Genomic DNA, 65259 nt, shown 5'->3' with positions numbered 1-65259 from the left:
ATTAAATAACATCGTAGATATACAAATGGTTTATATTAAACTGTACGTGAAATAATAATAATAATAATAATAATAATAATAATAATAATAATAATAATAATAATAATAATAATAATAATAATAATAATAATAATAATAAATTATTATTATTAGAAGTGTGAGTAGTGAGGCCCGGGCTCATTGACTCTCAAGAAAACAGTATATTGAATAACTATTGTCTCTTGGGACATTTTTAGTAGCTCTAGCTAGTGGGACTCAGTTTTAGGATGATAAGAATAAGAATAAACACCAGATATCTATAACTATAAACAAAAATTTAAAAAGTGACCTCTATCATGATTTTTTTTTTCTTCTCTTTTCCATCTCCATGGTAGTTTACGAATTTCTATGACAATTTTGGTATAGAATATGTGCTTCTCTTTTGGTACAGACCTGACTCATTTTTTAGAGTAGCATAACGAGCTTAATTACTTGAAAAGAAGTCACTACTTTTGTAACCACAATAATAAAAAAAGAAAAGAAAAACATAAAATGCAAAAAAAGAAATGGAAAATTGGTTGCTAATGACATTTCTTTTTCATTATTTATCATTCTTTTACTAATTGGAAGCTTTAACTTTAATTTCTTTTTAATCCAATATTATTCAATATTAAAGAAATTTTTGCACTTTTTCTTGAGCATATTTCTGAATTAGGAAAAAGGTAAATAAGCAAAAGCATGTGGGTTTTATTCTTTCGGTTTTTTCATATATGTCGGTGTTTTCTTTTATTGATCAAGTTGATGAACGATGATAATTTACGTTATTTGTTAATTGTCATGAATATGTGTCACTTGGGACTTCCTTTTAGGAGACTAAATTAATTATTTAGGTTATAATTAGGATTTAAAATATATGCGTCTCTAGTTCTCTCTATCTTACCTAGGAATAATATCTCGCAAATTAATAAGAGGACTAAGCTCTTGAAAAGTTTCTAGTAAAAGATGTTAAAAATCAAACTATAATTATTTTCATTAAAATGATTTTTTGAGTCAAGAAAGGAAATCGCTATACTTAATTCTTACAATATTTTTTTGTGAGCCAAAGTAGTACCTATCCGTTTTTCTATTGCAAAGATAAATTCTACTTATCTTTAAAAAATATATAAAAATATATATATATATTTAATATATGAAAATAGTCATTTTTTTGGCTTAGTAGTAATGATTCGTACGTGATTGTGAATATTGCATGTAAGCAATATATTCACGACTAATTAAGAAGTTTAATGGTTGTGAATTGTAGACAAAGCATGGTTAATTCACCATTAAAAGGTTTTGTGATTGTGAATTGTAGGCAAAATAGGTCAAATTCACGACGAAGAAACATCTTGATCGTGAATTATAGGCAAAGTAAGGTCAATTTACAGCTAATAAGTTCTATGGTTATGAATTATTTTTAAAATAAGAGTAAAATTGGCTATTTTGTAGATGGCTATTTAATTAAAAAAATGATTATTTTATTAGTTTACTCTAAAAAATATCAATTGTTACGAAATTCTCTCATTCTATACACTAATGCATGACAAGTATATCGTGTATTAATAGTCTAATGCATGAATGCACAAAACAAATTGTTTGCATTTGTAATGTCGCATTCACACACTAAAATTCTGCACATCGCGCGAAAGGATGAAGTGGTGGCCGGACAATAGCTTTTCATTAATATCTAGAGGAGTTCGAGGGCTTTTTAGGACAGTAACTTAGATTGATTTGGAAATTAGGACAATAACTTTCGGACTTGTAAAAATAGGACACTAATTTTTCTTAAGAGTAAAATAGGACACTAATTAATAAGTGTTGCATCCGCAGGACATTTTTCGGCCAATTATCGGCCGAGAAATGTCCTATTTTTACGACGCTTATTAATTAGTGTCCTATTTTTACTCTAAAAAAAATTAGTGTCCTATTTTTACAAATCCGAAAGTTTTTGTCCTAATTTTCAAATCAACATAAATTATTGTCCTAAAAAATCCCCTGACTCATATCTAGAGTATCTAATTTGCGGATTGAGATTAATTTGACCTCAGTTGATGTCTCACTTTGTATTCCACTTTTAACTTTATTTATTTTTTATATATTTTCTCCAATTTTAACTTAATTTGTATGTTTTGATTTAATTTTGAAATTATTAACTAGAATTTATTCCATCTAATTAAGGTATATAATTATTTTCCATCATTTACTTTAACTTTTATTAGTTAATAATGAGTTGATAAATTCAAAATTAAGGTATATAATTTTTTTAAAAATAATTTTTTGAAAAAAAAATTAAGAATAATTTATAACATTTAATAAATTAATTTTTCTAAAAGATATTATTAAAATAATAGGTATTAGACTGGAATATGATGGTACGCATAAAACTATGAGATATTGGATCTCATTGCCTAATTTGGACATGATCATTCAAAAAGTTGGTAGTTTTTATATACTTTCATAGTGGGTGTAATGCTTTACTAAATTAAAATGAGTACTTTTCAATATTAACTCATACTCTATTTGTTCACAAAAAATGTAGTTTTATTAAGTACTATTTTTGTTTGTCCATAAAAATTATATAGTCTTTTCATTTCTTAAGAACTACTACATTTTATATTTTAAATCTCATCCACACTTAAAATTTACAAAACATTCAATCATTTAACACATAAATTTTGGTGTATCTCTTTTTACACTCAATTTCTATGGGTCCATACTGCACTTTATACACATTTGTCAACTATTTATAAAATATGTGCTTTACTACAACTTTTACAGACAGGAGAGTATTTTGTTTAATTGATGTGTTTTATAACCACATTAAATTTGGTACAAATATATATACACTTTACTATACGTACTGCCCTACATTAGCAACAATAAGAGTTTCTTGAAACCTATAATAATATTAATATTATAATGAATAAAATTTAGGAGACCGATGTGTATGCTGTAGTTCGTAGATGATCGCATGTACAAAACCATAAATTTAAATGCAAAATGTCGTTTTTTGTGTTTAACGGCTTTTACTAGACAGTTTCAATTTTGTTTTCATGATTCGTTGGTAATGTAATGTCATCTATACTAATGTACAACGTTAGTATTTTATTATCCAGCGCATGCATGTTGTATGCACAATAATGATGATGAAATGATTAATGGTGAAAATGCAAGTGCTAATTGAAACATGAGAAAACAGAGAATATAGATATAGTTGAGATGTGGAAGAGGTGCATGTATGTATAGGTGTACGTATATGCGTCCAAAATTCCCAACAGAGCATGCATGCAGTGGGAAGTGATAATTGGTAGTGGAGTTTGAACAAGTATCGGAAGAGGGGGCAGAGGGGGGCCTGGTTGCAACTGAAGAAACAAAATCCAGCTATTATTACGCCTGTCTTCTTTTCAGAGGACAAAAATTGGAGCAGTGCCTCTGCACATCAGTTTCCGGCCCCCACCCTTCTCTCTCTCTCTCTCTCTTCATCTTCCAACTATCTTCACAAGCCTAAAACAGTATATATCTGATACTATTATTTGTTTATTTTTAGTTCAACTATAATTAAGCGTATCGTGTATGCTACTTTTGGTGAAACATTGGTAATTAATGGAGTATATTAATTAGATGAAGCCAAACATTGGGGATTCTTGTATTTTCTGCTTATAAACTACTGACTTAAGAAAAGAAAAGTATTTACAAGATCAAATTCAAACTAATATATGGATAAGAAAACACAGTTGGCGTAAACATGTGTCCAAGAAGAATCGATCAACATATTCAAAACCTGCGGCATCACATGAAATTAGTTTTTAAGGATGCAGGAAATAATAATTGGACTGATTTAAAATGCACAAATGTCATATTTCAATGCTTATTTAGATTTGATTACAATGCTCAAGTATTACAATTAAAAATACTGATAAGATCATATCAAATAAACCTAAATTTGCGGCCGGAAAAACTCCAAATATGACCATCCAGATCGAGAGTATGATATGGTCGTTGAAAATTATGCAAAAATAACAATGATTGTAATATAACATTCCGAAAATCCATAGTATGACTTAGAGGTCTTTGACTAAGCCTTGAGTTATTTAAGAGCTTATATAAGATTTTGAGAGATGTTTACAAAATAAGTTTTCGAATAATTTATAAGTGGCAAATACTTACATTACATGTGACTAGTCTCATATATGACACCAATCGCATGAAAAAACTTATATAAGCATATATAATTTTCATGTTAGAATACTAAAATGAGTCTGTGGTGCAGTGAATGGAATGCGATGTGTACTCTCCACTTAATTATCTGGGTTTGAAACCCACAGGTAACACTATTTTCTGTTCGTTATTTTTGTTATTTTTTTACTATATATTTCAGGATCGGGTCAAGGATCAGGTCAGTGAGCGCTGCCATGGGTTGGGCTAGTGGGCATGGTTTGTATAGAAAATAAATAATGCTTGAGTCTTGAACCCAAGACTTAGTGTCTTATCCATTATATCACATCATTTTTTACTTTGATTATAAACTTTATTTATAAAGTCGATGAAAATTTTTATTTCCGAATAAAGTCTTATTTATTATTAAGAAAGGTCTTATATATTCCTTAAGAAAAAAAGTATTTTTCTTTATGAAAAGTCTTATTTAATTTTATGAAAGGTTTGATTCACATTTAAATAAAAGTCCCACTAATCTTGAGACATTTTCTTATTTGGCAAAAGTTTTACCCTTAATTTACCATTTTATTTTTCCATCTACACATAAAACACAACTTTTTTAATTCTCATGCCCAAAAAAAAGATCTCAAGATAGCCGGGACGAAGGGAGTATTTACATTCAAGAAAAAAAGTTTCCTTTCCGCATAAAGTCTTAGTTGCTATTAATAGAAATTTTATTTACTTTTTAAAAAAGTCTTATTTACTCTAATAAAAAATAAGTAAAAATCTTATTTGATTTTATTAAAACTCATATTCACATTTAAACAAAAAATATGCCTACGATAAAGAGTCTGATTTGCTTTTAAAGAAAGTCTTATTTGTTATGAAGAAAAAGTCTTATTTAATTTTATGAAAAGTATTAAAGTCGTATTTGCTATTATGAAAAGTATTATTTTCTTTTAAGAAAAGTCTTATTTGCTTTTAAGAAAAGACTTATTTGATTTTATGAAAAATATTATTTACATTCAAGAAAAAATTTAATTTACAAATAAAAAAATTTAAAGTCCTATTTGCTATTAAGAAAAGTCTTATTTGCTTTTAATGATAGTCTTATTTGATTACATTTGAATAAAATTTTATTTATGAATAAAAAGTTAATCTTATTTGATTTTACAAAAAGTCTTATTTACGTTCAAGCAAAATCTCATTTATAAATAAAAAGTGTTATTTGATTTTATGAAAAATCTAATTTATATTCAAGTAAACTCATTTACAAATATGCTTAAAAAATCTCATTTACAAATAAAATATCTTAAAGTCTTATTTGCTCTAAATAAAAGTCTTATTTGATTTTATGAAAATTCTATTTACGTTTAAACAAATAAGACTGTCTATTCATAAACGAAACTTTTGTCTAAATGTGAATCAGACTTTTTATAAACTCAAATAAGACTTTTCTCAAAAAAAAAATAAAACTTTCTAAGAATTTTTTCACAAATGAGACTTTGGTTAAATGTGAATTAAACTTTTCATGAAATCAAATAATATTTTTCGTAAGACCAAATAAATTTTTTATTAATAAAAGGTTAATATTACTTCTTTTAGAAATAAAACTATTCATATTATCAAGTAAGACTTTATTCAAGAATAAACGAATTTATAAATAAAATTTATAATAAAATTCAAAAAAAAAACTTTTTCGTACTATAGATAAGATACTAGTTTCTTGATATAATATGATGTCTTGGGTTTCAATCCTCAATTTATGCATTAATTTATTTATTTTTATAATCGCGGACTGACCCACGCCCATACTCGCGCCCAACCCACTCCCACCTCACCCTCGGCCCACCCCCAGCTCGGTCTCATGCAAGACCACCTCTTTACAAGTTGTAATAAAAGTTTTTCAACTCCAATTTAATTTTGAAAGAAATGTTGTTGTCAAATTGCATATCTTCTGTGTTGTTATGAAAAATGTGAACAGCTGCAACAACAGTCATCAGAATAACAGCGAAAATATGAACAGCAGAGATAATTTTTCTACAAGTTATAAATATAACTTATAGATGCCTAAGGGCAAAATGATCCATTATTGAAATGTGAATTACAAAAGATTCGTAACAACGAACCCTAACGTCACAAAGACGTGGAAACAAAGCTGAGAAAAAATACAATCAAACAGATCAGAACTGTCACAAAACTCTCAAAACTATACTAGACAGAATCAAAGATTTTACTATACAAAAACATGAGATGTTATGTAAAATGTTGAAACAACAATTTCAACGACACAGACTTTGTCAAACAACTTGCTTTTTTTTATTTGCTCTCACCTCTTCAAGTGTAAGGTGATCACTAATTTATTTAGCAACTAAACCGCAACTAACACGGTGTAATTGTAGCATATATGTAGCAATCGAGTATCGTATCCTCAGGGACTGACGCAACGAAATAATTCTAGTTATCTCCTAAACAAACTATAACAGTAGACAGGCAAATGATTATGAAGAAGGTTTAATTAAAACTAAACTCAAACAGCAACAAATAAAATTCACGAATAAAATCAAATAATAAAGACAATTGATCCTAGGGTAGTAATTTCATTGACTAAATCCACATGACAAATCTATTAATCCTATTAACCAATTTAATCCAGTTATGATGAGAGATCACTTAATTAATTAATCACTCTGGTTAGAGCAGCAACGATCGTAGATTAGTAAATTCTCTATCTTCGCTAGGTCTCAATAAAATCTACTAACTCCCAATAGCTCCCTATGATCCACCTATTTCCATTGGGTCTCAAGGTTAAGATCATATCACACATTCCTGAATCCGCTAAACAGCTATCTTCGTTCGGTCTCAAGCCGAATAACTACACATGCAAACTATTGATCAGATAATTCACATGAATTCAAGCACCAGGAATTATGAATCATAAACTAGAAGGTAAATAGGTACTAACAAATAAATCACATGAATCTAATTAACTATTTACAAACCCTAGAATCAGATAAGAAAACTAGCCAGACATATTAAAACAAAACATAAACATAATTAAAAAGAAAGCAATTGAAAGAAAATGAAAGAATGATCTTGAATCTTCAATCTTGTGAAAATCTAATCCAAGCTGTAAAAACTGGAAAGCAATGAAAATCTAAAGTTATAAAACTGAAAAACTAAAGCTAGGAACCCTGAATAGGTCAAAAGAAGACCTATTTATAGTACTAGGGTAAAATACAGTGTTTGAGCTCGAAAAGAACTTGAAAAACGCATAAAAAATGTAAGAACACGGACACGAGTCGGTCTGGCAGCGGTCGGACGGCGCTCACCGCGAGGTCGCCGTTGGCGCCGAAAACTTGGCGGGCTGCCCGGCGGTCGCCGCCGTCTCGCTGCTGCGCGCGACTTTTTTGTTTTGGTCATAACATTCTTGTACGAACTCAGATTTATGATCCGTTTACGCTCGCAAACTCGTATCGAGATGATCTACAACTTCTATTTCAGAGAAGTTTTCCAAATTCGAACTCAATAATCCTGTAAATTCCTTCAAAATTCAATTAAGAATCATGTTTCACAAGATAAAACAATTTAAGCATAAACCAATCATCCAACACTCAATTTCCTATAAAATTAACATCAAATGAACACTAAAAACCATGGAAACATGAGTGTTATCATAAGGCATGACTCCTCTCTTATAGACATTTGAAACCTTTGAAATGCAGTCTCCAAGATGAGTTACAAGCCATGATTGAATTGCATTGAGTGTGAGAGTTATAACTTGTTATAAATATGTTCCTCAACTCTTACTAATTTGTAACCACTCCTCCATTATCCTTTCACTTGAATGCCTCTTTAATTTGGCCTAACCTTTGTTCCTCATTGATATTAGTTACAAATATTACAAAGATGTTACATTTGTACTCCTTTATGTATTATTCCTACAAAACAATAATTTGTGAAAAAATATCAAAATAAATTTTAGTGGTTCAAAATAGCCCCAATAATTTTTTTCATAATTGTATAAGAAACAATCATTTTACAAAAATAACTTTATTTTGATTTTTTAATTTCCAGCATACATCTTTCCGATTACATTTCTCTTAATTTTTTTTTTATCTAACTATGACTTTTTATCTTGAACTTACAATTTTTTCTCTAACTTGTAAGCTCATTTATCTAAATAATTTCACTACTTATAGGCATTAATATAATCATGAGTGACCCGCGCCCAGCCCACTCCTGACCAACTCTCGCCCCACCCTCGGCCTGCTTCTAGCTTGCTCCCAGCCCAGTCTCATGTTATGTTTATAAGTTGTAAAAAAAAAGCTCCAACAATTTATGTAATGGGTAAAATCCATATAGGCCCAATTAATGATAATTATACCGACCAACGGGCTTGCTTGGTAGAGCAGCCCAAATCCCACTCGTAGTGCATGACTCAAAGCCAAGCCCATACGCGGAAGATACGTGAATCCACCATGAAGAAATTCCTAAATTCAGCAGTTGATTGGTGACTAAGTCAAACGAGACTCACGGGAGATAATTTCCGAAGAATTCGGAACCGCTAGAGTTGCGAGAGGAATTCTGGAAAAATCCAACCCTAATCGCCTCTCCGTAGGTCCGTCGCATATATATATATATATATATATATATATATATATATATATATATATATATATATGCTAATTCACTAATGAAACGGATCATCCACAATCACTTGTATCCACTCTTGCACTCGCACACAATCTCTCACCCTCATTCTCTCTCGCATTCCCGCTCTTCCGTTCCGCCTCCACGCTCACAACACTTCAATCGCCTGATTTCCAAATTTGCCATGAACTTTTTTTTAATAAAAAATTCCCTAAATTTAATGTGTTGAATAATTTTTTCATGACTTTCAAGAATTCCCAAATTGAGTGCTGACATGACACCTTTTAAGTGATCTGAAAAGTGACATGGCGTAGCCGACGGTGAACCAAAACGATGTTGTTTAGTTGGGGGTAAAACAACGTCGTTTTGAGCCACAACCATGCCTCCTAGCCAGAAAATTGACGAGAGGTCGTCGGGACTGTCTGCTTGGCGGTGGCAGCTTCGGGTCTGCCGCTCGCTGGAGTCAGGGACGGCCGGATTCAGCAAGAGAGAGGAGAGATGGACTCGATTTCGAAGGGGAAATAAGACATTAAGGCGGCGGAGGTCCCTTTGCAAATGCAGAGCTCGCCGGAAATCGAGCAGCAGCGGCGGCGATTCCAGATTCGCGGAGCCCCAACCATTCCACTGCTCGATCTGGGAGGCGGCGGCCGTGGAATGTCTGTGGAGGTGGTTGGGGGAAGAGGAAGGCGGCAGATCTGGTAATAGTGGTGGGGGAGGGAGGCGGAGGTCCTTCTGCAATTGTAGAGCTCGTCAGAGTTAACCCTTATTATTTCACAACACCAATTTCCAATTCTTGGGCTAACCCAAACCCTAAGCCCTAATCCAGAACAAACAATTTGCATTTATTCCGAAACACAATCGTTAAAGTCCAAAACATACAGAAAATCTGCCACGACTTCGCCCGTCTACTCATTCTCATCTGCATTGCTTGGACTGGCGGAATAGGTTATAATTTTTGTGCTCGTGTTTAGTGGGGTGTGGGGTGTTTTGTTGATATAATTATTTAGTTTTGTGAGTTTTGGTTGGGTTTGATCTGCGAAATCAAATGGGGGTGTTTTTGCAGCTCGAAGAAGTCGGGGAAGGGTAAAGCACCTAGAAAGGACGGCAACCGCTATTCGATTCTGGCGGCGCCGGCGGCAGTGTTCCGCCGAACCTGGAGGTGGGGGAGGGAAAGGGATTAATTTTATTTTATTTTTATATTATATTTATTTATTATTTTCCTTGTGTTAATTTTTCATTACATGTAAGCGCCAAATCAGCTCGATATTGTCTAAAAATTGTCGTGTCAGCTCGGAACTCACCGGAACTCAAAAGCGTGGAAAAATTGTTCACCCCCTTAAATTAAGGGAATTTTTTATTAAAAAAAAGTCCATGGCAAGTTTGAAAATTGGCCCAAAGTTCATGAGTTTTGGCATAATTAACCCTAGGGGTGAGCAAAAAATCCGAAACCGAATAACCGAACTGATCCAAATCGAAATTTTAAAATATGGTTCGGTTTTTTCGGTTTTTTGGTTCGGATTTTTTTAAGCCGAACAAAACCGAAAAACCAAATTATATTTATAATATATATATATATATATATATTATTTTAATTATAATTTTATAATATCTAACTTCTAATATTTTTTAATTTTATAGTTTTTTTTTCTAATTTTCGGTTTTTTTCGAAAATTTCGATTTTTTCAATTTTTTTTCGAAAATTTCGGTTTTCTTCGGATTAATTCAGTTTTCGGTTCGGTTCGAATTTAATTATAGAAATTTCGGTTAATTCGGTTAGATTTGTTCGGTTAATTCGGTTCGATTTTTTTAAACCTAACCATATAACCGAATGCTCACCCCTAATAATAATAATAATAATAATATTTTTTTGTTAGGTCCAGAGGGTCTCGAATAAGTGTATGGGGGAGAATACACCTATAGGCTATTTTTCGTGAGTTAAAACGAAACTTCAAACACAAACTGACTCAACCTGTTTACTGAAAAGAGTTTTGTCAAAATAGGGTTGACGATTGATACTGAATACTCTTCTGTAAGGAGCTATCAGTTAAGTCAAAGACTTTAACTGATACACGTAAGACTTCAGTCGAGTTTGATAAACAGAGATATGTTATGAATCTTACTAACTATCAGAAGATAGATCAGTTAGACTGATAACACACGCAATGGAAACTTTTGTTTCGAAATAGCCTGCGTAATTAAACACGTTGTCAGTCGTTAAGTTTCTCTTTGCAATTAATCAGTTTTCAGTTTAAGAAGGTAAGAGCACAAGTAAGAATGAAAGTACTGAAAGCTATAAATAACACAGAGATTTTTATGTGGTTCGGAAAACACTTCCTACATCCACGGTCGGTTGATCAGACCAACAACTTCATTGGGCAAGTGCTTACGGGTGCACTGCAAACCGATGCTAGTGCTTACGGGTGCACAACAAATCTGAACGTGTGCTTACAGGTGCACACAAACCGAGACAACTGAAGATCCTATCTTCAGTACCAACGCACCTGGTTGGATTTCTCACTCCTAGCGCAGACTGGGCACTAAGACCTCACGGAGATAGAATATCGGTCCGAACTCCTTTTCGACACAAACACTCAATTCGGTAGATTGAAGAGAGGTTTGAAAATTTGCCAACTAAACCACAAAGAACAAGTTCTTTGCAGCCAGTTTTACCTAGGCTTTGGATATACAATATTTGCCTAAGGTCTAAGAGAATGTATGTAATCAGTAGTGACTGATTTTTGGCTTTGTGATTCTCTTCTTCGATTCAAACTTTGTGGAGGCTTGGTTTAGCTGAGTAACGAATTTGGCAGTGTTTCAACTTATGTTGTTGAATCGGTGAAGATTGAAGTGATCCTCGAGCACTATTTATTGGAGACGTCTTGAATAGATTGTTGGCGGAGATGGTCTTCAAGATTTCTTCCGTTAGAGAGTAATTTAAACTTGGGCTGAGGCTTCAATCTTCGAGAATCCTTGTTTGGTGAGAACGACTACTTTGAAGAGCAAGAGATGCGATATCTCTGAAAAGGTAATCACCAAAAGGAATAGCCTCTGCAGAAAAAGGACGATCCTGAGATATCTGCATTTAATGCGGCTGTACTTCTGGAGTGTGTGGCTTCCTTTGAATGTTGGAGGTTCAATCCGAGGAAGAATGTTTAACTGATACTTGACTTTAGTATCAGTCCGTTGAATCCACGTGGTACTTATTAAGTAATCAGTCGAAACTGATCCTTCGACTGATAAGTCAAATATCAATATTTGATTTTGCCTTATTTGTTATATCAGTCGGCATCTTCAGTCTTCAGTCTTCAATCCTTCGTTCTTTAGTCTTCAGAACAACAACTAAACTAGAGAAAAAACTCTAACACTTGAGTTCGAACAGTTCTAGTCTATTACAATTGAAACCTATTGATTTTGGTATCATCAAAACTAGGATTATGATATTTCATTAAGTTCTCAACATTTTTCAAATGTAATAATTTAAAAAATTGTACTCCCTCCGTCCGCCAAAAGTATGGCACAATTACTATATTTGGCGTCCGCAAAAAGTATTCTACTTTCCTTTTTAAGCCATGGTCCCACCATCCACCTTTATATTTTATCCTTACAAACACTCTTTATTTACAAAAAACCCACCCCAAAATCAATCTCTACCACACATCTCAAAAAGTGGTGGGACCATTTCTCCACTACATCAACATCATCACCAATTTTATTAATCTCCGTGCCCGGCCAAAGTGCCATACTTTTGGCGGACGGAGGGAGTATCTTTTTTTTTTGAAATAGTATTGTTCTTTGTTTGATTGTGAGTTAAGTTGGTTTTCCTTTAGTTATTATTCTCTTAGTCCCATTAAAGATAGCTCATTTTTCAATAGAGCCCTTTTCTGCCCTCAATTGAAGAAATCAAACTGGAGAAGGTAAGATGTTTATGGAGCGAAGCCCTGGACGTGGCGATGACGCACGACATGTACGAGATCAAGCAGTTGCCGGCGACGATGTGCCATTAGGCGACGTGTTGCGGCGGAGTAGCGTGAAGTTCGAATCGAGAATTGCGAAGAACGACCTGATGATTTGGAGAGAACATGGAGAAACATAGAGACCCATAGGTGGCAGTCACATGCAAGGCAGCTGGTGTTGGCCGTGGGTGGAGGATCTTCGCCGAGAAATAAGAGTTACACCGCCTGATTTTCTTAGGGACACCTGGATTCTTATTGGTCTTATCGTTGGAAATGGCAATCGGTGCCAGTAAGCCAGAGATGGTGGTGATTCCTACGTCAACGATGGTGATAAGGCCCGATCTCAAGGTTTCATCGGAGATGATAAATCTGATGTTTTGAAAAGTTTTTACCGATGAATTCCCTTTTTTTCCCTCTTTTTCTCCCTTTTTTTTTTCTTTTTTTCGAGCTGAGTGAACATAGAGTACATACTTTGAAAATGAATTTCAGGATTGGCAAAATGAATCCCCTTCTTTTTGGTAATTTTGAAACGGATTTTCCTTATGGACCCATAATTTTTTGGGTTAATAGCTAAAAAATATATGAACTTTCACCGGATTTCATATTGCTCATGACCTTCAAAAATAGCCCAAGAATACACCACCTTTTAATTTTATCGTAAATTGCACCCGCGTTGACTACCACCTTGAACGGTGGTGACGTGGCTGTCGAATTTTATTGACGTGGATGATTTTTCGATGTAGTAAAACTACATCGTTTTGTCAAGCTCTTTTAAATTTAAAAAAAAAAACATTGATCTTCACCGGAAAAACAGGAACCCAGATCCACCAAATCGTTGCTCTGCAATTTCTAAAATCGAGTGGTTGGGGGTTCTAGGGCTTAGACGACGGCGATTTGGTGGAGGTTTTGTTTGTTTTGCTACGTTTTAGGAGGCTTTGTTTGTTTGCTTGTTTGGGGTACTAAAATCGCTGCTCTGCGATTTCTAAAATCGAGTGGTTGGGGTTCTAGGGCTTAGGCGGAGGCTGGGTCGGAGAGAAGGGGGAGGTCGATGAAGGAGGAGGGTTTGCACGGCGGAAATCGTGGGGAAAGAGGAAGGGCGACGGGGCAGCGGAAGTCGCGGAGGAAGAGGGAGGGCAGCGGGGCGGCAAAAATCGTGGGGAATAGGGAGGGCAGCGGGCGGCGGAAATCATGGGGAAGAGGGAGGGAAATCAAAGGCCAACTCCGATCAAATCAAAACCTTCCCCAAATCCTTCAATAGATGAAATCAAAGGCCAAATCCGATCATCGTGAAGCATGCCACCTTATGAGAAGGAGAGGTGCGGTGGTTTCTGTCTTTCCTTGTGTTCGGGTGGCGTGCGAGCTGGTGGCCAGTGGAATTTTTTGTGGCCGATGGAGATTCTTCACAAATCTGCAAACAAAATTAGGATATGATTCTCTTTGGAAAAATGGTGATGGTGGAGATTTTTGTGATGGTGGTGGTGGTGGAGATGACGGAAAATGGTGGTGGTGGAGAGGGAAAACGGTGGTGGTCAGACTCATACCGCATCGACGAAGGCGGTGGTTCATCGTTCTTTCATTTTTTTTTAATTTCTTTTTCAATAAAAATAACACGTGTAATGCCAGATCAATAAAAATGTCACGCGTATTGCCACCTACAATAAAAATGCCACTTGTATAGTCCACGTCATTGCCGGTCAACTTTAATTATAGCCGGAGTCCTCGCCGTGTGCAATTTACAACAAAATTAAAAAGTGATGTATTCTGAGGCTATTTTTGAAGCTCATGTGCAATTTGCAAATTTCGTGAAAGTTCGTGTATTTTCCGGCTATTAACCCTAATTTTTTTTTTAGAAAAATTTCGGATGAACATTCTTCAATCGAAATTATTAACTAAAGTTGATGAATTGTCCCGTAAAAGAAAATAAACTCACATTTCTTAGCCTAGATTTTCCATAGATGGCGCTAGTTGATGAAACAAGTAGCAACACCTTAAATAAAAATAATAAAGAACGCTAAGATTTACGCGGTTCGATTATGAAGATGTCCACGGGAGGTTGTCGGAGTTTTCACTATGTTTTGTGTGGGATTATATTTACAAGATTGAGAGATAAAAAGAAAATCCTCTTAAGTTTGCAAATTAAAATCCCTTTTATAAGCATAAAAGTAAACCTAACACTTGGGCCCAGTAACTCGAGCAACTAGGCCCAAGCCTTGTTACACTGATCTGCGTCTTGGAGTTGAGTTGTCATAGTTGGCGCTTGACATAGCTAGAATGTCAGGGCCAAGGCAGAGCTGAGTTGCCAAGGCGAGAGCAGGGTTAAGCTGCCAAGATAATTCTTGATTGATAATTATGGTGCCACGATTTAGCTATGCTCTTTACATCGCTGAAATTTGACTATTTGCCCTCATTCATATTTTTTATTCATTACCTGACCCAAAGAGATGTGTATAATATTGTCCTCATCAATTTTTGTTTAATAATTATTCACTCTGTCCCATTAAAGATGACTCTTTTTTTTTTTTTTTTTTTGGTCGTTTCATTCAAGATGACTCATTTTCATAAAAGGCAATATTTAACAATTGAAAATGTGTGAATCCTATCACTTTTATTTAATTTACACATTTCTCTTAATTTTCGTGCCGAAAAAAAGTAAATCATATTTAATGGGACGTAGGGAGTATTAGTTTTAAATTTCTTAGTGAAATAATCGAATATGCCAGTGAAAATATTTCGAGTTTAGAATCCTAAATGATCCTTCTAGTCGTTAGGTTTAGTTGCTTTTGGAGTATTGAGAGTCTCTCTAGCAATTTCCTAACAATTTGATCTTCCAGAGGGATTCAGAATGATGGGCATGAAATTGGGATTTTTTTTCTTTCTTTCTTTTTTGAGATACCCAGAAATTGGGAGATTGATGGCATGATTAATGATCATTTTCGTTGTAGTTTACTTACGCGCTAGAAAATTCATAAAATATTTTGATTAAGAATTTAAAAATATCTTTATTGTATAAAGTGTTGGGAGTGTTATATATAGGGATGTCAATCGGGCCAGCCTACCGGGTTTTCGGGCTAGCCCTATCGGGTTCCGGGTTAGTCGGGTGCGGGCTAATCGGGTTGGAGATTTTTTCGGGTTGTAAATCTTCAACCCTAACCCTAAACTTTCGGGCTAGTCCATCGGGCTAATCAGGTTAAAGACGTAAAAATAAAATTATCATTTGTATTTTATTATTCCTAATGATCTAATGTATAATGTATAAAATATACATAGATATTAAAGATATAAATTATATAGCAAAACATTAAATGCAAAAATATAAGATATTCAAGATTACATAAACAAAATTATATTAAAATGAGATAGTAAAATTTAACATGTATCAATGCACTAGAATCAATCTGGATTATTACTGAATAATTAGTGGATTTGCCATGCACGTCTCATTGACAGAAAAAAAAAAAAAAATTGGTATCACTTTAAAATGAGATACTAATAATTAATTTCTAACTAATGAGATACTAATAATCAATTTCTACAAAAAATCTGTAATTAATTTCACTTTTTTAAATGAGATTACACACACACACACACACACATATATATTCTAACTAGCTAATTAATTTCACTTTTTTTAATGAGGCTACATATATATATATATATATATATATATATATATATATATATATATATATATTTATTTAAGCAAATACCATAGATCTAAACATAGCAGAAGTTGTAACTGGATGCATCAGTCACAATTCCGTCAGCCCACTGGGCCAGCCCATCGGGTTTTCGGGCTAGCCCTATCGGGTTCCGGGTTAGTCGGGTGCAGGCTAATCGGGGTGGACGTTTTTTCGGGTTGCGATTTTTCAACCCTAACCCTCTAATTTTGTCGGGTTATTCGGGTCGGCCCACGGATTTCGGGCTGCATTGACATCCTTAGTTATATATACCACAGAGGACGATCAATCATTCAAATATGATGATAACCACTCCATAAAGGTCGTTTTCCCTTCATCATTAAGAGCACCCGCATCGGGTGGTGGCGCATGCAGGTAGCTCGAGTCAGCTGCACCGATGAGCCAGCCGATGAAGGTGCCCCTGACTCGAGGCGCGGCTCGTCCAAATGAGTCAAGCTCGAAGGGCTTAAAATTCGGCGCGTGTATTACACTCGCCATATTAAATAAAAAAAACTAATGCCAACAGAGATAAACAACATATTTTTAAAATTTATATAAGTTGTTTAAAAACTTATTTTATCAAATACTTTGAAAAAATTTGTAAACTCTAAAACAACTTATAAATTATTTTATAGAGCTTATAATCTCAATCAAACACTATCTACTTGGTAGGCTACAACATACACAACACTTTACCTTTTAAAGTTGGACAAAAGGGAGTAAGCAACAAGTACGTACTTCCTATCCTGAAAAAGATACACAAAAGTATATTATCCCTTTAACTTAGTTCCACCATTGTAAGGTAGTGATAGATATATAATTAAATTTGAAAAGAAAAAGATAGTGAATAGATTCGCATAACATAGTACAAATGTTGTAACGCATGAGGCTATAGGGTAAAAATAGTTGCAAGTTTTCAAGTTCGATAGGTGGGAATCTCCCCTACCTAGTTGGGGATATCTCTATCTTCACTCATCGAAGCTCCGAATCGAATAATTTATTCCGACGATAAAATGCCACGTGGCTCTCACTCCCCATTCCAATAGTTGCTTTTCTTAAATTGGCAAGCCGGGCTACTAATAATATGATCATAATGCATAATAATACTACTAAACAACCCCATCAGAAGAGTATTATTAAATTAAAAAACCTCTAGTATTTAATTTAAAACCAAGTCAAAAATGGAAAGATAGTGCACTAGGAAAAGGTATTACAAGGAAAGCAAGATACTCTATTATTCCAATGGACGAACAATTAAGGAGCCGTCCCACACCATTGGTGCATCAAAATGGTAGGGTATACATGCACCATCAAACATTCAATAATAAAATGCATAAATAGAAAAAGTGAGAGGCTAGAATTTTTTAATATATTCTTAATATACTATTCGTCAAGCAATACGCTACCTAATTGTTTTTTATTATTATTATATACTACTTGGGGGACTTCTTGGCAAATGATATGTCTAATTTCGGATCAAAATTCATACTATATAGAAAAAGTGAGAGCATAGAATATATTACATGTATAATATTCGTCAAGCAATACGCTACCTATTTTTTTATTATTAATTACTACTTGAGGGACTCTTCGGCAATGACATATTGACATGTCTAATTTCGGTTATTTGGGATCTCAAAATTTATTCCAACATCATGTTTATCAAAGAGAAGTATAATATCCATAAGATAAGGGGATGCGTCATACATCAAATAAAAATACCTCTTATTTTCTTAAGTATAAATTGATTTAGCTATAGATCTTGATTGCGCTGGAATCTATACTATATTAAAAAGAGAGTTCTCAATTTGAAATTGATTTCAAAATGATTTGGATAGCAATTTTGTAAATTATGAAGAAATTATAGTCATAATTAATTTATGAAAAATTTAAATAACTGTATTAATAAAATTATTTGTTAATATCATTCCTTAATTATAGGGGCTGCTACTACGTACTAATATTCCATAACTAACCGTTCATTGTTAGTGGCCGTAACCGTGAATTTTTTTTATACGGGGTGCTACTAATATTCCATTTGACATATTTCTAAGTAAATATATTATAATAAGACAAAAATTGTAAAATTAAGGATTGGTAAATTTATATATATATATATATATATATATATATATAATATTCTATCAAAATTCAAAAAAAAATATAATTTTAAGTTTCTTACACGATTACACATTTACACTATTCATATATTTTAAGTTCCTTACACACACCCTTCATATAATTTTATATAACTTAAATTTTTAAAAATATAAAATATTTTCGTGCATCGACGAATGGCAAATCTAGTTCGATGAAAGATTCTCTCGACTAAAATCTCAAGTTGAGTTATATAATTAAATACCTAAGATCATCTAATAAAGGTTATTTTAGAATGCATATTACATAAGATCGTGCTAAATAGATTGAACCCTAGCATGCATAGACCTAGGAATTCGAATTACTAACCTTTTTGTGTGGTCTTTCTATTGTTGACTTCGATGTATCTTAATCTCAATTTTTTTTTTAATTTTTTTTCACTTATAACTCGAATATTAGATGGACAACGCACGAACGAATCTTCCTCAAAGCCAATAAAATTTTTAAATTATTTTTAAAAATTGTTCACTTCACTACAACAAAAACCGGCCTTTACAATCGAAATAATCGATCGTTAATTAACACCGTTAATGACTGAACAACGACCTATTAACGATCAAAATATTTTTTTTATTTTTTGAAGATCGAAAATTTAGTTGTTAATATTATTATTAATTTTTAGTGATAGATTAGCGACCAAAATGAGTTTTTTTTTATTCGGTCATTAATAGTAATATTTTTTAAAATCTGTAGTTAATATTTTTTTTATAAAATTGATCATTAATTTGGTCACTATTTTTTTTTAAACTTGGTCGTTAATATTAAAAAAAATATCTTTTATTTAAATTTAATCTTTAATTCGATCGTTAATATAATTTTTAATTTTTAAAATCGATAGTTAGTTTGATGGTTAATATTATTTTTAAATTTTTTTTTATTATTTTAAAATCAATGAGAATTTCTTAAAAAAAATTAATGATAATATTAACTTTTCTTAATACTTGTTTAACTATAATATTAACTTTCTTTTATTTTTTATTTTTAATAATATATCTTTATTTATGTCATTCCCCGAAGGAACCTCATTTTTTTTTTCAAAATCATCTAAACAAGTCTTGATATCCGTCATACACATGATATTCTAAGGTATGCATGAATGAGACTGCATAGTGAAGAAGTTAAATGAATTGATAGGTGTTAATGATATCAATAATATGCATCTTCTTTATAGGTGATCACTTTGAAGCAGGGACGGAGCCGGGGGGGGGGGGGGGGGGGGGGGGGCTAGGGGGGGCTAGAGCCCCCTCCCAAATTTTGAGTTTTTTTTTTAAATTTTAAAATATATATAGATATATGTTTATACCTATTATAAAATAATTTTGTTTTATAAAAGAGTATTTTGTTATTATATTCTCTCATATATATACTTAATTTAAGGATAATTCTGTTATTTAAAACTATATAATCTATGAAATATTGTTTGTGATTATTACTATTATACTTGTCTTTTAATAAAAAATGCCTAATATGTATGAAATGCTAAAAAAAATTATAATGTATTGAAACTAATTTGTAATATATAGAAAATATATAATCTATGAACATGTTGTTTGTTATTATTATTATTATGCTTGCCTTTTAATAAAAAATGACTTAAATATACGGAATGTCCAATAAAAGTTTTGTGATATATTGAAACTATATAATCTATGAAAATATTGTTCGTTATTATTAGTATTATGCTCGTATTTTAATAAAAAAATACCTTAAATATACAGAATGCCCAAAAAAAATTTCTCGGGCCCCGAACTTAATTCCTGGCTCCGTCCCTGCTTTGAAGAAACTCTAAGGTTAATCGCTCTTGACTTAGAATAGTTCCATGAGTGGTGACATCACTGGGGAGTTTATCAAGGCGTGTGATATAGAGAACAAAATACGTTAGAAATACTTGTGAGGCCCGCCGAGCCGGGTTGTTGCAATTTAAAATGAGGTTTTTAAAATTGTTTAAGGTTTTTTTTTTATGACCGAGATTCGGTTGTTAAAAATTGTGAATGGTGGAAATTTAAGATTAAAATCGAGAATTATAAGTTATAACGACCAAATTTTTTATCGTTAATATTAATGATCGAAAATTCTATCGTTAAAAGATGGAACGATATTCAAATAACGACACCTCAAATCAATCGTTAACTATTTTAACGACCAAATTCTCATTTTTAATGACCGAGGACGCTTTTTCTAATAGTGCATGTTTGTCAAGGGAAATAGGCCTCCTAATGAGCTTATTATTAATAGGGAATTTGGGCTAATTAGATATTTCTATAAGGATTAGGATTAGGCCACCTAATAAACTTAATTTTACAATATTGAGTCTAATATATCATTAAGTTCATTAATATTAATTCACCCAACTAAGTTATTTTTTTTGAGCTCTACGTCCTGATCCATATTATATATTTTTCATATTTAAGATATCGAATATCTATTAATAAATTTAAGCTATTGACAGCTTTAATTAATTAATATATATCTTATTCATAGAGTAGTATAGCCCAAATATTATTACTACATTAGAAATTAATTGGCCTCTATGGTTTGATATGATAATCATTTTCGAGCTATTCAAGAGGACATCATCAACACGAGACACAATTTTACGCAATAAGCCAATACTAATATTCATGAATCATATAATTAAGGGGTAATTGCCTGTAAATTCCTAATGTTTACACGGAATTGGTTTTTGCACCTTTTTTTTATTTTTTTACTTTTAAATACCTAACCTTTCGTTTTTGTCTCGAATTTATCCGGTGATCGGTTTTTTCTTATGCCGGCGCCGGAATTGACACTGTGGCAGCCGGAATGGATGAGGTGGCAGCCGGAAATTGACACCTAAGCATATTTATTACATGTGGAAAAAAAACTTGAAAAATAATAATAAAAAAAAATACATATCATCATCATCTTCCTCAATGTTTCATGCTTCCAAACCCTAATTCCCTCCTCCATCCCCCAACCCGCCGCCGCCGGCGACGACGCCCGCACCACAACCACCGGCGCCTGAAACACCCTCCAGATAGACTCCCTCTATCTCTGGTCTCTCAAATTCGGCCCTAGATCCCCAGTTCACCACCAATTCGCGCCGCCCCTGCCGCGCCACCACTGTTCGCAATTATTTTCACCACGCCGCAAGTATACGGTGTAGTTGCAATATAAGGGAAGCAAGGTCGTATCCCACAAGGATTGGTGAATTCAAACTTCTAAATACCATTAATAAGTTGTTTTCAATCTATTTAGACAACTAAAGATGAAGAGATATTGAAGGTTAAATCAAAGTTAAATTAAAGCAAGCAAACTAAATAACAAAAATATAAACTTAGTTAATAAATTGGGGAATGACTCAAAGGAAAGTTATCCTAGGGACTAGATTTCGATGGATCGTAATGAACTTCAATCTAAATCAATATAAATCTTGATATGGCCTACTTATCTAGGGCGATCTCCCCACTAGTTTTAGCCCCCTCCCGGACGACTAAAACAGTATATTACGGGTCATAATTGCCGTCCCCGGTCAATTTCTAACCTATAACTCCCAAGAGCACAAAAGATCAACAAGCCCTCACCCACCTCTCAACCTCCCGGTTTATTGAGATGATATGTATCAAACTCCTAATCTATTGTAATTATCCTCTCCCGATTCAAATCACAAATTAGAAATGCACAAAAGGTGGCCAACCAATCATACAAGAGATAAATCTAGGACTTGAAAAGATAACAATAAGCACAATCAAGATATATATTGAACAAAGAAATCAATCCATTACAAATCCATCTAATCTAATCCCTAAGATAAGAGATTTTAGCCAAGCATATTCATAATAAAAGCAAATCTCAAGTCATAAGAAAACATAAATAAAGATATAGAGAGATAGAGATTCATAGACAAATCCTATAATCTTGATCTTCAATCATGTAGTCTTGATGAGCTCCTTTCCAAGTCTTCCCCTTCTTTATTTGATTTTGGTGTTGTTTTTGTGTGTGGAAGAGAGAAAATATGGTAGAGAATGGAGGCTAGGGTTTGGGATTGGAAGTTTGGGGAAGATGAAGTGGGTGTGTGTGGTGAATGAATGGGGAAAGGAAGAGAAAAATGGAGTTTTGAGGCTAAAATCGCGTTTGGGGTCCATTTGGGGGAGCCCCGCCCTTTTCCCGCGGTCACGGCCCGCGTCCGCGGCCTTCAAACGTGGGGGATGCTCAGGGGCCCGCGGTCCCGCCCCGCGGCCACGGTTGGTGACCGCGGGTGTCTCCTGAGTCGGGAACAGCTGACCCGCGGTCTTACCCCGCGGCCGCGGGTGGTGACCGCGGGGTACTGGGCGTTTTGCACAGTCCGCTCGTTTTGCTCCGTTCTCCCTCGTCCGGACTCGGATTTGGTCGCCGTTTGCGCTCACGGATTCCTCTCGAGACGTACTTCGATCTCATGTCTTCAAAATCCTCCAATTAATTCTTGATTTTCCCTGAAATCACTCCAAAACTACACCAAGGAATTAAAACTCAACAAAACTCAAAATTGGGATACAAACACATATTAGCAATCAATTCATGGGGGAAAATGACAACAATTCATGCGATATTGAGGTACGAAAACCATGTTTGTCAACCCCCCCAAACTTAAAGCGTTGTTTGTCCCCAAACAACAAAGAGAAGAGAAATAAAAGATAACAAACATGTGAGAATGAATTGGTGTCATTTCAAGGGCTTCAATTTTTTCAAAATATTTCACTAGTGTATCACAAGTAGATATGCATTTCAAGAAGTCACAAGTGATAGTAAGTTCAACATTATAGCCTCCAAGCTTGAATCCTCACAAGGTGAATGTTTCAATGATGCACTCGACTCTCAAGTGTTTAGAATGGACGTGTTTACACTCAATTCGAAACAATGCATGCAATTTACCATAGGCTTGCCATTTGTCCTAACTCTCTATGCTTCAATGTGTTATAAATAGAGATCAAAAAGGGCTTTCATTGGGTTGTAATGAGGGCTCTTTGGTAAGGTGAGTAGTTTTTTAGGCAAAGTGACTCATCCCACAATCCATCAATCACAATGAACAAATCAACTTCACCATTTCTCTTATCAATCAAAAACTAAAATCCCTACATTTCATCTTTTCATCCTTAGTGATATCTATCATGGCTATGATTCAAAAGGCAAATCACTCCCCTTTATGCTCTTTTATTCACATTCATTTTCATTTCTTTTTCTTTTTGAGCTCATAGGGGATTAGTGATTTTCACACAATCAAAGCTTGATAAGCAATTTCAATCATTTCCCAAACTTTTTTCTTCATCAAAGCAACCACTAACACTCTAAGTTCTACCCCTTTATCATTGGTTCATTCAAAGAAAGGCTACAAGGCACAAAAGGGGTAAACTAGGATCATATGAGAATTTGGCACAATTGGGGTCAAGTGGCTAACAAAGATGGCCTTAAATCACTTCAATATTAACAACACATCTACTTTTATTTTCAAGAGAGGACTCATGGCAAGTTCTAGAGACCAACATACATGCTCAATCGATTTACACTCAAGAACAAAATGAGATTGTGATAATATGACAATCAATGGCTCAAATCTTACAAGCTCATTATCAAGTTCTTGGAGGCAAAACATTTAACTCACTTGTCACAAGTTCAAACTTTTCATGCATAATCCACAAGTGATACACACAATTTCTTTTCAAAAGCAACATTCATATCATAAGCCCAACACACATTTCATCCAACTCATGTTTTTCAACAATCAAGCTCAAAAACAAATGACAAGGAAAAGCTCAAAAACAGAGACAAAATCTCATTATTCGAAAACTAAACTAACTAAATAAATAAACAACGGATAAACGAGATAAGTAACCCATCTTCACCCTCCCCCCAAACTTATTTCACACAAAGGAGAAATAAGTTTGGATGAAGGAGAAAATGGTTACTTGTCTCGTACTCACAAACGAGGTGGAGGCTTAGGTGGTGGCCATTTCTCATCAAATTTGCATGCTCCATCCACCGCGACCCAAAAATATGGTGGCTTTGCAATTCTTGAGACATCCCGGGCGTCATGGTAATCTCGTTCACCATCTAGAGTACCACCACACTCAAACAATTCCTTATTAGACAAATCAAAGTGAAAATCAAAAGATGAAGATAAATAAAAGTGAAAGAAGCAAGCCTTCATAGAATCGCCTGTGGCGAGGTAAGGATCGACAAAATTTTTGACTTTGCTTTCTTTAAAGCTTGTGAAATCTTCATCTTTTTGAAATTGTAGAGGTTGTGTCGGAAAAGTTGGGCTCTCGACTTCAAGGGGTTTGGAGAATTGATCCTCATCTTCTTCATACTCTTCTTCAACTTCTTGAGGCTCTTCACTTAGCATTGGCATTGGTTCCTCATACAAGGTTCCATTTTGAAGGCTAATGGCCATGCACAAATCATCAATTCGCTTTTGATTTTCCATAGTGGTAGCCAAAGACCTTCTTTGCTCTTCTAGCATAACCTCCGATTTTGCTAGACTTTTTTCTATCCAAGCTTGTGTAGCTATGAAGCATTGAAGGAGATCGTCTTTTGAATTTGATTTCTCCTCTTGATAGTATCGATTTCCCCCTTGGAAGCCTTCTTGAGTGGAATAAGAAATTTCATAATTCCAACTATTGAAATGGTCCTCATACTCCAATGGTGATTGCCACTCCATGGCATTGCACCCCATGTCATAAAAGTCACCATAGGAAGGTGTTGGTTGGAAGGCTTTTTGGATCATTGGTTGCCTACAATTTCTTTTGGCTTCCAAAACACGCAACTTAAGTTGCATCAACGCCAATTGTAGTTGGAGTTGCTCAACCAACTCATTCCTTCCATCATCCATTTTTGGTGCCGCTTTTACGGTTGTGGAGCAATTTTCTCTAACAAAAACAAATAAACATATAAATAAACAAACATAAAAACAATATCTAAATTAGATAAAAACAACTTTTCACAATATCAAAAGTAAAAACTCAACCAATCCCCGGCAACGGCGCCAAAAACTTGTTCGCAATTATTTTCACCACGCCGCAAGTATACGGTGTAGTTGCAATATAAGGGAAGCAAGGTCGTATCCCACAAGGATTGGTGAATTCAAACTTCTAAATACCATTAATAAGTTGTTTTCAATCTATTTAGACAACTAAAGATGAAGAGATATTGAAGGTTAAATCAAAGTTAAATTAAAGCAAGCAAACTAAATAACAAAAATATAAACTTAGTTAATAAATTGGGGAATGACTCAAAGGAAAGTTATCCTAGGGACTAGATTTCGATGGATCGTAATGAACTTCAATCTAAATCAATATAAATCTTGATATGGCCTACTTATCTAGGGCGATCTCTCCACTAGTTTTAGCCCCCTCCCGGACGACTAAAACAGTAGATTACGGGTCATAATTGCCGTCCCCGGTCAATTTCTAACCTATAACTCCCAAGAGCACAAAAGATCAACAAGCCCTCACCCACCTCTCAACCTCCCGGTTTATTGAGATGATATGTATCAAACTCCTAATCTATTGTAATTATCCTCTCCCGATTCAAATCACAAATTAGAAATGCACAAAAGGTGGCCAACCAATCATACAAGAGATAAATCTAGGACTTGAAAAGATAACAATAAGCACAATCAAGATATATATTGAACAAAGAAATCAATCCATTACAAATCCATCTAATCTAATCCCTAAGATAAGAGATTTTAGCCAAGCATATTCATAATAAAAGCAAATCTCAAGTCATAAGAAAACATAAATAAAGATATAGAGAGATAGAGATTCATAGACAAATCCTATAATCTTGATCTTCAATCATGTAGTCTTGATGAGCTCCTTTCCAAGTCTTCCCCTTCTTTATTTGATTTTGGTGTTGTTTTTGTGTGTGGAAGAGAGAAAATATGGTAGAGAATGGAGGCTAGGGTTTGGGATTGGAAGTTTGGGGAAGATGAAGTGGGTGTGTGTGGTGAATGAATGGGGAAAGGAAGAGAAAAATGGAGTTTTGAGGCTAAAATCGCGTTTGGGGTCCATTTGGGGGAGCCCCGCCCTTTTCCCGCGGTCACGGCCCGCGTCCGCGGCCTTCAAACGTGGGGGATGCTCAGGGGACCCGCGGTCCCGCCCCGCGGCCACGGTTGGTGACCGCGGGTGTCTCCTGAGTCGGGAACAGCTGACCCGCGGTCTTACCCCGCGGCCGCGGGTGGTGACCGCGGGGTACTGGGCGTTTTGCACAGTCCGCTCGTTTTGCTCCGTTCTCCCTCGTCCGGACTCGGATTTGGTCGCCGTTTGCGCTCACGGATTCCTCTCGAGACGTACTTCGATCTCATGTCTTCAAAATCCTCCAATTAATTCTTGATTTTCCCTGAAATCACTCCAAAACTACACCAAGGAATTAAAACTCAACAAAACTCAAAATTGGGATACAAACACATATTAGCAATCAATTCATGGGGGAAAATGACAACAATTCATGCGATATTGAGGTACGAAAACCATGTTTGTCAACCACCACCATCGCCACCACCACCAACAGGCCGGTACCCGCCGCCCCTCGCCACCGTCGCCTACACCAGAGATCGCCATGAAATCGCTGCTCAATTGCACCAAGAGCCGAGGGGTCACCAAATCGCCATGAAATGGCCGTGCAGGGCTCGATTTCACCAAATCACCATGAAATCGTACCCGCCGCCCCTCGCCATCGTCGCCTACACCAGAGATCGCCATGAAATTGTTGCTCGATTTCACCAAGAGCCGAGGGATCACCAAATCGCCATGAAATAGGGGTAATTGGCTCGATTTTACCAAATCGTCGTGCAGGGCTCGAAATCTCCATGAAATTGCTTATTTATTCGAGATGTGTGGAGGGGAGGGCTGACGGGGTTCTTGGGAGGGGGAGGGGGCGGCGAGATCAGAGGAAGGGAAGGGGGAGGGCTGACGGGGTTTGGGGAGGGGGAAGGCCGACGAGTTTTGGGAATGGGGAAGGGGCAGCGCGCGGCGGGTGCCGGCCTGGTGGCAGGCGGCGTCGGCGGCGGGTGGGGAGAGGGGAAGGTAGGGTTTGGGAGTTGGGGAGGTTAGGGAAGATGAGGTGGTGGATTTCTTTTATTATTTTTTTTAAGTTTTTTTCCACATGTATTAAATGTGCTTAGGTGTCAATTTCCGGCTGCCACAGTGTCAATTCCGGCGCCGGCATGAGAAAAAACCGATCACCGGATAAATTCGAGACAAAAACGAAAGGTTATGTATTTAAAAGTAGAAAAATAAAAAAAAGGTGCAAAAACCAATTCCGTGTAAACGTTAGGAATTTACAGGCAATTACCCCTATAATTAATATCATTTTCCAAGATATCGAGTATATTGAATCAACATGTACAAGTTTCTCACTCATTGATAAATCATAATTATAAAATTAATTATACATGCTTAATATTATTCATATAAATTAAGTAATAAATTATCAATCAAGAACTCAATTCTTCATAATTCCATTACTGAAAATTTTGTTTCGCTGTAAAACAAATTCATTGTAACAAATACACTAATATAAGCTATTAGCTAATGTAATAAGCTAATTCACAGTTTAATATCACAATTTTAACCAATGGATAGGTCAAATCCATCTTAGATTTAAACTCCTAGTTAAGTATATTAAAAGGAATTGAAAAAGGCCACAATATGATCTTATGTGATCGTGGATCCACCATATTGTCTACAATAAGAATAATAGACTCTTTGCATAAAGAATAACGTGAATGAGTATGCAAACATACGTAACAACAAAATTTCATTCTCATAAAATTGGAAATATATACTAGTATTTACAATATATAAACAGTTCTAAAGCATGATTTATAGTATAAGTCAGGATTGATTTTCAAATGGATTAATTTTTTAATGCATACAAGAATGCTTATTCTATCATAATGCTTTTGTAAGCATAATTTTTTTATCTGGTCAATGCTATTTTATGTATATTTATATATATCTTTTTTTAATCTATATTATAATTCTTTTAATCAGAGCCAAATGCCTAATATTAGATAATTTAATTTATTAAAATACACCTATTTTTGTCATGTACTTCAATTTTTTGATATGATGTAGTATTACATTCATAAGTAAAACAAACGAAAGTCCTCCTAGCATGGCACAATGGAACACTACAATTAATTAGGAGGATCAAAGTTTAAATTCGTGTAGGTACTTGAAATTAAGTAGGATTTAGTTAGATGTGTTGGAAAACAGGACTTGTTTGTGGATTGTTATCAAGGTTCTTTTAAAAAAAAAGGCAAATACGTAGCTCACTTCGTCCCGTAAAGCTGAAGCAGCATTTCTTTTTGGGTTGTCCCACGAAGCTTGAATATTTTTTTTATATGGTAAATTTTTTTCCCTTTATTCACTTTTTTACCTGTTATACTTAACACACAAAATATTAACTCTTTAAAACTCGAGCCCAAAAGAAATTGTTCAAATTTGACAGGACGAAGGTAGTATTTTATAACAAGGATTGAAAAAACTGTTTTAGTAGAAGGATTAATTGAAGAAAAGTTATCCTCCAAATTACATAAATAGATAGTAATAGTATAGAATCTAAAATAATTAAATTTCGAAAAGTGATGAGTTTGCCAATTTATAGGTAGTCAACTTTGGAGAGTATAGTTAAATTCGATCACTGCAAAATCTTATACCATTACTCAAAAACTGCAAAGAGGCATATATACTCATTTCCAATTTAATGTCTTATCAAAATCACCGTCACTTCTTGAGAGTGACAGGTAAAGTGGCTTTATCCTCTGAGAAGACAGAATTATTAACTAAATATAAATAAATATTGGGAAAGCAAAGGGCACTAACTCTATAACAGATGTTGGAAAAGGAAAATTTATAATTAATTAGAATTACAACACGCATTACCGAAAGTCATTTTTTTTTTCTCTTTTCCAAACATTCAAACCACCAACATTAATTTGAGATCGCTACGAAATTGCGGTTCAAACTCACTTATTATACTTATATATATATTGACTTAAAACATCTTTTTCTCATACAATAATTACTTACAACAGTACATAAACTCAACTTTTCACAATAAAGCAACATTATTCAGCTAGCTAGTAAGCTAAAGAATTTTATAAATAGCACGATCATCCGACATTCTTTTTATTCACCAAAATAATTAATAAAAATATGTTATCTATAGAGTTGAAACTCCAATAATTTGATGTTCTGACATGAATGAGAATGTGATTGAATGAAGTTAGTAATATATAAGTAGAAACTTTTTGAAATGGAGATAAAATCCGACGGTTTAAAAAGAGTCGTAGTCATATCGTTCTTGACTATAACTGCACTAGGCATTTAGAGACTTTAGACCATGTCAATAATAATATATACTGTTCAATAGTGGCATGCGTGCCTCAGTAATAGTCACTGATCACCCTATCACTATATCACCTTCAAATTTCAAATGAGTTGAACCCAAATCATTTCCATGTATATATTCTTAAATATTTTATTCTACCAATAATATTCCCTCCGTCTCATAAAAATGTGCATGATTGTAATTAATGACACTAGTTTTAATAAATAGTAGGTGAACGTGTTATTAGTGAAAGAAGGGCTCCATTTTTATCAGTGGAAGAAGAGGTCCAAAAAAGTAAAGTGCACTGCACACTGTTATGGAACAGAATGAGTAATTTTTTTACTCTTTCCATTCCAACTAACTTGATTCGTATTTCTTTTCGAGTTGTCCCAACTAACTTGATACATTTCCTTATATGAAAATTCTAATCACTTTTTCACTTTATTACTTATCACACTTTTTCACACAACACAATTTTAATCACTTTTTCATTTTATTACCTATTACATTTAAAACATTAAACACTAATTTCTTAAATCTTGTACCCAAAAGTTCTGTCTCAAGTTAATTAGTCGGGACGGAGGAAGTATTTTGTATTTATGTCTGATATGCGTTAAATATTAAGGGGTATTGGCCTATAAATACTCGAACTTTTCCCATTTTTTGGTTTTGCACCCCAACTTTAAAATCAGCCTATAAATACCCGAACTTTGTATTCTTTCTGATTTTGCACCCAACGAATTTTGTCCTCCAAATCGTTGCTAATATGACAGCCGTATTTACATCCCAAATCTACAATTACATGTTCTAAATTCCACATTAACAACAAACTTATTTATTTCGTTATGAACTTCAAACTTCCCTATCAATCTGGCTGTCATCTCATCAACAATTTGAGAGTAAAAATTCGTAGGGTGCAAAATCAGAAAGAATAAAAAATTCGAGTATTTATAGGTTGATTTTAAAGTTGAGGTACAAAACCAAAAAATGCAAAAAAAAAAAAGTATTTATAGGCCAATACGCGAAATATTAAATGCCAGGATCTTGAAGTTCTTGAGGAAATCGGTTCACTTGGCAACCACATGGTATCTATTTTTTAAAAACAAATAAAAGTTGAAATTCATTAAAAATCTGAATTTTGAAATATGAAAGAAATATCTTAAATAACGAAATGACTTTGTGAATATCATTTTTTCCTTGTTAAACTAAAGAACCATAATTCATTAGCTTTTTTTATAAAGTTTATCTTCAATTTAAAATGTCATTGTGGATGGTAAGTAAATTAGGATAGAAAATTGAAAGTTGGATAAATTTGATGTAGTATTAGATTGAAAAATGGCATTGTTATTTATTTATTTATTGGTTGCAAATTCAAAGATGCGAATCGTGTGGCATTCAGAAAAATGGCAGAGCCGTATGGTTTAAATTCCGAGTGGCGAAAAAAAGAGAAGAAAAATGGGTCCACTAGCTAGTAATGCAATAATATTGTACAGTATTGGCCAAGAATTATATCCAATGTATATCTTAAGTGGACTGCCTCTCATTTGTAGGGCACACATCTTTTTGCATCAAACTTTGACAAATTTTGGGCAATTTTTGTTTGTCTCTATATTCAACATGCTACCCCTAGCCTCATTACCAGCTACGATATTTCTCCTACTTTTCTGCATGCATCTATTTCTATATTAGAATTCACCGATGCAAAGTTAATTAGCCAAAGTTTAATATCTTAATAATTGCACTTTCCCTTTGCACGTGTTTAATTTCTGCTTTTGCCTAAAAAGATTAGGAGAAGGAAAAAAAATTATAAGCAAGATGTCAGATAATGGAGATTTGAAGAGTGTGAAAAGGATGAGCGAAAAAGGGTCTGTATTTTTAATTTAAAGAATGCAAAATACGTGTAAGACAAAAGAAATGCAAGCACAATACGTGTAAGAGAAAAGAATTGGCCAACTAAGTTAAGTGGTTTGACAAAATTTATTGCTCAAGTGATTTGACTAGCAAAATTTAGACATTGATTACGTAGTGGGAAATATCAACAAATCAGAGGGCTAGAAACTGCACAAAATCGGCGTCAAATGATATACTACTAAAATAAAAAAGGGACAGTTTGGATAGGATCCATTAATTGTTACATAATTTTATTTTCAATAATGTTATTTGGACAAAAATTTGTCCGGACAAAATGTGATGAAATATTTTATAAAATTTGTAATTTTATTGTTTTTATAATATTTATTATAAAAATAAAATTTATTATCATCTAATGATTTAATTAATAGTAGTATTTATTGCTTATAGATTGAATTTTTTAAAGAAATTATATATCTTAATTTTGGAATAATCAACCCTGATAATTAGTCGTTATTAATTAAAATTTGTAAATCAAATATTTAAAAAAAATTATAAACCTGATTTGAATTAGTAAGTCAGTTTTGATGATTGTAAAATTAAATAAAGTACTAGAAATTGGAATCGAAAAAAAATTATAAAAAAATGATAATAGAACATAAAAAGAGACGTCAAAAATAGAATAGAGGCGCCTAATTGAAGTGATCGGAGCCCTAACCAACTTTCACTATTGGATCTCTTTATTGATATAACTAATTAATACTCCCTCCGTCCCTAAAATAACTTCCTCTTTTTCCATTTTGGGACGTCCCCCAAATAACTTCCTCTTTCTTTCTTTCCATTTTTGGAAACCTACCCCACCACTAATAATACTTTATTTATTCTTACTTTTCACTTTTCACCACTCCCAATACTAATTATAACACTTTTCACAACTTCCAATAATAATTATATCACTTTTTCTCCACAATCAATACACTTTACAACTTTTTATTAAAACCCGTGCCGTCCCCAAAGAGGAAGCCATTTCAGGGACGGAGGGAGTACTACAAATCTCTTTTTTGTCTCATGCATGATCTTGATATGTCTGAAGTTTGTTCCTTATGAATTAATTTTCAAAGTACATGCGTTGGTGTCCAGTGATAAAGTGATTAATGTCTGAAGTCAAAAATCTTAGGATTGAATCCATTGTGACGCGATTTTTAAAATTTATATTTATCCAATAACAAAAAGGTGAGATGCAATTACAAACATGATAGTTTTGATAAATAAATGTGACAGTTCTTACCGATAAAGCAAATAGATTGGATTTGAGTTGAATGTGGGGTCGAATCGGATGTCGGGGTCTGGGCCCAGGCGGTGTGCACCATGAGCCCGCGCTCACTGGAGTGTGCCTCAATATAACTAGGGTATGTGTCTCAACACACACACACACATATATATATATATATATATATATATATATATATATATATATATATACTTTAGCATTTCCATTACACAAGGATCTCTAGGTACGTACGTATAATTTGTTGATGACTTGATATTACGTATATGGCCCAAAAACGCATCGCATTATCTGATATTTTTGAAGAATCCAAAGATTTTGATATTCAAAGATTGGAACAAGTTGTCATTTGTAGCACGTTTTCCGGTTTTCGTAACATTGAGTAATTGGTCGGCATGAAATTAGCTAGTGTTTCACATTCATTTCACATAGCTACCGTTTTCAAAGGAACACGACAATTTGGTGCAACTACTGACGTACTAGACTATTACTACATTATACACCAATTCAACAACAATTATTCTACCAATTCCATCAGTTCTACTTCAAATTGAAATCGCCCACAGCTAATTAAGATATATATATATATTTTATCTTAATTTTTATAATAGTTAACAGTGTGGATTAAACCAAAAACTCCTTTTAAACGGTTCATCATTTGAATAGATATATGTAAGTTTTTACAAGCATAAGCATGTAAGGTATAGCAAAAATTTAAGGATTATCAGATTAAATACTAGAACGTGATCCCATATTCATTAATATATTGGAACGATTTATATACCGATTTGCTTTTGGATTTTGGTGCATGACATAAATCTCGAAAGCAGAGCCTATCTGAGTTTGTGGAATGTGGATTATCTTGATTTGTTTTGAGTATTTTGGTGGGCATGCAATAGTTATCCAGAGCTTGTGGCAGTGAGGGCAAAAGCTTTTCCCATATCACACAAGGGATTGAATAAATAAATGAAATATGATAGTAGTAAGGATTAAATGGGATATATACATATATATGTTGTGTTCATAAAGCATGATAGCAATTAAACTCGACCTCTCATGGTGGCCCGGCCGTACACACGTGATGTTTAGGATCATATATATATATATATATATATATATATATATATAGTGGGTATGTATGTATGTATGTATGTATGTGACAGTCTACAAGTTGTGATAGAAAAACAAAATAAAACGGCATATAAGCAGCCAAATATATATGATGAGTGGCGACACATGCATTTGGAGACGGAATCGGAACACACTATCTAAAGCTGCAAGGAGATTTCTGTGGTGGTAGCCTGCGATTTTTCACTCTATCAAAAATTTATCATATCGTTATCGTGTTTGCAATGTTAATAAATTTCTGCTGCTTCCCAACCCGTAGACACATGATATCTTTCCAGCACAACTCAAATGAATCTATAAACCTATGTGTTGGCTATGATAATATGATTCAATGTAACCATCCATAACAAAGAATTCCATCTAAAAAATAGTTTTTCATAATTATATCGGCAATAATTCGAAAAAGGAGGATTATTCTTGGCAGGCTCAACTGGTGACACAGATATATGGAACAAGAACACCCTATATTTAGAGATAATGATTTTCTTCGTGTACATCATATGATTAACATTTCACTAAATATTTCTAGTCCTGAATGGCAACGAGATTGTTGGACATAATGTACATTTTAGAATAGTGTTGAGACCCTATCCCACTCCAGTTTCTGAAAAATAGAACGACTTCGTTTTGTTGTTGGAAGTCGAATTTTAATTTTTTTTTTTTTTTAAGAATCGGATAAAATGGAATAGTAGGTAGCAACATGAAAAACTCAACGTCTGCTTTTTATGAGACATGCAATATTTCGATGTCGGATACTTATACAATATTGGGTACAAAATTGTTAGTTTTGAAATGTTTAGACGTTTTTAGTAGCCTCAATGTTGGGATATTATCAACGTTTTCCCTCTTTATACCAAGAATTTTTGGGCTTTGACTCGGATTTTCTCGAGCCTTTATCAACTATTGAACTCTGATATATTCAATTTAATTTTACTTGCGTTTACCTTCTTAATGCAAAATTCCAGATAAATAGTCCATGTGTTGTTGAATCATAACTATCTCCGACCTATACATCCTCACGATTATAAAGAGAAAACATAGGTGTCATTTGTAGTATCAAAATCTTTGCAAATGAAATAAATAGTGGTAAACATAATTTGTTAAATTGAACACTAAACATAATCCAACCAAAAGGAAACAGTAATCCAACAAAATCAATCAACAATTTATATGAATGTTCACGTAAGATTTCGCACAGCATGAACATACACATCCATTCTAATTAAATTCTAATTGCAATTAATAAACCCTAATTGAGGTTAATATGCCATATATATACATATGATCCAGCTCTACCATATTGCATTTATAACAAGAATTGCCTCAGTAACTAATCATGGATTTATCATTCAAACATCCTAGCTATAAACGACAATTCTATTTGGTTTGGAGCAGATGCAGCTAAATAAAAAAGAAATTACAAAACAGCAACTCCTTTAGCTGCAAATCAAATAGACATCTCCAAGGCGCATACATTTGAAAAAAATAAGAGGTTATTGATTACAGAGAATGCCTAGAGAAGAACAAATATAACTGGAAACAAACAGATAAAGGAGGAACCATCAATCGGCTCTGAGTTATCGGGCAGGGGAACAGGAACCACCCGCCAAATATACGAGGCCGGAAATTCCACTACGGCTTTTAATGCAAAACAGCTCCGATGCAATGCTGCCTGTCCTGCTCCGGAGTTGAGGTGAACCCCGGTAATGAGCACACGGAGTGTTTTCTTTTCACAACCATATGAATAATGTGACGTGATCGCCCTGATTGTTCTTCAACCTGTACAACTTCTGTATTCTGGTTTTGCTTGTGTCACGTAGACGTCGGGCCATCAGATGCGTGCAACGATGAAACATCGTGTGGTTGTGGCATGTGTGTTTCAAATGCAAGGCCGAGAAGCACTTGGGTCGTCCTGCCACAGTTACCAACTTATAAGCTTTATTACGAGAACAAAATGATAGTCATGATCACGTGCTAGTAAGGAAATACAATGCATACAACACATGCACGTATACATGGTCTTAGTTTCTTTGTTTCCCATTCTTCTCCTAGAGCACAATCAATGCATGCACTACCTTGGTTATAGTGAGAATTACACATACACAAACACCTAAATACAGGAACCCGAGATTAACAAATCAATGTAACACATGAACAACTGCATTCAACTAATCTCACTTGATACTTCACCTATATATACATATATATATATATATATATATATATTCACGTACGTGTATATATACACATATATGGTGAGCTGTAACAAGGGGTTTAGAAAGATTTCTGCTTCTAGTGCAAGCTTTCCCGTCTTACTCTTTTAACAAGTCTAGGTAACACCTTTACTACCTTGTTTGGAGAGGTAAAAGGGGTTTTAGTTTTGCTAATTCTATCCATTTTGCCCATAAAAATTGCATAGATTTTCTTGTCTCTATCATACGCACTCGAGAAGGGTAAAATAATATACAGTTTGAATTGTCAAGAGACTAAGAAATGCTAGACAAAACAAGGCTGAGAACCTCTGCACAGTTGGAGGCCACCTGCACAAGTTTCACATACCTAGGCACAGAGGTTTTAATACTGGTTTGGTTTGCGAAAGCAGCAAGTGGACCACGGAGATTTGGATACTTGCTTAGAGCACTTTCAAGCTGAGGTGATGGCAGCTGCAAGCAGATATATAGACTTTGTATGAAAATTAAAAGGGCAAGGGACCACAATAACGAAACAAGCGAACCACAAATACCTGTAGCAATACATGGAAGGAATGTGGCTGTGTTTGAGAGATACATTTCAAGAAGCCGACCCATAGTTTTGGCATTCTCCAAACCTGCCAATTATCAAAAAACAAAGTCGGTTTTCTCATATTTCCTCTAACCACGGACGTGATCAATGATCATACAACTGCTGAAAAGTTAGCGAAATAGAAACTTCACATTCTACTTGACATACCTGCCTGTTCACAAGTTTGGACAGAATTTCCATAACAAAATCAACCTGTAATCAATCAGAATGGTAAAATACCAACAATAAATTGGTTTTTTATAAATAATCAAACGGTGGAAAACAAACTGAAGCAAATAACTATAGCAGCCATGACGCAATCCAGGCTTTATCAGTGAAATTACAGCCAGCCAGGAATTTAGCAAAGAAGATGGTCCAGAAAGATATGAAATAAGGAATCATTAGAAAGCACACTAGAAATGCCATTACAGGCTATACAGAGACTAGGACTTCACCTAGCATATATTCCAAACACAATATCCTACTAGGACCAGTGGTAACATTAGATTAAAAGATTATAACCTAGCATATTACAGAATGTGATTAAAATAAGGCCCATAAGACAGTTCGAGAGGTAAATGAATTTACCAGTGTCGGAAAAGCATCAATTGCTTGGATTACAGTTCTCATGAAGAGCAGTGGAAGTGGAGTTCGGTCCACCTGAAAATGCAAAAGAGCAAGTTGATACGTGTCACTGGGAACACTTGCATTCATGAAGAAAACCTATAAATACCATCTGGTTTAAGGCCTTTGCCAGGACTTGTTGTGTAAAAACTGTGCGCTGCTCAAAACAAGCTGAGCAAGTATCCGTGATCTGAGAATGATTACATAAGATTATTAGTATACATGATAATTCACCTACAAATTCCCAAGAAATTTATCTACATCAGTCATCACACAACGTAGGCAACCAAGGAAATAGACTTTTATGGAGACTGGAGAATCATGGAAAAATGAGCAACTTTTACAGGAAAGACAGGTGCCAGACATCTATTCCACATGTAAATATGTAATATTGAGAATCTGGGTCAGCTGTTTAATAAGAGTAAGGTGCATCTTAATACAAGAAGGGTAAATATTCGATTTTGTCCCAACGTATTAGCTTTTTAACGAAAATGTCTCACCTTTAGGATAAGTGCATAGAAGTAGCCATCGTATCAGTTTTCGATTATTTGTGTCCCAAAAAAAAAAACCGGCGCCTGAGTGTTGACGTGGAATGTTGGGAATCCAAATTGGTAAGTTACATGGAAATTATGTTCGAAATATTAATAAAAAGAAAAGAAAATGAGATATAGGAGGGCAAGGTCAGAGCCGAGAGCCAAATCTAGGGCTCAGGGGGAGACTTCGCGCAGATGACAACAATGGCGGCTCTGCTCGCCGTTGTTGCTGTTCGCACCGTGAGAGGATGAAGGCGGCAACCTTCGTCGAAATTGAAGGCAGAAGCGGTCACCAAAAATCGAGGGAGAAGGCGGTGAATATTTAGGGATCTAAGGTTCATAGATTAGGGTGAAATAGAGGGGGAAATCAAGAAAAGAGAGAGAGAGAGAGAGAGAGAGAGAGAGAGAGAGAGAGAGAGAGAGAGAGAGAGACTGAGAAAGAGAGACTGAGAAAGAGAGACTGAGAAAGAGAGAGAGACGTGAAGTCGGGAGACGAGGGCAGGTGTGGCGGTGGCAGCGCGGCTGCTTTTGCCGAAGAGGGATGAAGGCGGGATGTTGTGTGCGTCTGTGGTGGCTGGATGTGAGAAACAGAGAGAGGGGCGTCGTTTCACCGAAGAAGTACTAGGCGGTGGCAGCACTGGTAAATTTTGGGGATCTAGGGTTTAGATTAGACAGAGAACAAGAGACAAGGGCGTGAATTGACCTGCGACGACTATTGCCGCGGAAGAAGGAAGGTGGCGACGGTGATTTAAGAGAAGAGTTCAGGTTTTGTTTGTGGTGGACATGGAGAGAGTCAGAAGAGGGAGCCCTTGTGGTGGCGGGTAGCCGTAGCGGCGGCCGCTTCCGCCCAAGAAGAAGGAGGCAGCGGCACTGTGTGTGTCAGTGTATCCATGTGTTTATGTGTCCATGTGTGTATCTGTGTGTGCGTGTGTTTGTGTAAAACAACACCGTTTTGATTACATGGCTTTTTTTTTTTGAACAAAATTTCCACGTAACTTGTCAATTTGGATATCGGTGTTCCAGGTCAAAATTTCAACACAAATAATCAAAACTGATACAATGGGTACTTCTATGCACTTATCCTAAGGTGGGACATTTTTGTTAAAACGTTAATACATTGGGATAAAATAGAATATTTACCCATAAAAGAATGATCGAAATCCTTGTAATTATTATCATCAGGTCTACGCGCTTTTTCATATTATATGAAACTAAACTTTTTTTAATTCACTAAGAACAACGAATTTGCAATTTGCAAGGAGGCTCAGAGAAACACCTTTTTCAGTGGAAGAGATTCTCTCTCAGGAGAAATGTCATGGATTGCCACCAAGACTTCAACAGGCGTTAATGCAGGACCTGTATGAGCAGAACCCTGTCGACAAAAGCAGATACTGAAATCTTAGAAACAAGAGACATGAACTTAATTAAAATTCAAAAACTTTTTTATCAACAATATGCATATCATATTTACTTTTGCACAACAGATGCCAAATGTCAACGATCAATACTCAATCCCTCAAAACCTACAAGATTAGTAGACTAAGGATTGATTACTACGCCTATTTTCAATTGATCATACAACTTTGGTTTTTCAAGGCGAATTGATCATACAACTTTGATTGGACTGAGTTGCACCACAGATAGTGGATCTACTTTGATATACTTCTCAATATTTGGTTGACAGTTTACAAGGTCTTTTAACTACTTGAATTTTTTTTCAGAAGTTCAATATTTTAGTTATCCAAATTTCGAAGTATCAAATCTAATGTATTCAATAGTGTCACAGAACAGAAGGATTGTTCTAATTTCTTAAAATATGACGAACACAATAAATGCAACTCAAAGAAACAAAAACAAATAAGTAGTCCTAAAAACTTATCAAACTCATATGTACCTGTAATATATGAGCCAGTGCCATCTGAAACTTAGGCAAAGGAAGCTGGACAAGCCGAGGGAAAATAGGTAAAACCTGGCACCACAAAAATAATAAACTACTGTCTTTTTAAATCATTACAATGGTGATGTTTTTGAAATGAAAAACAAAAAGGAATCTAAACAAAGCAAAATAAATTATTTTTGAGAGGCAATTTTCTACTCTTTCAGTAGTATCTAGCTTGGGGCCTTCTCGTGACTTCTAACTGATTGTAACAACCTATTGAGTAAAAGTCCACAAGTCCAAGACATTCTCACAGACTAGTCGGGTAGGTATCACAACTATAGAATAGCTCACAAAATATATATCAGTGGTATCTATTCACCAACACTCACAAAAAGAGAATAAAGGCCTAAAAGACCTCTACAATAGATAAAATTGAAAAGTATGTGCAACAACCCTAGATTTCAAGGAACAATAATAGTAATACTAACAGATCAGAAAAGGGAATATAGATAGGGAAATTTTTGGTCAATTTTCACAAATCACACAACCTTTTCAACTTTATTTTTTTTAAAAGGATAATGGTTCTCCATTTCCCCCGTGGTGACTCAAACCCTCAACGTGTTGGTCAATAAGATCTTTCCTATTCCCAAATGCCAAGACTTGCTAAATAATCAAGTATTCGAACTGATGTTTACCATGGAGATTCATGCACTCAGCGTCATATATTGACACTCAAAATAAACATCTCTATGGACCTTACCAATAGACTTTTATGATTTGCTGTTTCTCTTTCTTTTTATTTTTTGTGTAATGAAAAACAGAACTAAGAAATTTGTCGGACAAAAAATCATGACTCATCAGATACAAATTCTTGCATGTGATGTGGGTGTTCAGTTTCTTCTTTAGCATATGTTCCATGTAGCCATAATTTCATACATACTGGGAATGATTTGTGCCGCAACATAAAATTTCAATGTCAAAAAATGTAAAAGAACCACAATATTGAATTAAATCCTCATTATAAAAGTGAACTTCAGAATAGAGGGTGGACTGTGCACCTCATCTCTAGAAAAAGCTGATAGGATAGGAATAAGAATAGTAGCATCCTGCAAGACAAAAATCTCATAATGACCAAGAGATCATATGGCTAAGTAATAAGCAGTAAAGGCACAAAAAGGGAAGAACCTTCAGCCTAGTTTCATATAAATGTTTAACAGTCACCACCAAATCTGTAGGTGGTGCTCGTCCTTCGGACAACAAATGAAGAACCTTCAGGTAAAACGAAAATTATCAGCATTTCAGGAAGAGTAAATCAAGAAGAAAATGCTAGAGAAATAAGGACGATTTGAGAAGACAGGGACAAACAACCTGTGTTAACAAATCTTCACTCCCTTGGGGTGGATTTGATATTATATGAAGCAATTCTGAATACGACGACCCCAGAGCCCTCATCAGAACATTTATATGACGATGAACAGCCTACACAACAATTTTTTTTTTAAAAGGGCTTGCTGAACAAGGTCAAGCTATTAAAAGCTATTAGAAATAAGTGCACTATAATGCAAATATGCAGGAAACAGCAACAAACTCCGACTAAGTAAAGCAGTAAGTAATCTTTCTATAACTGATAGTATCTTGTTTTTCTTCATCTAGTAAGATCTACATATACAAAAATCAAACTTGCAAATAACAGCTTCACGGTCAAATAGTGAATAGAAAACTAGAAAAAGCAAACGATCAGCATGATCCCATATAACATCATAAATAGATGTATAGAAGTTGGTAGTTTAAGTAGACAACCATTAATTTTGAGGTACTTCACTGCATAATTAAAAATGTTCTTAAACTAAATATTACTGATAAAGACCTGCTTAACAGCCTTCGAAGCACGCACGTAACTGTCAAAAACCAGTTGAAGAAGAACAGGTTTCTACAAAGAAAAAAAGGAAACATCAGAAAAGGATGAGAAAAAATATGCATGATACATCACTTCACATATCACCACCACCAACCTTAGCACAGAGTGCAAAAAACAAGGACATGAGCCTGTGAGCTTGAGAAAATATATTTGATGGATCATCCAGGGCTGCATCCTGGACTCCTTTTATAGACTCATTTGCTGAAATCCCAGGCTCGGAAACTTGAGAACCACTAGTCGATGTTTCTGCACTTTCTACCTATAAAGATGTTGAATGCAAAGGAATAGTTAAAAGGATATTACAAACGAGCAACAAGTACTACAAAAAGTCAATAAGATTATGTCTCATTTGGAGAGAGAAAGTACCTACTTCAATCTATCCTTCAGGATGTAAGTGATTTGTAGTATGTGGTTATGAATAGGAAAACAGGTGCAATTCAACTGAAAACTCTCATTCAATGATACAGAGACCGGAAAACTTTCTTCAATTTGAAAAAACCAATGAATTATCCATGACAAGTCTCCTTAGCATAATTTACTAATTTTTTTGGTTGAATGAATCACATAAACATGGTGTTTGCAGAGATATTCTCAATAGCACACAATTAATAAATCTTTCAAACAAGGAAATCGATTTTCCAGTAGACTAACATGAAACCAATGCAAAATTAATTTACAACATGTATCACCCCAAGTATAATTATAAAGAGAAAATGGAACAGAGACAATCCAACCAAAAAGATAAAATTAACACATCACTTGTCCTAAAAGTAAAGTAATAGATGAGAACAACAAGATCACATGTAACGGACCTGTCCTCCAATTCTTCTGTCTGAATTTGCAGCCTCAGATAGCAATGAATCTGAAGAATTCTGATCTACAGCTGACAAAAACATGTTTTTTGCAAATTGCTCGATGCTATCAGAAATATAGCTAACTGCGTATAGCTTGTTTGACACCTGACAATGGCACAGATAGACAAGGGGGAAAAGTTTAGAACAGAAACAACTTCAGTGCAGAGCTCCTCACTGATAATACACTCTCTTAAGACAGGCTCATAGACAATAGCAAAATAAGATAGATTGGCAGCTCCCTCACCAGGCGTATAGCTTTAGCCTGGATATCATCCTTTGGGTGCACAGTACACTGCCAAGTGGAATTACGAAGTTAGGGAAGGGACCAATTTGGCACAACCAGCAAGAAATCAAAAGCTGCCAAAAGAAATTGTATACAGATTATGCTATTTTGAACTAGCACAAGATGGAAAACTATATCCAAGGTTGATTTGTTATCATCTGAAATGCTCGATTGGGGATGCCAGACATGAATACATAACTACTTCCAGGAGTCCAGGACACAGGCAAAAACTCTGAAAAAATTCAACATAACTGCAATAACTGCTAAATAGAAGAGAGTTCAAGATAAACTATGACATATTAGGAAGTACTCGACCAATCAGGAATTCTTCTCCGAAATATTCTATGCCTAAATTAAAACACATTTACAATGCACTAAATAACTTTAATAAATAACCAGGTATAAAGGATTGTATCCTTCATAATAATCAATTGCCTACTAAGTCCTAACATAAAAAAATCATCACATTAGTAAAGCTTCATTTCAATTATAATAATCAGCATTGAATATAAGTATTTTCTTCTGATTCTTTCTTTCATAACTGTTGAATATATAAAGAATTTATCAGAACAAAATAATACTCCCTCCCATTTTTTTTAATTGTCGTTTTCAGCTTAAACACACAAATTAACAAAATTTGATTTTGCCAAAACTAACCTCAATTAATGATAGTTAACTCTTTGAATGACACTCTAAAAATAAACGGTGTATGCATGTATCATATTCATGGCGGAAAAAAAAGGATTTTAATACGCATATATGTGTGAGTTAAATGAGGGTAATATTGGTAATCAAAACCAAAACGACATATATATGATAAATTAGCTAATATCACAAAACGACATTTAATAAAAATGGGAGGGACTATTGTGTAATGAGGGACTGCAGCTATCAATTAAACATGGAAATTTTTGGATGGGATCAGGTTGAATTTGAAGTCTGCTAGTATGAGGATATTCAATCAACCTGACATGACTATTCAAAACAAATGCACGCACCATTCAGTAACTGTACCATGACAGAGGCTAGAATGGGAAAATTCCTATTGACAAACTAACGGCAAGCAGTATCAGTTTAAACAATAAAACTTAACATCATCAAACATGGTAGCATTCACTTCACCTATGTCAACCAGCATTGTTCACGATCAAGAAATTACAAAAGACTGATTCTGCATAACAGTCTTCCAATATGAATGATTGCAAATGAAAAGGTGACTAAAATGAGCACCTATAGAGTTATATGTTGATATAACTATGCAATAAATAAGACCATCTTTTGTCAGAAACATTGATGGACTGACATGTGAAAGTCTAAGCCTCTGTAACATTTATTAATGAGAATGCTAAAAAATGGGCCACAAACCCCATACTAGCATTCTAGATTATCTCTCAAGATTCTAATATTCCAGATTTGAACTCAACATATAACTTTAGAAATTAGAATTAAGTTAGTATTTAATTTTTAATAGATAAAACTCTCCCAACTAAACCCAGCAAGTCCTAGTTTTTCATTTCCTACATGAATTTGTGAAGAAATACAAGGCAGCACCCAATCAGTTACCATGCATTTTTTATTTTAGCTGAAGAAGGCAAAGATTCTGAATTCAAGACACCAAATGGCATCAATTCCAGAGTAACTAGTTTGATAAGCAAACAAAAGGACAGAGAATTCTCATAAATATATCTAAATGTAAAGATATACAAGATGTTACTTCTCAGCATAATATCATGAGGGAGTTACCTTTAGAGCTATATCTAGACATGCTTGACGAATGAGAGGACGACTAAGAATTAAGCTCCACACTGCACCAAGGCCCTGAGTGACACGATCCCCATCACGACCATCAATTCCAGAATGACTTTTGGTACACATGTCATCCAATATCCCCAATACGGAATCAGGTATGCATGGAACTTCACCAAGAAGTCGACTAAAAGACTTGTTAGATGCTGGTAAATCAACTAGCAAAGATTTTGCCTGCATTTGAAGTTCAAAGTATCAATTTGGTTTTGGGTGACACTAATATAGATAAGTTGAAAGATCTCCTACCACTCCCAAAAGGAAATTCTCATATACAGCAGCAGCAGATGATGCAGAGTCTGAGATCACAAGACTATGGAGATGATATAAGATATGCAACACGAGCTCATGACCCTGAGGACAAAATTATCAAGAAAAACTAATCAATAGGACTTCAAAAATTAATGAGCAAAACCAACACAGCTGACTATCGATTCTTTTTCAGAGGCAACATTGATGTGAAGGGTAGTAATACTTAAATCTATATCACATAATTTCGGTAAGAACAAGATTGAAGCTAGAATGCTAGGAGTGAAGAAGAAACAAGCAAAAAACCAGGTTCATGCTAAGGGATCGACAGAGACCTTTTGCTGTTCATAATCTGATATGATAAGTTTCTGCGCCATCCCAATCACATCACTAGCATCAATCTACAAAAAAGCAGACACAGCAAATCTCAGGACCACTTATTGAAAATTGAAATAGATTGTTAGTACCAGAATGTGCAGAGTTTTACTAAAAAATGTAAAGCAATGGCAGAGATGCAGATTTAAGGAATCCATACATTGTTGTTTCTGCAATCTGCAAATTCTTATTCTTCTTTTGAAAAGTTCAAATTTTAATAATTACAGTGGTAGTATGGGAAACATATAGCTACAACAAAATGTAAAACATAGATTAGTAGTTCGTTGTTCCAATTAAGCAATTTATTTTTCAGTTTAACAATGATGGAAGGAGAGCAAGGGGCAAAACCATCAAAGATCATTTTGTATCAGGACATTATAATCCAAATAAACAAATCATTTGATCTGTATGCCTCAGAACCAATCTCATGTAAGTATCAGTATAAATCACAAGATAGTAGATTTCTATGACCACAAACCACTTTGAGCAGACCATCGTACTTTCGTTGCTAACAGAGAAGTAATGCTGAATGAAATGTAAAGCTAATTACTAAAACAATTAGATACTTTTTGGTAATGAACTTTTAGGTCTTAATAATCTCAACCATTTAGTTCACAAGCACAAAAGGTTCTCTAATCACACTTCCTCGAAGTTCATCCATGCATAAGAACAGTTATAATAGTTGCAACTGCTACATGCACTACATTTTATCCCCTTCACAATAGAAACTTCACACTGTAAAAGCAATCACTACAATCTCCTATAAGGAAGATGATTATACTTCTAAACTATTAACCAGCAACAATCCACATTGATAAACATACAGAATCTGTCAATGCTACTTTTCCAGTGTTTGTAGCAAGAAAATAGGCACTTATTCTAGTCTCTAGATATGCATCAAACATTAATTCCGATGTAATGTGAAGAACCCAACCATAGTCGTGGAAGATTCTACATGTTTATCAGTGTAAATTGTTGTTTAATTGTTTAATTAATTTCCAAGCAGACAATTGCCCGTGAATTCCTTTAAATATGAAGTTCCTATTCTGAAGGAAATAAAATGTTTGCATGTATCAGTCTGAAACAATTGTAACTCTGTTATCATGCATTGATAAACTTGGTGATGGGACTTTGAATAGATAACTTTTTGTGCTTGTGAACCAAATAGTTTCGTCAAGACCTAAATTTATTGCCAGCAAGTAGATTTATTTGCTCTAATGATTGAATTCACTCTTCTTTTAGTAATTGCTTCTCTGTTGACAGGATTAAGATAAATCCAAACTTATCAAGTTGATAGAGTGTTGCGTTCCTCCTCAAAGTGGTTTGTATTCAAGAATCTACTTTCTAGAGAATAAACATTTACATTCAGATTTTTCTCATCAATCAGCTTTCAATGACTCCAACTGAATAATATTTCTATTAAAACATGAAACTATATTAAGGAGGAGAGGAAGTTCATGTTACGCGATATTGGAAAGCTAACAGAAAAGGAGACTGAAAGTGAGAAAATAATTTCACTAAAACAACAAATTAGTCAAGGGAATCATAGGGCATGCCTGTGCAAACAGTCGGGCAACCAGTGCAATTTGTGTTTGTTTAATATCTGTTCTCTGTGAACTCTGGTACTTATTAATTATCCGCTCAAGTGCCAATCTTCTTGCATGTATTTGATGATCTTCATCGAGCTCAATGTACGAGGGAAGCCCTGGCAACTCAACAGATGCACTCTCAGATGCTTCGACATTTGAAATATCTGGCAATAGTTCATCAGATTCTTCTGATGAAGGGGAATAAGCCTCATCAAGCATGGTTACATCCATTGATGCATGAGAAACAATGTCTTTAGCTTTGCTATTAGATAGTGAAAGATGTAAAGAATTGTTTGCATCCCTATCTGGAGTGATTACATTGGCATCAAAATCATGGACTTCCTCTTTCGGGATAGACTCATCAAGTTCAATTGTCTCTGGGGAGTCTGGCAGATTTATGTCAGTTTGAATTGTGGGCATCAGAGGCTGAGGAGCACTTTCAGGCACAGATTGAGGTACTGATAAAAGTACACTGGAGGAGCTAACAGGATTGAAATCAGACTGTACAGTTGCATGTTGGATAGTACCAACACTATCTTCCAAAACAGATGTTGGAGGCACATCAAGAGGAACCACCAAGCGCCTAGGATCAAGGCGACGAGGATCCTGGAAAGTTTATCGAATGTTAAGGAACAGCTAGAGACGAAATAAATAAATAACAATATATAAGAATGAGGCTCCCCTCTCACCAAGAAAAACCTTACCCTTCGTGGATCACGTTTAGGATCTGTAGATGGATTAGCAGAAGCAAACGGATCTGAAACAGCAACGCTAAGCATGCTCAGTGATGAAGCAGGTAATTGAGCCGCATGGTCCAAAGTCTGGGTAGAAGTTGCAAAACCATTTGACACAACTACCTGGGCAGGATCACTAGTGTCACTAGGATGATTCGAAGACGAGTTACCATATCTTGTCAATGGAGGAGGATTCTTTGGCAAGTGCCTCATATTTGTGATGACAATATCAGCAAGTAAATCGGCATGAATATTGGATATTAGAATTTCCAGAGACTCAACTCCTCTTTCTCCTTCTGCAATTAAAGCGCCAATCATAGCAATCATCTGCTCAACTGGAGTCAGATCCCCATCCAACACAGGTGGTTTAGCGGATATACCATTGACATGATCCTGACCAGCATCACTACTATCAGCAGTGGCAGTTGTATTGTTATGAGGACTGTGACGGAACCTCTTAGAAGAGGCATCAAAGATATTATTCTGATCCTCATTGTCCAATGGAACTGTCCTTTTCTTTGTCAAATCCCCTGAAATATGCAACTGACTTGACAGCTGATCATCCTGAGGATAAAGGCCCAATTACAAAACTTGATAACATATATATATACATATATAAAATATATATATTAATATCAGCAATCAAAGAGACCGAGAAACACAGATTTTCTCTTCTTCCAAGTCCCTATATACCTTATTGAACTGAAGATCGCGTGAAGCACGCTCATTGTTTCTCATGATTTTATCTATTTGTCGGATAACTTGATCAGCGGCATCTCCAGCATTCATTGCTCTTAACTCTTTAAGCAATTTCTCTCTTGACTGGAAAAAATGAACAATTTCAAAGTAAGAATTTCTACTAGTCATTGATATTTTCTTTCTAAATTGCTTAAGGTTGATTAGCAGCAGGATTATAATCTTAGAGACTTGGTGATTCTTGACAGAAAAAATATTTCATTCGTTTGACAGCTCTCAAATGTGCATGATATGTCTGCATTGACACTAGAATTAACCGAGTGTTCAATTTCATCGCAGACGAATTTCACCTTACAACCTTATTTTGATGCGTTAATGAACTTGTGGTGGAGAGGTTTATGAATTCCTGATAAATGGTATTTCCATTATAAAGAATGGAATATAGAACATAGCAACTGCCTCAGATGGCTAAAAGCATCCATATAATACAATTAGGATGCATGTTGGCATGACATTTTTTGAAATTACAAGTGTTGCTAAATTCTGTATAAATATGGAGTGACTGATCTGATGCTTAGAAAAGAATAATGATACAACACAAACATCTCTTAGAAGTTACAAAGAAGTAATATAATATGAACTCTACCTCAGTCATGAGAGGATGTGTACACCTTAAAAATCCTAGGAATGCAGTTCTCAGAGAATACTGAATGCTGACTGTATGACGGCCCTTAGCCATCTCGACACCTGGACTAAAATCAAGCAGTGCCGTCAAGACAGTTTTGTAGTAGACAGGCCTTTTCCTTGCAATAGCTACAAGACTGAACATACCGATGTTAGATTGTGTAGACAGATCGAGCAAGTATATATCTGAGAAAAGGTTACTATTTTCTACCAACAAACTCATGCGCATTAAAGATAAAAAGGCATCTTTGAGATGTGACACAAAAACAATTACAACGATCACAACCTATGGTAGACGCTTGATTATGCACAGGACAGTGACAAAAAGCAGCTCCAATTAGACACAAATGGCTCCAGTCACAAAGATTAAAACAGTATAATACACACTCAATTAACAAGTATGAGAAGATAGGTATATATCCATGATATTAAGAACAAATTAAGATTAAATGAACCAAGAACAGAGATACTCTAAGTATCACAAGAATCTAACTTATCAAGTAGATTCCCAACAATAGAACTATATGATGTTTCAGTCCAAGTAAGAAACATTTCAATAGTTAGGTCCTATATGATGTACACAACATCTAATTCCAACAACCCTCACCTTGTACATACTCTATCCTATCACTCCTAGTTTGACAAACAAACAGGGACAAAACAATAGGTTACTTTCATAAACCAAATAACTGATTCATAACCAAAACAGGACATCCCAAAATCAATACAGGAATCTGAATGAATGATGTGTATATCAAATTATTCACTACCATCATATAAACCTGTCAAATGGAGGTCAAATGAAATTAAAGCAGGAAAAAAAAAATCAGAATTAGCAAATAAAGGAATAAAAAAGATGATTTATATAGAGATAGAGAAAGATAGCAACATCAATCCTACTTTCTGCCTAGAAGTTCCCGAAATGAAAAGGAAAGTCAACAAAATATCTACTAGAACAAATTTGTCGAGGAAATAGATAGTAGGGTAGCAATATCCTTCTCTAAACAGAAAGCACCCAACTGAACTGTCATGGACAGCAGATCACGAATATCAGATATGCACTATACCATGCGATCATAACTTCAGATCACATCTCTTCCTACCTAGTTACTCTATGAAATAACACTTAAACTGATCGTACCTGCTTATAAAGATCAGTCAGAAATAATATCTGACAAACAAGTCATAGATCACAATCGCATGGAAAGGAAAAGGCCGATTTGCACGCATTCACCACATAAACAAAGAAAGTCACATATCATCTTCCTTTTCGGAAAAGACCATGCATCATTATATCCACAGAGAAAGTTCTCAAGTTACATCAAATACAAAAGAAGCTAACCCTTGAGATGTACAGAATCAGTATACTGCCCCAAGTGGCACAATAAGAGTATTAGTCTAAGCTCACCCTGTTAGCCAATACCCTTTGAGGATAGAAATATTTACCAAAGTCAAGACATCATATTTATACCAAATTTTAGAATGCAATACCGAAAGTTTAGAGAACATCCCAGACTACGTGAAACTTTTGTTGACTTCAAATCCACAATGGCCACTAAATAGCATCCTGATCACGATGCCCAGCAAATATATAGCTTTTCCTAACTTAAACAGATCATGGACTTCATACAACCCAATTAATATCAATAACAAGAGATACGGTCATGGAACCTCGCAAATGATATACAAACCCCCCTACTAATCATGTCAATCAAAAATCCTCGGGTAAACCAAAAAGAATGGCAAACTTTCAAAGCAGAACAACAAATTAATGAGGAAACCAGTCCATTTTTTCCCAAGTAAGGTTAGCTCTAATTCAGTCATGTTTAGTCAGACCTTAAGCTATATAAGCTATTAAAGAGACACTCTTACTGCGAGCTATTTACCAAAATAAACAGAAACTAAATTTAACTGATATTTCATTAAGGAATCAAGGAGCTGATATCTCATTACTGCTTAATGTACAGAAACACGCAATGTAACCTTGCCATTAACTGCACAAAATTACAGTGAGAAATATTATTAACCTGCCAATCTAAGTGACAAATTCTTAAGACAAATTTATTCAGACTTTCCATTTAGTTGTCTGAATTTTAACTAGTGGGTAAGCAGCCCACTCTAATATTTAATCTTAATCACAAATAACCAATCTCCAATAACATCAAAGTAGGGAACAAGTGCAAATGGCATAGCATGCGAACATGTACTTTAGATCTTTTCACATGAAAGCGTTATAAAATAGAGCTTGTCATACAATGCACCAGAACAAAAGCTTTTACAAATTCTTTGCAACCTAGATAATGGGGAGGATGCTTTCAACCACACCAACGATAATTTAAGCATTAATTAAAATATCCAAGATGAAGGCTTATAAAAACACCACAATGACTAATAGCACATTTTCTCCTGCTGATGAAACATATTACAATTTTAAGTGTTCAGCTATGGTTTAACAACGTGATTCAGATCAACAAAATCACTTCTTCTGGTTACCCATAAATTATTTCTAACTTGATTCTTCAGATTAATGTATTAGGTCGAGTAAAGTACGGCGACTCTAAAATTTGAATAATTGTTAGTGATCCCCCAGAGAGTGGAAGAATCAGAAGCTTCGGTTTGTATACAAGGCACAGTCAGGGAACCAACTTTTAGCTCCATTAATGAATGTATGAGACAGAGTCCAACAACAAAAAGTGTCCTGTATGGTTCACCTTCAGCATAATAAATGATAACATGAAAATTAATCAGCTCCTCTCGCTTAATACATATGACAAATATCGATAAATCCCGAGCAAGCTATAGCACATGCAATTGCTATATTACTGGTTCTATTTTCCTCGAAAATTGTTTGTGCAATGTAATTCATTTTTACAGTAGAACTTTATTATTCTTAGTACAGGTACAACCACGCATTGCATTTATGCAACTCATCATCAAAAACACAATGCCCGACCTATGACATTTAACACAGAGACATCTCGAATACTGATGAATGTCAAATATTGCTACAAGAAACCAACAAACATACACAAAGTAGTGTTTGCTATGAATGCAGCAAAATAACTTAATTATCCAATGAAAGCAATGAAAAGAAATTGCATAGAAGCACAAGTCATGGAGCAAACGTACAACAGCAACATGTCATAACTTCATTAGCATACCTACGAATTCTGATTTGCTAAAATGCAAATGATCCACAGATAAGTTCTATCCAAAGACAAATATGCATGAACTACAGCATACTGTCAATTGATTCAAGCAAATTATATGATTCCCTTTGGCCTGTACAGAAAAATGAACTCAATTTGTCATCCCATGATCGACATAATGTTGCTTTTGGAATGATGTATATAGTGGTTATGTAACGGCAATGCTCAGTCTTTTGGTACCACCCTCAAGGTGTTTTGTGTAATTCTTTAAAGCCTTGAGTAGCTTCAGTTCAGAACTAATTCCACACATAGCACAATCAAAACAAAATCACACATTGAAGAAGGCACATGCTCTGAAAGTGCAGATCAGTGACCGTTAATTTCCACCTCACCCTTGACATTTTTCAGGATATGAAACTTATCACTTGCTAGGAAATGACTGATATACAGCTTGACAATCATGTGCTCTTCCATTCCAGCCAAAAAACAGAATGGCTCAATCGATAAATACAAGCAAAGCAAGCTCATTCATCTTGATCTTAAGCATAAATATTTCCAAGTCTTCTTCCAACAGCTTGGATAATTTAATATGGTTGAATTCAACCACATGTATTATAAGATAAAGAGTGTTTATATTAATTAATGGATTATGTCCAGAATTTTCAATTTCTTCATTATTAGATATATGAATTTGATTGGCAGAACTCTCATATATCATTTTAACATTAGTTAAAGGCAAATTCATACTTTAGGAGAAAACAGTAGCATAATTCATTAACCAAAGAGTTCAATTAAATGACTAGTTGCACATGCAAGGCTGATGAGCACATTAGTTATAGCTACATTCAGCAATGAAGGTAAAGACTGCATGACGAGCCAGCCACCATAGGAAAACTGAATGTGCCTGAGAAATTTGGTGTTTGGATCAATCTAAATTTACCCAGACCATATAACTGTAGAAGTTTCATCAGGAAGCATCAGCATATATGTTCACAAGAAAATGGTGATATGCATATCTGCATGAGATTTGTTGCAAAACTAAAGTGATTGTTAAAAAAGAACTCACGTAATATAGAAAAGCACAAACACTTATATACATCAACAGAACAGTATTTACAGGTTGCACATGTTGCAACCATATGTTCATACAAAAGATGTGCTGAATTGGTGAGGTATTTTGTTCTCACAAAACAATTATATACAATGCAGTAGTTTGCTTGTCGAAATGGTTTTAGATCCAATCAGATGAAATTATCCATGACCTAATCAGTCCTATCAAACACCAATGTTGTTGGCATCAGCTAACGCTTACTTCCCTTATCTGAACCACCAATTCAGCAGTCCCAGGCAAACTGCCATTTAACGCCACGCTAAAAAAGCTGGACAGCATGCTGCAATGATAGCATAAAAAAGGCAGTTGAACTTATACTAAAACAAGTTGCCAACTTCAGTTACCCCTCCAGAAAAGAGGTGGCCTTTATGTGCACTCCACTAGATGCAGATTACCTCATAGGTGCAATTTGCCAGAAAATCTACATCAACAAACATTTTAGCACCTTGCTTGTTGTTTGATCAATATAGAACATGCTCCTAATAAGTAAGACCGCATAGTTGCAAGTCATAACATATAATATTACTTCAACAAAAGATGCAATCATATGGTGATAAGGTTCAACAAGTTGCATAGAAGGAAATGAGATATCAAAAACTGGGTAACATGAAGTTTTATTTTAAAACTGGAAATATCTTGCATACAACACTACTATACAGAAATGTAGCCTTCACATCCAATCCACGATAAACCAGAAACGTACTGTCAATGTCACTACAAGTGAAAAACACACTAAAACACATAACATGATGAGAAACAGCCACTTAATAGAATCTACAGAGGTTCAGATATAAGCATGCATGAGTATAGAAGAAAACATTATACACACAGGCGAAAGAGTTAATATGGTTACAACACAAAACTTGCAAAGGAATACACCATACTCAGGAACAAGTCTTTTTGAGAATACACAACTGCATATGTATAACGATTTTTTTATTTGAGAGGGAACATATGCATAATGTAATTATATTATGTAAACACAAGTAAACATCCACAAATAAATATTTGCACAAACATATTAGATCATATTGTTAAAAGAACAAAGAAAAATAAAGTAAACAGAATTAAATAGTATTAAAACAAGAAACCTATAAACATGACCGCAAATAAAAATAAATTACCAAAAAGAGGAAAGCCATAATTAACTAATCTCTAAATAGGCTAAGGTGCACTTAAAATCATATTCAGAAAATTGGCACAACAGCCATTAGAGGTCAACCCTTTCCTGTCAAACCCTACATGCCCAACAAGTCAAATTATTTTCAAGACAGATCCATTAATCGCTTTCTTGTTGTTTGGTTAAGTCAACAAATTAGGACTAAGAGAAAAATGTAAACGATGACACCACAAACCATGTGAAAATAGGAAACATAAATTAATCAATATATGATATTTTCTATTAAATAAAAATTGTATTAGTATCTCGTATCTTGGAATGTCACTTGCCAAAAAAACTAATTTTTCATATCCAAGCCTATGGGGGGTTTGGATTTGTTTGATTGATTTGAATCATATTGTAATTATTTAACTTAGTCTGTAGCACTTAAGAAAAGCATTTATTTGTATTCATGCTATCATCTAGAAAGCTCATCTTGACAAATTAGTAACTAATTCATAAGTTCTCACATGATGAATGAAAGATAGCAAAATTCCACTATGTTCCTAATCTTAACTCCCTCCATCCCATTTCACTAGACCTGTATTCCTTTTTGGGCTGTCCTATTTGACTTGGCCTATTTTTTTGGGGGGGTAATCACTTTACACTACATTAAATATGGGTACACACACCTTTACACTACAATCTTACTCTCCTAAATAACCGTGCTGAAAAGAAATAGGCTAAGTAAGTTGGGACGGAGGGAGTAATTGTTATCCAGGATAATTTGGTTGTATAGCTAACTACATGTATAGAGAAATGGGTCAAATCAGACACAATATAAAGATCCCATTTTTTATCCCAACAGCTTCAAAAAAGAAATGCATATACACACACACCTTATCAAAATGTATCAGAACCAATAAAAACTGCTTGCCCAACGGATTAAATAAAGCAGTTATACTTTTCTTGTTTTCTTTCTCCTTTTTTAGATATAATAAGAGCACTAACATCAGAACTCTAACAGCCCAATTCTCATATGTAAATCAAGAAAGAAGAAAGCACAATTTTTTTCTCGATCATCCTCACGGTGGAAAATAAGACCTATCACCAAGCAGTCTCCTAAGCTATCTAATTTAGCACAAAAAGTTTATAGCACCCAATATTGTAATATGATGCATTCCCGCATCCTTTATCCCGGATAAACATGTAACCCGATTTCTAGAAGCAAATTACACTTTGTCTTAGAATCACATCTCATGGGTGGACTATAAAACTTTAAACAAAACAAACACCAAATATGCAAGACATAAAATTTTATTTGTTTTGAGTATTTTGCATAAGTGCTTTGGTATTTGGGAATGACGTATTGAAAACCTGATATGATTGGTGGAAGTATGTCGGAAAACATGAAGTATGTTTCACAGTTTTCGGAATAAAAACAAACACACAAGTCTTTCTCTGACCCTATATTATTTTTATCATAACTTCTAACATTTTAAGCTCTCATATCACCTTTCCACTCATTCTTGATTAGATCAAAGCAAAACTAATAAGTAACATCACATAGTACTCCACATGTTATAAGATGCATATTGAAGGTCAATAAGAAAAAGCTCACCTATTGACAGCAGTAATTGTCACGCAACCGGGAAAATTACTAGCTGATAGCAACATATCCAATAAGACCCCTAGATATCTATTTGCATCTGATATGAGTGCAGGAGGATTCAGAATAGGATGACTATCCGCTATCCATGAGACATTAAACATCCTTCCTTGCCTTACCATTACTACAGGCAAAGAAAAATTGAAAGTGTCATGGTTAAAATCAAAATAAACCAGAGAAAAAAAATATAAAGCTATAAAAGAAAAGAACATTGATAAAAGGAAATCCATAGTGAATACTTTTCAATTAATCCCATTAAAACAATGCTCTTACCTTCAGGGTTGCACATTTCAAACTCATTTGAATCCAATGTGAAGCATAAAATAAATGTTTCAAGAAACTTTATCGCTAACAATTTTGGACCAATAGGCCCCGCCTGCAAAAAGATCCAGAAATCAGCCACGATTACTGAAAAAATTCAACTACAGAAACAGGACAGAAGCACACATATCTCCCCATAAGGAGAATTCTAGATACGTTGGTTCCAGAAACTTGGGTTATGTGAAGCACAGGTTTGTACGCCACTATTGCTGCTAAGTGGTACATTTGATGTTAAACCAAAACATCTCTATAACCTGATTCCAGATGTCAGAGTATCAATACTCACAAATCTTTGAAAAAAACTGATATGACATATGAATACAAAGAAACTCTACTTGCCTTCACTTAGTTAGGCTCAATAGTTTAACATAAGAAAAGGTTACTTGTCCATATACAACACATATCAGCTCAGGGGCGTAGCCAGGGGGGCTGAAGCCCCCTCCCAAATTTTGAGTTTTTTTTATATATGTTTATATTATAAAAGAAATTTGTTTTACAAAAGTTGACTAGCTTGTTATATTCTTCCATTTATAATTAATTTAAGGATAATTGTGTTATTTAAAACTATATAATCTATAAAAATATTATACATTATTATCACTATTATGCTTGTCTTTTAATAGAAAATGCCTAAAATGGATGGAATGCCCAAAAAAAAATTGTTTGCTATTATTATTATGCTTGTCTTTTATTACAGTATTATTGATTCTAGCTTGTAATTTATTGAAAATATATAATTTATGAAAATATTGTTCGTTATTATTGTTATTATGCTTGTCTATTAATAAAAAATGCCTAAAATGTACGAAATGACAAAAAAAAAGTTTGTAATGTATTGAAATTAATTTGTAATATATTGAAACTATATAGTATATGAAAATGTTGTTCTTTATAATTACTATTATGCTCGTCTTTTAATAAAAAAATGCTTTAAAAATACAGAATGTCCCAAAAAAAATTGTAATGTATTGAAACTAATTTGTTATATATTTAAATTATATAATCTATGAATATGTTGTTCTTTATTATTACTATTATGCTTGTCTTTTAATAAAATAATGCCTTAAATATACGGAATGTCCAAAAAAAAATTCTCGGGGGAACCCCGTGTAAGTTCAGCCCCCTCCCAAATTAATTCCTGGCTCCGCCACTGTATCAGCTAATGTGTAAAAGAACAAACCAGGTGATGACAGTATAAGAAGCTATCACGCGTAATTGGAAAATTTGGGTTAAATCTAGATGTGACAGCATGCATCTAAAAGGCACTCCCAAGACATAATAAGACAGAATATCAAAAGTAGTAACACGGATAACAACTTATGCTGTGTAAAGAGTTTTTGCTAATAATATTATCAGGAACACAGAGCTGTATGCTGTAAACCATAGTGGTTTTTGTCGTATACTTATGTGGACGCTTGGCTCCTAATTATAGGGTTGGTTTATGGCATTATTAAAAAAAAAATGTTTCTTATCCAAAATATAAAATAACAAATAATTCCTTAATTCCACTGTTGTCCTGTAATTTTCAGCTTATGTAATCTCAGTTTAATTATGTGTTTCATCCTTGCTCTTTCTTCATTTTTAGTTTACATTCTGCATCTTCATCTATTAGAGCATTTGGGATGTATTATACTTTTGGCGAGCAATTAGCATGATATCACCTCATCATAATCTCCATTTTAACAGGGGAGAAAACAGATTAAATATCATTAAAGGTTGTGGCGAAGAAAAAAACAGAAAATACATAGCTAGACTGAGAATTGCATGAACAAATACATGAATGCTTATTTAAGTTATCTGATATTCACATTTCCTGTACTTCTGGACAAGTGTATACAGCCAATAACTTTAATTTCCCACATCAAGAGAGATGACTGTGATTATAGAATGGTCAACCATAGGAACAAAGAACTAAGAGGGATTTTGGTATGGGGTTCAGAAGAGGGAACAGGAATGGCAGATATGTAGTTGCTTGGTATAAAGCAATCATTCCGCAACAACTACTTCCAATCCCTAAAAGTAGGACCATTGGGCTAAATGAAAAATCTCTAGCTGAAAATAACCCTGCTTCTCATCACACGTAATCATAGGAAACATAATGCAAAATTATGCATAAGCACTACAAAATGAGATTGTAATAATTGGCACCTTCAGCAGTAAAAGTCTAAAAGACATTATCTCAACAACATTAGACATACCTCAAAGATAATTCCCAAAACAGCATCCCTAAATTTTATCAGCCCTGTCCAAAGCTCTTCAAGCCACCTCTCAACTATACCACGCCGTTGAAACTATAATGTTTTAAAATACAGCTTTAAAGTTTCATACATATACATGAGCTTGAATTATTAATCCAATAGCATAAAACAGATGGAAGTCAAGGTAAATAAATAAAGGAGGATTTTCAAACACAGGTCATACTGTATGATATGGGGAAAAAAAAAACTGAGGAGCCACCACAAGATAAGCCTGAATTATAATGTTCAGAATCTTTTCCTGATAAAAAAAAAAAAAAAACATTTTTGTCTTCATACCATTGTGTATAAAACAACTATCATTGGCATAGCAACTACAGAGAAATCATGTTCATAATTTAATGAAATGATTTTCAGGTTGCACAGGAAGACAAGAAAGATATGCACATGCATGCAGAATTAAAGAATGCACAAAGACATGAACATGCACACACACCAACAAACACGCAGAGAGAGAGAGAGAGAAACCTGCAATGCCAACTCTTCCAGCACGCTAGAGAAAATTTTTGTGCCGGTGATAATAGATTGCTTTGCAACAACGGGATTATTATCTTTCAAAAATGTCAATAAGACAGGAAATAATATGCAAAGATGTGTGCTTGTTTTGGCCCCAACCTCATCAATTACCCTGTCAACCAAAATTACAGTTAAATGGTGAAGCAAACTAGTGACAGTTATCCAACAAAGTAGAACTACCGAAATATGCCAAAAAACTGCAATGTTAATGCCCGTAATTGAGGACAGTTTCCAAGAGAGACATATCAAAATAAGGCCTCCGGATGGAAATGCGACGGTACATTACGCTGCATCAGTATTTAATTTTTTTTTAAAAAAAGGAACTTCCCGCTAAGAAGTACTAGACTGAAACTGATCACACAAGTTGGCATGTTAACAGTACACGCCATAGGAAATGGTTGATGATATTATATACTCCCTCCGTCCCTTAAACATCTTCCTCTCTTTCTATTTTGGGTCGTTCCCAAAACATCTTCCTAACCTACTTTTGGAAATAATTTCATTCACTATTACTCTTACAATCTTCACTTTTTGTGGGACCCATTCTCCACTTATCAAATACACAATTAACTTTTATTAAAACCTGTGCCACCCTCTCATAGGAATATGTTTGGGGGATGGAGGGAGTATTCAAAAGCTTCAATTTTGACAATTAAGCCAGGCTAGATAATCAAAGGTTTAATGATGTATCTAACCAGTGAGCTTTACTTGATAGCAAAAAGGGGCTCAATTCATAAATTAAGACATATCAATTGCATTAAAAGCAAAAAAACCCAGCACCCCACACATGAACTAGTAGAATCTAACCATAATGTGGTTTGCACTGCATTAAGAAACATTAAAACGAAAACAGACAAACAGAAAAACTTATACTAGTAAATTTTAACAACTGCACTCCCCGACAAAAAATTGAGCCGAAAAAAAGAAAAAGAAATAAACTTAGTGCATGAATTACTCACTCAAGGAGATATTTCCTGACTAGCGTTTCAGGCGAAGACTGAAGCTCGGCCAAGTAAGGAAAAAGCTCCGCCGCCTGGGACGGCTCGACAGAAAACAAGATGTCTTTGGCCTGCTTCAATGACGATAGCTTGACGGCCAAATCGCCATGGTTGTTCGCCGCAGCGAGCAGGGAGAGCGCCTGGTCCCTGGCCAGGGCGCCGGCCATGTTATTATAGATTGAGAAAGAGGGAAAATCCTGAAGTAGGTAAAATTGGAGTTAGTGTAGAGAAAGGGTTTCTAGGGTTTTGAATTGGGGAAGCAGAAACTCAGATTTGGAAGGGGTTGGGACTTGGGATTATTATGATATTGATATAGATATAGATGGGGACGTTTATGAACGGAGGAAAGGGCTGAGGGCTTCCTAATTTTTTATTTAAATGGAAAGGAAATGAGAGCCGGAGGCGGACTCTCCTCATATAATTCGGATGTGTTTGGAAACGATGGCGGGGGTTTTAATTCAATATTTTGGGTGTCTTAACCAAATTGACTGTAAAACGAGTGGCATTTAAAAGTAGGAATATCAATCTAGCTCAAAACATGTGAATGAATAATTCTGACACCTGATAGAAAATAATTCGAAACTTCATAGGATTGACCCGAAAACAATGTGTTTGTGTGATTATATAAGATTTTTCTCATTATTTAATCTCCAACTTCATTATTTTGATTCTGAAAATTAGTATAATACGATATATTTTCTAAAATCAAACCGATTTATTTGTATAAAAGAGCACTTGAGATCTATTCGTTGTGGAATTTAATGGATTTCTATGGATTTTAAAAGTCTGGGTGTATTCGTTCAATACTTTTAAAAGTCTGCAGAAATCTGGGTGTATTCGTTCAAGACTTTTAAAAGTCCATATAAATTTGGGTGTATTCGTTTCAGAATTTTTAAAATCCATACAAATCTAGGTGTATTCGTTATACCATTGACTTAAAATCCGGAATGACTTTCATGGATTTCATCCAAAAAATACACACGACGAAATCTAGCCAAGAACCACGAGAATTGAAATCCATGAAGTTTTAAGCGAGCGCTGAGTTTCAGCGCCCGCGGGCAAGAAGCTGAGAAAGTCCAGCGCTCGCTGGGTTTGAGCGGGCGCTGGGTTTCCATTATGTCGACTAGAATCACTCTGCCGCTCCTACTTCTCTCACTCCTCCTCTTCTCCCTTCTTTCCACCCCGATTCTCGCCTCTCCTACCGCCGCCGACGACGACGAAGACCTCAGCTTCCTCGAGGAACCGAAATCTGGCGACGCCGTGCCCGTCGACCACCCCCACTCTGATGCCGAATTCTCTGAGGCAGAAGATGAGGACTTCAAGAACTACGACGACTTCGATGTTCCTTCCGACTTCGCTCACGGCGAAGATGGGGATGATGAGGTCGCCGCTCTCTGATTGAAGTCATCACTCTTGGTATTCATATTGAATCGAGTCGAGTGAAGGGGAAGAAAATGTTCAAGAAGACAGTGGATGCCAAATCGCAGCAACGCCTCTCGGGGGCTGACCGCAAGAAACTCAAACGCACTGTTAGAGATCGATTTCCGGCTGTCTCCGATGCGGATATCGATCTTTTGCTTCCGCCCAAGGTCTTTGCTTTCCCACTTTTCATTCCCTCTTCTTGTAACTGTTGTTTTCTTTTAAGTGCATTTGCCCTTCTTTGCCACAGTTTTGGTGGGCTGCAACTTCTTATCTTCTGTATTTAACTTTTTGCTGTATGATTATGTCTGACGTAGAGTGCTTCTCTGGATAAGTCTGGGGAATACCAAATGCCAAACGATTTCTTAGAGCTCACTTCCGCGGTTGATAATAGTTTTACACCATATATACGTATGAAAGTACAAGGAGAATCCCATTAGTCAAGGAACAACCTTTTTAGTTTCTTTCTTCTGATATCCTTGTTTACGACTGCCTAGTGTTTTACTTGATCAATTATTTTCTTAGGTAGAGATTGCAGTGGCAAAGTATCCCAACCGAGTTCTTGTATATGGCCTAGAAGGTGACTGTCCCTTGTTTTTTGATGCTGATGGACGTAGCTCAGAAATATTCCCTACAGGTAATGGGAAGTTAGTGCCATATATGGATTGTGTTGTATAAGCTTGTAGGTGGGTGCGTGTTGGCTCCATTTGCCTATATACGTTCAACTTTTGGCCTGATTAAAGTGCTTAATATTTCTTATCTAATAATATGTCATGGAATTTCTATACCCAGGTAGGCAGTACCACCATGAATAGCACAGAGGCATTAAAGGCTGGCTTGCGTGGGAAGGCATTAAAAATATGTCATTACTACCGTGACACGCTTTGGTAATAGCACCTGGGAATTGCATTCGATCAGTACAAGTTTCCTTTAAAAATAAATATATCGAGTGGGTTGCCTTTGCCTCTATAACAGTTCCTCCGTAATCTTTCATTTGTATGGCTTTATGCTGCCACGCGCTGGAACCCAGCGGTCGCTGGGTTTCCAGCGCTTGCTGGAACTCAGCGGTCGCTGGGTTTCCAGCGGTGCTGGGACTCAGCGAGCGTTGGTTTAATGGAATTCAATTCCAAAATTATCCCGTAAAGTCTTCGAAAATCAGTGAAAATCGGGGTGAAATCCAACCACGAATTCTTTGAAAGTCGTCTGGAATCTATGTGAATTCCATGGACTTTTTTAAGTTTGTGGAAATCCACAACGAATACACCCCCCCTAGTGTGTATTATAATTGGTGTCCTATTTTGTGTTTCACTTTTTTTTATGTATTTTTTTAAATTTTCTTGCACCATAAACCCTATTTTTCTTGCATGTTTTTTCTCCAATCTCAATTTTTATGCTTTAATTTAATTATGTGATTATTATCTATAATGTGTATCATTCAATTATTGATGTGGTGAGTTTTAGCCACAACAAATCAAATCATTAGTCTAAAGGGGAAAGACGAAGAACTTGGAATTAAACCGAGAAAAATAATAAATTTTGATAGAACCTACGACCTCCAATCTTAAAAATCGACGGTACAGGTGAATTCCGATGATTTGATTGGAGAATATGGTTGCAAGCGATAATAACAAGGGTTTAACGGTGAAAATACAAAGTAAATGAACATAGAGAATAATGAACACGAACTGAAGAAAACTTTATATATCTAGAAAGTGTTTATAATATTGGAAGTATAAATGAATATGCTTGTATACGGTAACAAATGAACTAGTAATATTTATAAGCTAAATCTATACTAAGGGCACCGTCATCATTTTCTCAATCTATTTGTGCACTTCCCTGGGATAGATTTGTGCTCGATGATGATGTCAATAGAGTTTGTTACGTTGAAATCTCCAGTTAACAGTAATATTTGTCCTCTTTTGACAGGGTTGTTGCTAATTAGTGTTGCGATTTGAATCTGAGTTAATTTCTACAGTACCTTCTTGTGTAATCAAGGTTGTCAAAATGCAAGCCTAAGGCTCATCTGTTGACTCCAAGTTCACTCGCTAATTTCTATCTTTTTTTGTTATCACAGATTCATAATTAATTACTATTTTTCATCATTGCTGCCTTATGCAACATTTTTCAAGGCTACCTTCGGTAAAGTAACCTATAGATCATTTATTGTCACAGCCCACTATCCCAATGACGGGTTAACAGGGGTTATGACTTGGGGTGAACAATAAGAAATGGAAATGGACAATTACTTAACATTAAAGTATATGAAAATATCACTTATAGATAAAAAGCTAGGATCATATATGATCATTTGGATACTTATAAAACATACACATAAAAGAGAACTGATTAAGGTGGTTTACCCAATAACACGTGTAACAACTTCATAATATAGAGTTATCCTAATCAAAGTGTTTTGCAGCGGAAAACGTGTGAGATATACATATGAAGATGTATACTCAAGGTTACATTTCTTGAAATGTCAAAGGAACACCCGCTCAACATCATTCCATTCCATCAACTGCTCAACCTGCACATTTAGAAATACATGCAGGGCTGAGTATAAAAATACTCAGTGGGCATAGCCGAAAATACAACATGCATACATATATAAATTGAACTGCCATAACAGTAACACACAGGGGTTTTCTTAAATGACCTGCGCTTACTAAAATATTTCTTTCATTTTCATAAAGTCGATCGGCCGATCATTTTCCTTCATATGATCCATATCTGTTCCTTTCTGTCACGCGCCGGGAAGGAGGCCTCCTTACCACGGACGCCAAGACCGGTCGCAAGCGACTCGCGGTCTCCATAAGTGTACACGTTAACCCTAGCTAGCGACCTTTGTCTAGCATAGGATCCCAATTGGATTTCCTTTAAAGTTGGCGAACCAACACAGATAGGATACATATAAAAACATAAACATTTTGGCAGTCAATCATTTCATAAACATTTCATTTTCATAACATTTTCATTTTCATAAAGGCATTGAACATATAAGCATTTTATAAGAACTGAATAAATAGTCAAAACATATCATGCATATATATTCGCATATGAGGCCTACGTCACGCAGGGGATCTCTATATACGTAATAATAAAATAATGCCCACCTGATTAGGCAAAGCCTGAAGATCATAATCACATAACCTGTCTTGGGAAAGCAGCGCTAATCCCCTTGGTCCACAAAGCCTACAAAAATTTTATTCTTAATAGGTCTCGTGAAGCTAACTTAAAGTCTTAGTGGGTGCACTTAACTACTATGATTCATCACGCCGGGTTTTCAAAAATTTAATGAATAAATAATTGAAAACTAAACTTCTTGAGTTAAGGACACCAACAATATCCTTACTCAATTTTCTTTAATAATTGGAATTATAATTAAAACCAATTAAATCATAAATACTTTTATTGCAAAATATAATGCAATTTCATGTCATGCTTAGCATATAATGACTAATTAACTTAAAATATGCACATAATAA

The 65259-nt window shown here is 34.8% G+C and overlaps 1 protein-coding gene and 1 long non-coding RNA gene across 3 annotated transcripts; both read right to left on the bottom strand.

Annotated features, from left to right (window-relative positions):
- Positions 1-35425: 35425 nt before the first annotated feature.
- Positions 35426-60781, bottom strand: LOC130992722 (uncharacterized). 2 transcript variants are annotated; one of them, XM_057917453.1, is made up of 27 exons: positions 60314-60781; positions 59307-59466; positions 58782-58874; positions 56536-56638; positions 56215-56386; positions 49197-49371; positions 48548-48676; positions 47825-48418; positions 47088-47726; positions 45492-45557; positions 45157-45261; positions 44848-45084; positions 43066-43113; positions 42780-42926; positions 42062-42226; positions 41917-41979; positions 41418-41528; positions 41235-41318; positions 41108-41155; positions 40065-40139; positions 39447-39542; positions 37747-37827; positions 37602-37673; positions 37182-37226; positions 36976-37059; positions 36792-36895; positions 35426-36144 (listed from the first exon to the last, which is right to left on the bottom strand). In XM_057917453.1, exons 1-27 carry the CDS (start codon positions 60517-60519, stop codon positions 36045-36047), a joined length of 4002 nt encoding a protein of 1333 aa, XP_057773436.1. In that variant the 5' UTR covers positions 60520-60781; the 3' UTR covers positions 35426-36044. The 2 variants fall into 2 exon arrangements, with proteins under 2 accessions (XP_057773436.1, XP_057773437.1); XM_057917454.1 differs by lacking the exon at positions 60314-60781 and having other exon boundaries at positions 58782-58855; positions 59307-59447.
- A 3239-nt stretch (positions 60782-64020) lies between these two features.
- Positions 64021-65165, bottom strand: LOC130992707 (uncharacterized). Its single transcript, XR_009091353.1, has 2 exons — positions 64888-65165; positions 64021-64301 (listed from the first exon to the last, which is right to left on the bottom strand). It is a non-coding gene; the product is annotated as an uncharacterized LOC130992707 (long non-coding RNA).
- Positions 65166-65259: the final 94 nt, after the last annotated feature.

Source organism: Salvia miltiorrhiza, chromosome 7 (genome assembly GCF_028751815.1).
Source record: "Salvia miltiorrhiza cultivar Shanhuang (shh) chromosome 7, IMPLAD_Smil_shh, whole genome shotgun sequence".
NCBI lineage: Eukaryota > Viridiplantae > Streptophyta > Magnoliopsida > Lamiales > Lamiaceae > Salvia > Salvia miltiorrhiza.
Note: the sequence above shows the minus strand (reverse complement) of the source record. Positions and strands in the feature narration are given on the sequence as shown.

What these genes read in the sequence shown, in the direction of transcription:
- LOC130992722 (XM_057917453.1), bottom strand. Translation starts at nt 60,519, where the DNA reads ATGGCCGGCGCCCTGGCCAGGGACCAGGCGCTCTCCCTGCTCGCTGCG. An exon ending in TTGCCCGACTGTTTGCACAG is followed by an intron (nt 45,558 to 47,087) that starts GCATGCCCTATG and finishes GCTTTTTTGTAG; the next exon opens with ATTGATGCTAGTGATGTGAT. An exon ending in ACAGAAGAATTGGAGGACAG is followed by an intron (nt 42,227 to 42,779) that starts GTCCGTTACATG and finishes ACATCTTTATAG; the next exon opens with GTAGAAAGTGCAGAAACATC.